Source organism: Lissotriton helveticus, chromosome 2_1 (genome assembly GCF_964261635.1).
Source record: "Lissotriton helveticus chromosome 2_1, aLisHel1.1, whole genome shotgun sequence".
Taxonomy (NCBI): Eukaryota; Metazoa; Chordata; class Amphibia; order Caudata; family Salamandridae; genus Lissotriton; species Lissotriton helveticus.
In genome coordinates, this window is record NC_136059.1 from 1,319,177,186 (window position 1) to 1,319,249,274 (window position 72,089).

The window sequence follows — 72,089 nt, forward strand, 5'->3', positions numbered from 1 at the left end:
ATAATTCACAAAATAACTGCTAATGGCCAGGTGGAGAGATTTAGGGCCTGGTTTTGAGTTTGGCAGAATTGGTAGTGCGAAGGAGTACCCTCTCCACCAAACGCTATATCCACCTTCCTGATATACAGGCCGCGGACCTTACATATATCAGCAACAGAGCCTACTCTGGCTCAGTCACTAACACACTCCTCCGATGGCCAGACAGAATACAGGCCATCGGAGGTTTACATTTAGCACTGGGTGCCTGATTTAAAGTGGATGGTGTTATGTTTGTTTTTTTGTTGTTCGCCACTGCGAGGTAAAACCTGGTGATGAAGAATTCTCCCTAAAAATATATGATCCCCTCAACATTGGAAGCAACTCCAATGGTGCGTGGTCCATTAGTTTTACATTCTTCAATAACAAACTGCCACTTTGGGAGTTTTTTAAAAAAAATGTAAAAGTTTATGGGTGCCCATCAAGTTTGACAGAGGCGTCTGTCAAACTTGTACAACATTGACAGGTTCCTGCCAATGTTTAGGGTTGCCTTTGACCGCCAGAGAACTAAAAGGTCATTCAACCCATCAACCATGTAGAGATTCTTAGTAAAGTGAATGAAAATATGAACAAAATGCAAGAAAATTTAATTAAAAAAGAGGTAATCCCTCCAAGCTAAACATTCAAGAAGAACAGATAATCCATTTTTTTTTTTTTTTAATTTTATTTTTGTTGCAGCATCAAAGTTACACAGCTTACATATTTCCCAGTCAGTTTGCACACTCCGCCCACCCCTCTATCGTCCCGCCTGCATCACACAGCCATTCAGCCCACATCCCGGAGGCTGGGCGGCAAAAGTTTTCGACCTGGGAGGCGCTGAGTGACAAAACAATTATACGCACATCCATTCAATGACCCTCATGACCGGTCCGTCATATGTCGCTGCTTTTCCAATAACTATTCCCCCCCCCCCAAATATACAAAACCTAAACCCCCCGCTGGTGTGTGCCTACTGCCGGAATAGTAAAGCTTGGTGCAGGAGTTAAGGGAACAACACTCAGGCACCTGTGCGCCATCTCGGAATGCATCTGCCACTTCACTCTTCCTCAGTCTCCTCCTGTGACCTGTAGTCCTCCAACGCTTGCACCAGACATTCCCACGCTCGCGCCACTTCCAGTTCCCTCTCATCCGCCTTGCGCGTTGCCTGTCTGAGCCGGAAGAACAGATAATCCATGCTAACATGTGGCTCAGACAAAATGACTCCAGTAAATTCTATTTTACATGAAGTTATTTTCAACAGGATGGTGACAGTGAAAGGTAGAAAAGCGTGGAATTTTCAGCCCAGATTTACAAAGATTTTGCATCAGGTGTGTTTCACTTTTTTTGGGATGCGGACGTGATGCAAAATCCATTTTATTGTTTACAAAGAAATGCAAATGTTGTTTTCATGTACATCCAATCATTAAATAACCGTTGTTGTGCTCATCACTCAATTAGACAAACAGTGCCACCCTATGTCAGACTATCATAAGTGCCTGTGTTGACAATTTAATGCCGTTGCCGAGCACCGAAACCACTGGCACAAATAAATCAATGGCTTGAATTAGAAGTGTTTGTTGTCTTGGTTGAAAATATTGGTAGACTAATATAAAAAGATCTCTTGTTGGTGAGACACCTGTGTGGTGGAGTACAAGTGCTAAATTTGCCTGCAACATTTTGTGATTTTGTCATGTCGTAATAGTTATTATAAGTGAATCATTTTCTGTGTTTATCTTATATTTAGTTGCATGTTTGTTTATTTGCTTTTTAGGGAGAAAGGTGTGTGGTATTCTGAGGAAGAGTATGCGATTTGCAATACGTTGCATTACTCCTGATTTAGCAAGTCACTCAGGGCCACACAAAGTGGCCTTGCATGGCATGATAAATCACAATTTGGGGTTGCGACACGCATGCACCACATTGCGTGGTGCAAAAGCGACGCAACCCCCTTGATAAATATAGGCACTAGTCTCCCATTAAAATTAAGAATTTCAGCTGCCACGCTGCAACAAAGGTTGAGTGGTATGAGTTGACATCTACTTTCCAATACCTTCTGAATACCAGGGCACAAGTCATTAAAAAAAAGTGGGGGGACGGTGTCACCGGAAGTGACGTCACGGCATGAAGTGACGTCACGAAAGGTGGCTCCGATCCCATCCCAGAGAGGCCAAAGAGTGAAGTCCAACTGTTTGGCAGGGGGGACGGCGTCCACCCAGTAAAATAAGTTGGCGGACGCCGTCCACCCGCGTGGTACCCCAACTCGAGCCCTGCGGAATACGCTTTCCCGCCCACATGACTCTGTATGATATGTTTGATATTACGTTTATGGTCTTTTTTGGAGGGTATTCCAAGTGTTTTTTATTGTTTCATTCACGTGCCAAAACAGCTACAGAGCGATACAAAAGGGGATGATGGACGGAGCGTTTGAACAAATCAAACACTCACCCCCAGTCAACTGATCTGGGTTTAATCCATCACCATTCTTTAGTTCACTCAGCCACCCCAGTTCAGACATGGCTATATGCAAATCAGTCTGACCCTGTGCCTTGTGGGAACAGTCCAGCCCGAACTGCCAATCCATGTCTTCCCTGGACCGGAAACAAGCATCCTGGGACCGGTTTCGGATTCATAATCCTCATCAGCCAGGATATCTTGAATCCAGTGGCCAAGTGAACAAGGGACTCACGTCTGAGCATACCCTGCCACACTTAGGGCGAACAAAGCGATACAAAAGGGGATGATGGCAGTTCGGGCTGGACTGTTCCCACAAGGCACAGGGTCAGACTGATTTGCATATAGCCATGTCTGAACTGGGGTGGCTGAGAGAACTAAAGAATGGTGATGGATTAAACCCAGATCAGTTGACTGGGGGTGAGTGTTTGATTTGTTCAAACGCTCCGTCCATCATCCCCTTTTGTATCGCTTTGTTCGCCCTAAGTGTGTCAGGGTATGCTCAGACGTGAGTCCCTTGTTCACTTGGCCACTAGATTCAAGATAGCCTGGCTGATGAGGATTATGAATCCGAAACCGGTCCCAGGATGCTTGTTTCCGGTCCAGGGAAGACATGGCTTGGCAGTTCGGGCTGGACTGTTCCCACAAGGCACAGGGTCAGACTTATTTGCATATAGCCATGTCTGAACTGGGGTGGCTGAGAGAACTAAAGAATGGTGATGGATTAAACCCAGATCAGTTGACTGGGGGTGAGTGTTTGATTTGTTCAAACGCTCCGTCCATCATCCCCTTTTGTATCGCTTTGTTCGCCCTAAGTGTGTCAGGGTATGCTCAGACGTGAGTCCCTTGTTCACTTGGCCACTGGATTCAAGATAGCCTGGCTGATGAGGATTATGAATCCGAAACCGGTCCCAGGATGCTTGTTTCCGGTCCAGGGAAGACATGGCTTGGCAGTTCGGGCTGGACTGTTCCCACAAGGCACAGGGTCAGACTGATTTGCATATAGCCATGTCTGAACTGGGGTGGCTGAGAGAACTAAAGAATGGTGATGGATTAAACCCAGATCAGTTGACTGGGGGTGAGTGTTTGATTTGTTCAAACGCTCCGTCCATCATCCCCTTTTGTATCGCTGTGTTCGCCCTAAGTGTGTCAGGGTATGCTCAGACGTGAGTCCCTTGTTCACTTGGCCACTGGATTCAAGATAGCCTGGCTGATGAGGATTATGAATCCGAAACCGGTCCCAGGATGCTTGTTTCCGGTCCAGTTCGGGCTGGACTGTTCCCACAAGGCACAGGGTCAGACCGATTTGCATATAGCCATGTCTGAACTGGGGTGGCTGAGAGAACTAAAGAATGGTGATGGATTAAACCCAGATCAGTTGACTGGGGGTGAGTGTTTGATTTGTTCAAACGCTCCGTCCATCATCCCCTTTTGTAAAACAGCTACAGAAGCACTAAAGCCTTCGTTTTGAAGGTTGTTTGCTTTTTCCGGGTACTACCTACATATTGATTTTTGCCATGCTTGTGGGTTTCTATTGAACTCATGGTGTTAGGCTGACTGGTAGGACCGTCACCATTGGATATACTGCTGAGTGCTCAGGGACCATTTGCTGGCTGTCAGCCTGTTGTGGCCAGAGAATGCTCCTGATGCTTGCTCGATGTTATGTGCTGCGGGAAGGTAGGCCTGGATATACAAAAATAAAGTAAACTGTCTATCTAGTATATTTGGTAAATGTTCAAATTTTGTTTCCTTTATTTATTAAAAATAGACGCAGAAAAGTAGCTATATTGGGAGGGCTGAGTGAAACAACAAAGGAAAGCGTGGCACGACCAGTGAGAATTTTATTCCATTTTAGTCATTATTTATATTTACATTTATGGACTAACAATAGCGGTTCAAGCTCCACACCCTATTGTGTAAGGTAGCAAATGTATGTCATGGTCGCTCATTATATGTGCATAGGGGCGCATGTATGTGTTACGTATAAAAATCAGTTTCCCCGAAAATAAGCAACGTTGCATTTCGTTAAGATTCACGTGTTCCAATAATAACACTATGAACATAAAATAAACTGCCCATTGCTCCATGTCAGTGGGAAAATTTGAGTCTGTTGCGAACCCCGATTGCGAGATACAGGAACTCTTCTTATCGCGTTGCTTGATAGCGTGCACCGTGTTCCCTCCACCCCGTTCCACTCCACGCACGTGACGTGAGTTATTGCCATCCTGAATTGCTGTTATCACATGTTCTTCAATTGTTTTCCAGGAGCTCGATTTTATACAATGCGGTTTTACCAGGAGGTCCTGTGTTTGGAGATATTCGCAGATATCCGTTGGTAGATGGGACAATGTTATGTGGTAACTCACGTCACAGCTGAAACGTGAGATAAGGATGATGGAACATGCGCCACAGGTTTTCTAGGCAGATAAGCAGGCACTGCTGTTTCCCCCAGTTTGGGTAGGCCAAGCAGACAACACATGCGCTTTCAGTGACGATGGGCCGGGTGTAAGAAGATGTGTACGAGGTGAACAGCTTCCAGTGCCATTTGAGGAAAGAAAAAAGAAAAGATGATAGGAACCTTGTATTTCAGCTTCATTTTTTTTCTTCTATTCAGTAGTTTCAGCAAATCCTTGGAATCAGTCCACTGGGAACAAATGAGTTAAGATAAACCACAAATGTCTGCACGCTATCATTACAGGTCGTAATCCTGGTAGCAGACAGTAATAGTATTAATGTGCTCTCTTATGATATTTTGTTCTTAGCCATCATACTTATTCCCAGGAACAATGATTTGCAGTAAATTTGAAATCACCGAAGGGAATAGCTAGAACCTTCCAACTGTATTTATTTTTATAGCCAGTGGTAAGGATAATTGTATCATAAAAATAAATTCACATTACCTTAACACTTCGTTACAACATCATTTTTTATTTATTATTTTCGGCTTGATTCCAATTTCTGTTTTTGCTGGCCACACTCATAAACAGGTAGCATGTTCTTATCATTTTTTTCTCTAATTCTGGCTCTGCGTCTTTGTTGGAACATTGAGCCCCTGTTATTATTTTACTGTCCCTGTGCTATCACATGCTGTGCTTCTGCAGCAAGGGTTCTGGGGCCTTGGCTGCCTTATCGTCATTTTGAGCTGTGGAGATTGTATGTTGCATTATCACCCCAAACTATCGACCTACATATATAACATAACTATGATATCAACTAGCTAAATTTCGCAAGGAACGTGCCGATTTACTATTAAGTCGGTTGTGATCTGTTTGAGTCAATAGCATATTCACAATATATGTATATTTATTTTTTTCAGTGTAAAAACGGCATTCTTTATTCTGTATACTTTAATCTCAATGGAACAAAAATTGCAACAATGACAACTTCTAGGAAGAGTGGACTCACCTGTCCAATAAGAGCAAGTTGGGGTCTATCCCAGAGATGCGGGGAACATTCAAGACTTTAGATCCAGCAGAAAAGGGAGGACAACACCGACCTACTGCGGTGTAAACTACCTCAGTATGTGGCAGTCATGGGCTCCATCTGCCCACATGCCACAACCCCGACTACCCTGTGGTGAAATAAAGGAGCAGCTGGCTGGACACCATTCGTCTTGATGCACACAGGCCTTTACTTTAGGCCTTACCCCGCCCATTAACCTCTCCAACCCTTTCGCCAGAAAAACAAACGGGCACAAACACTAGAACAGAGGCATGTAGGAATTGCAAGGAGCCAGTTTGAGAAACAAATTGCCGCAGCATGCCTGGCGTTACACAGCCTGCAGTGCGGCGCTTTAATCAACCTCCTCCATCCGGGATGCATCTTCATCTTCCTCAAGAGGTGGGATCTCATCTGTCGTGGCAGACACAGTTCTTCAATAGCAGGTTCCTCCTCATCAATTCCTAACCCAAGTTTGATCATTCTGTAGATGAGGTTTGAATGTGTCTGAGGGTCTTCCAAAGAGAAGCCAGATGACAGCAGCGCCGTTTCAAACAACAAGACCACAAGGTCCTTGACAGCTTTGTCATTTTTATCTGCCTCAGCCTTCTGTCGGAGGGTCTCTACGATCGGGTGGTCAGGGTTGATTTCTAAGTGCTTCTTGGCCATCATGTAGCCCATGGTGGAATTGTCACGAAGGGCCTGGGCCTTCATGATCCTTTCCATGTTGGCAGTCCAACCATAGGTACTGGTCACAATGCCGCAGGGCGAAGAGACAAGGCGGTTGGAGACAGTCACCTTCTCAACCTTCTTGTCCAAAATCTCCTTCATAAGCTTGAACAGGTTCTCGAACTTGGATTTGCTCTCCTCCATTTTCTTTTTTTCTTCCTCGTCCTCTGGCTGCTCCAGGCCCTCCTTGGTCACAGAGACTAGGGTCTTTCCATCAAACTCCTTCAATTGCTGGACACAGTACTCATCGATGTGTTCAGTCATGTACACCACCTCAAAGCCACGCTTCCTGACGCGCTCCACAACCGCAGAGTTTGCCACCTGCACCTTGCTCTCGCCAGTGATGTAATAGATGGCCTTCTGGTTCTCCTTCATGCGGGACACGTCTTCTGTAAGCGCGGTGTTAGAACTGGCTATTTCTGGTAGGCTAAGGCTGACGCCAAAGCCAGGCAGAAACCACCATTCTAGTCAGGGCGAGGGAGTCACACGCCAAGATAACCCCTGCTCACCCCCTTGGTAGCTTGGCACGAGCAGTGAGGCTAAACTCGGAGGCAATGTGTAAAGCATTTGCGCCAGCGCACAACAGCAACAACATCCTAGGCAAACCACAAAAGGAACTCCACACAAGGTTATATAAAAATAACTTCTGTATTGTCAAAATCACATCAGATAGAAATCACACATGTACATGGTGCCAACTGGCACGGGCAATATTCACAAGGGATTATTTACAAGACAGGGCCACATAGGCCTCTGTCATAATCAGCACTTAGTAGAAATAGAAATACTGTCAGAAATTAGAATAAAAGATATAAAATCACTGTAGCACAAAATACCAGTTATAAATCACATCCAGTAACTACTGGGAACAGGTAAGTACCACCTACGCAACCCTAAACGCCTTAGAAGAATGTCACGCAGGGAACCAGGACCTCACTAGGACTACCTGTATTAGAAAGAACAACCACCTAAGAATAAAATACATTTAGGGGTATAAACAAGAACACATTACCCATGATGCATGAAACACATTCAGAGGAGTAGTAAAGGAAAACACATGATGCCTAAAAACATTCAGAGGTGTACGGACAACCACCTAAGTATCACACAGCGTTTAGGGGTCTAGAAAAGAACACATTACCCATGATGCATAAATATACATTCAGAGGAGTAGTAAAGGGAAACACATGATGCATAAACCTACACATTCAGCGGTGTTCAGAACAAAGCACATGATGCATCAAAAACACATTCAGCGGTGCAGGGAAGAAAACACAACTCAATAGCGCAAAGACACATGATGCCGAAACATTCAGAGGTGCAAGGAAAAACCACACAATTGCGCCAAAACCTACATAAGCCACCACCTGTGGCAGTCCCTAGGCCAACTGGCCTTGTTGGGGCTAGGACGCCCTGTGTCCAAATGTCAGGGCGCGCTGCCATGCAGCGCCAGTCCAAGCACAAGCCTAAACTAAACTTAGCAGGTGCCCACTACTTGCTGGGCACCTGGGAACATCCTAAGACCTAAACGGTGCAGCTGCCCACTGATTGCTGGGCAGCTGGGAATCATCAGAAAACTGCGACAGGACCCTCACTGACCCTTAGGCGCAAACTGCACCCACTGCTGGAGCCACACAGGCTCTGGGCATGTCACGTGCCCCAAACGTTGGAGCCACATAGGCTCTAAAAACACTGGTCAAACGTTGGAGCCACACAGGCTCTGAAAACAACTGTGCCCCCTTGAGCCTCGCTGGGCTCGTGAAACAATAATGTGGGCAGGGAGCCTCGGGGCTCTACACAAAGAAATGCCCCCTCAGGGCCTTCTCAGGGCTCTACAACGTTGGGGCGACACGCTGCCAATCGGGCCGCCCTGACTCTGTGCCTCTCAACCGGCACCCCTAGGCTTCTTCTGCTCCCACGGGTAGCTAAAACAGATATGCCCCCTCTGAGCCTCCGTGGATCTACAACGGTGGGGCGACACTCTGCCAACCGGGGCCGCCCTTGAAGCCCTCGTGGCTTCATACTGACAATAAGCGCGAGCTCGCGCTACTGGGGGGGCGGACACCGACAATGTGTCCCGGCGCCCTCCCTTCTCCTCTGCCCCACTCACCGGGTCTCCTCAGGCGGCGCGGGGATCCTCTGGGCAGCGCGGGGCTCTCCTTCTCACAACGGAGCACCGCCTGCGCCTTCCCCCGCCTCAGCCCTTCTTCTCTCGGGGCTCCCTCTCGGTCACGGGAGCCCCGCAGCGCCCGCCGCCATCTTCCTCTCCTCAGCGGGCCGGACTGGCCAATCAGAGCGCGGCAGCAGGCGGGACTTCCTCCTGGAACCGGAAGTCCCGCCCCACTTCAGGCACTACGGTGCCTGACTTCCTGGTCGCGGCGCGAGGGCCGCGGTGGTGATTAAAAGTGGCAAAACGAGGGGTGGGCACCCTCGGTTGGCAAAATAAGAATAGAAACGGGGTGAGCACCCGTTAGGCAATTACATAAATGGGGTGGCACCCATGAATAAAAATAATTAAATAAAGTTGCAGGGTGGGCACCGGCACTCGTACATAAAGCGCTAAAGGCCAATCCACAGCGCTCCTAGCGCTAGAACAGCAACCAAAGCATTTCCAGGCGCTTTAGGCTATAATAAGCCCTGGCAAAAGCAAGACAAAGTTCTCTGAAAGGAAATGCAGCTTCTCCATGCTGCCAAAGGTCCCCGAGATTCCCAGGGGGCAAAGCAAAGTCCCCCCAAATCAGCCCAGGCAAGGCAGAGGGGTCCCCCAGAAGTCCTCCAGGCATCCAGGAAAGTCCATCAGATATCCAGGGGCTGGGCAGGGCCCACGGATTCCCCTGGGCCCAAGCAGCAGCATGCCCCTGGCAAGATTCAAGTCAGAAACAAGAACATTTTGGAAGGGGACACAGCCCCTTCTTATACAGAGAAAAGTCTTTCAAGTCTTTGTGCAGGCAGTGTGAGAACCAGCTAGAACTGGTTATAGGGAAGTCCTTTCAGTATCAGGGACAGAGGTGACAGTCGCCCAGCGGGAAGGTGGAGCCAGCATTGTGGCAGGCAGGCACAGCCTCATTCACTATCAGGTGCTATCTCCTCCCACTTCCCTGGCAGCAGATGCTGCCTTTCATCCACGGGCTGACTCAGACAACCTCCTGGGGGCTCTGCAGCCCCTGTCACCCTCAAACAAGACAGTCAATCCACAAGCAGGCCCAGGCACTCTGGGCCAGGCTCACCAGCCAATCACACGCCAGGCACAAATTACACAAATATGCCAACTTCTCAAAGTGGCACTTCTAGACTAGACACAACCATGCCGCATACACCATTACGCAGCATTCAATCTCATGAGTTCGCACATATCAAACTCGACCCTGCACTCCCCACACATCAGGAACTACCATGGGCATACATATTCCCCATTCATTCCTATGGGAGGGCAGGTCACTCACCATACATACACAGAGAGCTCACGCACTTTACACTGTACCACAGTGAAAAAGTGCGCCAAGGCCTAAAATCACCAACACCAGGTTCCAGAAACAGGCTAGGAAAAAGCAAAACGTTTTGGGGTGAACCTGCCAAAAGGGCCAGGTCCAACACAACCCCCTTCCAGCCAAAACGCAGGGTAGACCAATCACTCCACTGATGGGCTTCACTGCTTTGTGCGACAAAACACGGACACGGGCCCGCACGGCAGGGACACCCTCCAGTTTTTCGCCACTCTGAACCTACATGTATTTCTGTCAACAAGAGCTCTCTGGCACAACTAGGATACCCCACTGGTACTCTCTAGTCATCCACGGCCAGGACCAGGCCCTAGGCCATCCAAATGTCACAGGTCCTAACCACTCCACAGAGCGGGGGGCAGTAACCCCTGGCACACAATAGCCATTCTCCACTCTCCCTCTCAGGGTAGCTACAACTACCCCTGAACCTTCAACCTAGGGACCACACCCTCAGGCTGACCAGAGGTCACGGGCAAGAATGCCCCACCCTACCTCTACTTTTGGGTTTCCGCACCCTCACAGGGAAGCACTCACCAGAACACAACTCTCCTACCAGATCAGAACCTCACTCCATCACTGGTCTACCACCTGGAAACTATTTCACTCCTGAGGTATAAAGCACACAGCACAGTCCCTCTTCAAGCAGGTGGGGGGACACAGCACACAGCAAAATCCCCTTTCCTCTACCTTAGTGGAAACAACAAACTGCAGGTGAGCCCCAGATCACACAGCAAGGGCAGCCCCCTCAGTCTCTTCAGCTGATCCACTTTGGTAGAGATTCCTCTTGACCTAGAAGTTTCCTAATCTCCCAACCTAGGATCTAAACCCTCAGGTTGCACCGGGGTCAGAAGTACACCGTCCCTCTGCACCCCCTTCCAGAATTCTGCACTCTCCACTTAGGAGCGGTACCCCTCAACACCAGGACCGCCGGAGTTCTGGTTACAGACACTTCCCGTCCTCTAGACACAGGAAGATCCCCCTCAAATGACCTGTAAGTACAGCCTAGGCCCCTGACCTGGCGCTCCCTTAGGGAACCCTCCAGGCCCTGAGACAGGGTTTCGGGCCAACGTGGGACACACCGTCCCACACTCACTCCGCCTCCACTGAGACAGGGCGTGAGCCCCTACACCCCTACCATCCTAATGGGACCTAGCTGGGCTACACATGAACCTCTTCACCTACACAGGATCTTCAGATACACAAGCCACTACTTTTAGAATCACTCCCTAATGCCTCTGCAAGACATCTAGCACACCGCCAGACATCCACCTTCTTGTCCAGTGCCTCTGCAGGCCCTCCTGCACACCACCAGAGGTACACCTCCTGTGCAAGCTCCTTAAAAAAACTCACACCAACTCCTCCAGTTCAACACAGCACTCATCCACACACTCCCCCTCCAGACTGGTGAGACAGTTCCTCACTGCCCCTGACTCTCGACCTGTACCCCTCTTACTGAGCACCAGGCACCATACTCTGGGAACTGGGAATGGGACTTCACGCACTGGACACACTTTAGCTGCCACCACTGGATCCTACCATACTGGGGAATCCAGACACACACATACTACACTCAGGGGATAACCACCCTCCCAAGCAAGCCATTTCTCCTCCACACTCCCTTTCTTCCATCTACCCACACAGGGACAGGAACAGGATTGGCCACTGGACCCAGCAAGGGATTCCTAATCTATGGGAACCTCCCCCTCTACTGGCGTCCCACCCTGTCACTTTCTCTCATCTGCCACTAAACATAAAGCGCATGAACACCATCTGAAAATGACACTCTTGAGGAAAAACAAAATCATAAACAATAATCCCAAACATGTGACTATCTAGACAATGCAGAGTTTTGTAATGTAGCCAGTTGTTGCTGTGGCACTGCGCAAACACAAGTCCAAATCCGCACCGCTGACCAACAATGTTAGAACTGGCTATTTCTGGTAGGCTAAGGCTGACGCCAAAGCCAGGCAGAAACCACCATTCTAGTCAGGGCGAGGGAGTCACACGCCAAGATAACCCCTGCTCACCCCCTTGGTAGCTTGGCACGAGCAGTGAGGCTAAACTCGGAGGCAATGTGTAAAGCATTTGCGCCAGCGCACAACAGCAACAACATCCTAGGCAAACCACAAAAGGAACTCCACACAAGGTTATATAAAAATAACTTCTGTATTGTCAAAATCACATCAGATAGAAATCACACATGTACATGGTGCCAACTGGCACGGGCAATATTCACAAGGGATTATTTACAAGACAGGGCCACATAGGCCTCTGTCATAATCAGCACTTAGTAGAAATAGAAATACTGTCAGAAATTAGAATAAAAGATATAAAATCACTGTAGCACAAAATACCAGTTATAAATCACATCCAGTAACTACTGGGAACAGGTAAGTACCACCTACGCAACCCTAAACGCCTTAGAAGAATGTCACGCAGGGAACCAGGACCTCACTAGGACTACCTGTATTAGAAAGAACAACCACCTAAGAATAAAATACATTTAGGGGTATAAACAAGAACACATTACCCATGATGCATGAAACACATTCAGAGGAGTAGTAAAGGAAAACACATGATGCCTAAAAACATTCAGAGGTGTACGGACAACCACCTAAGTATCACACAGCGTTTAGGGGTCTAGAAAAGAACATATTACCCTTGATGCATAAATATACTTTCAGAGGAGTAGTAAAGGGAAACACATGATGCATAAACCTACACATTCAGCGGTGTTCAGAACAAAGCACATGATGCATCAAAAACACATTCAGCGGTGCAGGGAAGAAAACACAACTCAATAGCGCAAAGACACATGATGCCTAAACATTCAGAGGTGCAAGGAAAAACCACACAATTGCGCCAAAACCTACATAAGCCACCACCTGTGGCAGTCCCTAGGCCAACTGGCCTTGTTGGGGCTAGGACGCCCTGTGTCCAAATATCAGGGCGCGCCAGTCCAAGCACAAGCCTAAACGTAGCAGGTGCCCACTACTTTCTGGACACCTGGGAACATCCTAAGACCTAAACGGTGCAGCTGCCCACTAATTGCTGGGCAGCTGGGAATCATCAGAAAACTGTGACAGGGACCTCACTGACCCTTAGGCGCAAACTGCACCCACTGCTGGAGCCACACAGGCTCTGGGCATGTCACGTGCCCCAAACGTGGAGCCACATAGGCTCTAAAAACACTGGTCAAACGTTGGAGCCACACAGGCTCTGAAAACAACTATGCCCCCTTGAGCCTCGCTGGGCTCGTGAAACAATAATGTGGACAGGGAGCCTCGGGGCTCTACACAAAGAAATGCCCCCTCAGAGCCTTCTCAGGGCTCTACAATGTTGCGGCGACAAGCTGCCAATCGGGGCCGCCCTGACTCTGTGCCTCTCAACCGGCACCCCTAGGCTTCTTCTGCTCCCACGGGGAGCGAAAACAGATATGTCCCCTCTGAGCCTCCGTGGCTCTACAACGGTGGGGCGACACTCTGCCAACCGGGGCCGCCCTTGAAGCCCTCGTGGCATCCAGGAAAGTCCATCAGATATCCAGGGGCTGGGCAGGGCCCACGGATTCCCCTGGGCCCAAGCAGCAGCACGCCCCTGGCAAGATTCAAGTCAGAAACAAGAACATTTTGGAAGGGGACACAGCCCCTTCTTATACAGAGAAAAGTCTTTGAAGTCTTTGTGCAGGCAGCGTGAGAACCAGCTAGAACTGGTTATAGGGAAGTCCTTTCAGTATCAGGGACAGAGGTGACAGTCGCCCAGCGGGGAGGTGGAGCCAGCATTGTGGCAGGCAGGCACAGCCTCATTCACTATCAGGTGCTATCTCCTCCCACTTCCCTGGCAGCAGATGCTGCCTTTCATCCACGGGCTGACTCAGACAACCTCCTGGGGGCTCTGCAGCCCCTGTCACCCTCAAACCAGACAGTCAATCCACAAGCAGGCCCAGGCACTCTGGGCCAGGCTCACCAGCCAATCACACGCCAGGCAAAAATTACACAAATATGCCAACTTCTCAAAGTGGCACTTCTAGACTAGACACAACCATGCCGCATACACCATTACGCAGCATTCAATCTCACGAGTTTGCACATATCAAACTCGACCCTGCACTCCCCACATATCAGGAACTACCATGGGCATACATATTCCCCATTCATTCCTATGGGAGGGCAGGTCACTCACCATACATACACAGAGAGCTCACGCACTTTACACTGTACCACAGTGAAAAAGTGCGCCAAGGCCTAAAATCACCAACACCAGGTTCCAGAAACAGGCTAGGAAAAAGCAAAAAGTTTCGGGGTGAACCTGCCAAAAGGGCCAGGTCCAACACGCGGCCATCTCATCGCCAGTCTGGGAAGTGTGGTAAGGCAGCAGCTCCGACAGCTTCTTCCTGTTGGCAGAGTCCTCGTGGATTCCAAGCTTGAGGTTCTTGGAGAAGGTCTCGTAGAACTTCTTGTAGTTGTCCTTGTCCTCTGCCAGCTCGGAGAAGAGCTCCAGGCACTTCTTGACGATGTTCTTGTGGATGACCTTCAGGATCTTGCTCTGTTGCAGCTTCTCTCGAGAGATGTTGAGGGGCAGGTCTTCGGAGTCCACCACGCCACGCACAAATGCTGTGCATCTTTCGTAATCGGTTGTGTTACTTGAGGGCAGGTGATAATCTGTAAAAAAAAATAAGTGGAGGGACCTCAAAGATTTTCCTAGGAGCCCACTACTGATGCTGCAGAATGCTGGTATTGCGGAACACCAAGGCTGCCTTACCGTGAATCACCTCATGCCTCTTAAATCCACAAGCCTACATCCTCTGTCTCTTTACCTAACTCTTGCAGGTTCTTTTTCAAACTGGCTTTCTTCTGTCACTCTTACTTATTTTTTCAATTCCTCTTTCTCCCCTTTTCCGACTTGCTCTTGCTCTGGGTCAAAGTCTGATGATGAATAATAAATTACTAGTCCCCAAAAATGAGTGTGACTGTGAAATACAGGGTTGTTGGTTCAATGACGGGAGTAACGCCTGATCAAGCAACAGCCAAAGTCCCCGTCAGGGTGAACCACAAAAGTCACTAAATTAACCTGTGGATTACCCTCTGATAGCTTGGCACAAAAGCCTCAAGCTTAATTTAGAGGCAGTGTGTAAAGTATTTATGCAGAACAGTAATACAGTGAAAACTCAACACGTAAAAAAATACCCCAACAATTTAAAAAAAATACATTTTAATCATTATTTTATACCAGAATGGCAAATATGCAATTAAGTGAAAACAGTGCAAAAAGTACAAAGCGCCAGCTGTTGTATATTGGACTGAGCTAAACCAGAACAAAGTCACAAGTTTAGGGTTATCGGGATGGAGTGTGGGTGTGGAACAATGCAGAGCCCTGTGTCAAGGATGCGCTGTGAAGCAGAGGTAATGCAAGGCCTTTCAGTGAAAATGAGTTATGTAGCAGCATTTCTGGGGTGCTGCGATGGTGATGCAAGTTTCTTGCATGGAGATGCATTGCGCAGCCACAGGTACGAGGCACTGAGGTATGTGATGCGAGGTCCTTGCTTGAAGAGGGTTGCAAGCTGTGATACAATGTCCTGCGTGATGCAGCGGCGGTTCCATTTAGCTGCAGGGCTCCAATGCAAAGTTCTAAATTGGGGGTGCATTGTGCAGTGGTTTTAATGCAGAGTCGTCCAAGGTGATTTATTGAGCTGGCTTGGTTCTGCTGAAACCACAGATGGACTGGCAGAGCACCTCCAGGCCCACTTCTAAGGGTTCAAGTTTGTTGTGGTCTAAGTTTGTGGTGGCACCACTTGGAGGTCAAGACTCACAGTTGGCAGTGTCCAGGTGCTTGGATCAAGGTTATTGGAGCCTGTTCTGTCCTGGAGGCTCTAATCAGGAGGCCAGCCAACTAGCCTTTGAAGTACTTCGGTGGTCCTGGGTCCACAATGCCCATCCAGTTGTTCTTTCTCAGGCAGGAGGGCAGCAGAGTGATAGTCTATTTTGGAGCAAGGCAGCACAACAGTTCTTCTTCCAAGTCTTCCAAAGGACCAGATTTGTATTGAAGAGTGGGTCTGAGAGTCCAATTTTCATACATGGTAACTTTTTGGGAGTAGCAGGAGTTTCTAGAAAATTCCCTTTGAAGTGCTTGAAGTTTCCTGACTCCCCTGCCCTAGCTCCAAGCTGACTGCCTGAAAAATGCAGGGGTGACAAGTCCTTTTTGTGAAGGCAGAGCACAGCCTATTCAGTTGCAAGTAGGGCAGTGCCCAACTCCACCCCATCCTGCCAGCTGATTTCCCATCTAGGCAGGGCCGGTGCTAGGCATTGGCAGTGTGCGCAGCTGCCCAGGGCCCCACGCCTGCTCGCAGCCATGGGACCTCATACTTTCACAAACTCCACAGTTTCGAGACCCAGGGGGCCCACTAAAAGTTTATATATTTTTTTGTTTGAACAATCTCCCCTGCAGGCCTGTCTCTGTGGGCCTAATGGCTGCATCTGCATGTTGATGACAGCAATTAGACTGATCATTACAGTGCCCTTGCCTGTGAAGGTTGCCCTGCCCCTGTATCAATGAAAAGCAGAATATCCTGCTGGGCGCAGGACAAAAGATAGAACGGCCATCACAATGGAAACTGCTCATCTAGGACAAGTGGAAAAAGAGCAGAGAAGGGGATTAAAGGGTTAATACACACCGAATAGAGTGCGGGGCTCAGATAGGTGTGTATATAGCAGTGAGACAAGAGATGCACGCACTGGAGCAGAATCAGCATGTAAAAGAGAATGCAGCAGGGTTTAAAGTCTGCTGAGTCACTCAAGTCTAGGACCCGGTAATGAATTAAAATGGCCATTCAAAAGGGGCCCTATATTCATGTCCTTAAGTTCGCCTGCAAAAACATTGATCCAGTGTCTACACAATGAATGAAAGTTCTGAAAAGTAGGTGATGAGACGGGCCAGCTCTCCATTTGTACCCTCAGAGTGAAAAAACAAATCTTAACTCTGCAGCAGTGCCACCCTCCACTACCTTCAATGAAACTTCAAAGAGACTCGTTAGAGTTCTTTCACAGTCTCATCATGTCAGAACTGTGGCATTTTCAATATTATATACAAAGAAGCTGTAGACGCTGCTTATTCATCTTATGCAACTAATAACCACTGATAAAGCCAATAGTCCTGGCTTGTTGTAGGTGTAATGTTACTTGTTGCAATATTTATCTGGAGGCAATGATAGAGGCAGCAAAATACTATTTGGGTGGCACACTATTCTAAGCACAGATTTATATAGCCTACATGTTTTTAAGCCACACCCTTTATGACATCAGCAATGCCCCTTTGAAAAACACCCCCAACTTTTTTTTATCTCACTAAAAACACTTCTGTTAGGTCAGTATGTAGGCTGTTTTTTTGGCTAGTTGTTGACCTGCTTTATGGTCAGTGTTAGACCTGGCACCATTGGCGTGGGTCTCCCTTCAATTTTTTGCTGTTGCCTCATGTGTTCTTGCTGGTGTTAGATGCTTTGGGCGCTGTGCCACTGCAATCCAGTTCCACAGTGTAAGTGCTCCCTATTGTAAATTGATATATTAATCAGTGGTTCCATGTTTGGCTATTTGGTTTACTTGTCAGATCCTAGTCTAGTGCACAGAGTGTGCCCAGGGCGTGTAAATCCAAATGCAGCTGGTGGGCTTGAAGCACTGGTTGTGCCATCCACAGAAGCAGACTTGTAGAATGTGTCTAAGGTCTGCCATTCCAGAGCCTGCATTCAGTCTGGTACTGTCATGCTGACTGGGCAAGTGCACCCACTTGCCAGTCCCTAAACCTTCCCTTTTCTTCATATCAGTCACCCCTATGGTAGGCCCAAGGGCAGGGAGCATTGTAAGTATAAGGTAGGACAAGCCCTGGTGGGTGTGGCATAGTGAATTACAGCCATTTTCGCTTTTCACTTTTGCAAGGCTACCTGTTCTCCATAGGCCAGACTGGGCTGTTAGATTTTTACATGTTTATAATCATAACTGTCTCAGAGGACATGGTAGAAATTCTAGTTTAGTATGCCTGAACTCAGAATGATAAAATACATATTTTAGTGAAGTTGATTTTAACATTCTGTGTTTGCAAATAACACTTTTAGAAAGTAGGTATTTGCTCATCTAACCATTCAAACCTGCCTCTGCTAGGTTGTGTATTTCTTTGTCTGGTTTAGTGAGTGACAGGGCTGGGGGATTCCAAGAGACAGCCTGAGTCACCCAATGATGAATAGAGAGATCTGCATCTAGATGGGAGGGAGGAGTTGCACCTGAACCTTGAATAGGGCTGTGCCTGCCTTCCACAATGCTGGCTCCACCTCCGGGGGAGCAGCTGATTTCTCTGCCCTGCACACTGAAAGAAGAGAAGGAGTCCTGTAAACAAAGTGCTCCAGGACTGTACTTGCTTCCACAATGCTGGCTCCAACTCCTGTGGGGCGTCTGATGTGAAAGGAAAGGAGAAGTCTGGTAAACAGAGTGCTTCAGAACTGATTTGGACTGGACAAAGGCCCCTCTCCCCTCAAAGAACAAAGGATGTTGGGGTATAAATATTGGGACCCTGATCCCATTAAATTAGATCACTTTTGGACTACAAGAAGAAACCTTTCCTGAGCAGAGGAACCTGAAGAAACTGAGGGGACTATTCCCAAGCTGAAGTGCTGCTTGTGGGATTGGCCCGCAGTGGTTGCCTTACTGCCAAAGGAAGGAGAAAGAAGCTTTGTGTACTTTGCTTTCAACTTGTGAAGGATCTCCAAGGCTTGGAAAAGAGCTTGCCTCCTGCTGAAGTCTCAGGGACAACATACTTCACCCCCCAGCTCCCCAGAGTTCTTTGGAAGTGCCTGCTGCTGTTTTTGGGCCTTCTGAGGAACTGCGTGTCGCAAGGAGCTGGAAGCGCAACTCAACTAGAGGAACGTGACGCCTTCGCTGTGCCTGCTGTCGCAACTCCGAAGGTGGGAGTCGTCGCTGGAACTGTCGCACTGCACCACATTGGAGAGAAGCATGCCGCAACAAAGAGGAAGCGTGTCGCTGTCGCTGCTTCTGCCGTCGCAACTCCAAAGAAGGGTGTTGCCGCTGTAGCTGTCGCTTTGCACCGCTTCAAGAGAAGAATCTCACAACGAGGTCGGAGCGTGTCGCCGTCACTGAGCCTGCCGTCGCAACTCCGAAGGAGGGTGTCGCCACTGGAACTGTCGCACTGCACCTCATCGAAGAAGAGCACCTCGCATCCCTGAGAAGTGCGCCGCCGTCGGAGCTGCTGCTGTCGCATCGTGGATGTCGCTGCTGTAGTTGTCGCATCGAGCGGAAGCTTCACCCATCGTGGGAGAAGAGTGTCGCCGCTGGAGCTGCTGCCATCGCATTGTAAGGGTGTTGCCGCTGCAGTCCACGCATCGAACCAGGAACTTCTCGCATCCCCGAGAAGCGTGACGCATCTGGAAGATCTTCATGTCTTTATTTCTTTGTATCTGAACTTTGCCGCATTCCCACCGCTGCGACATTGCTTGTCGTGGAAGCGCAACGCAACCTAAGGTACATTGAAGCATAGTGTCGCATCTAAGAACTGAACCGAACTAAGCTTAATCTATCATCTTAAAGTATCAAGTATTGTGTATTTTATGTTGTTTATGGTCTTGTGGTAACTCTATATAAAGTATACTTATTTTTTATTTAAAACCTGGGTGGTGTCCATTTGTAGTGTTGTCACTGGGTTACTGTATGTGGTCACAAATAACACAACGCCTCTGAGATAAAGCATGTCTGCTCATGCCAAGCTACCAAGGGGGTGAGCAGGGGTTATTTTAGGAGTGTAATCCCCTTATCCTGACTAGAGGCGAGGGTCCCTTTTTGTCACAAGTACCTACCTGTGCCAACCAGAGACCCCCAAATCTAACAGTCGGGTGAGCTGTTTTTTTTACCATTGATTTTTATGATGTTAAAGCAAACGTTGCCTGCCTCAAACTCAAATCAGAGCAGTCTTCCATACCTTACAAAAAATCACACAGCATATCTTTACAAGTTTAAAACTGCCCTGGTTTGCAAACATGGGACACTTTTCTAGATAACTAACTCATTGGGCCTATTTTTTTTCCCAGTCTAATGCTGCATGTTTTGCAGGGCCACTGGAAATATGCAATTGTGCGGCAGCTGCGACTTCTGCAGAATTATACATTTGACGCATAATCCACCATCTGCTGCATAATCTACAGATTTTGACAACAAGATTGCTTTCTATCTTAAATGGTTCAAAAGTTACTAAAAAAGCAGCGACACATCTTGCTGCATGTGGGAAGGCCCTTTGAAAAGCTGGAATAGTCAACTTTCTGTTTCCCACTGCTAAATTTGGCTGTTAAATTGGTACTAAAGGGGTGCAACCAGTGCCCAAGCAGTGTTACCAAGTTTAAAAATCGGAAAAAAATGAACTAATACTAGTTCAAAATTTGCCGGTTTATGCCGCATATTTGCTTTTTATTGCCACATAATTTACTCATCCTGCCACATAATTTAGCCCTCTCCTGCCGCATAATTCCAATGGTCCTGATGTCAGGGTAATACAATGCAGTGATTTTGTTCCTGTTTATATTTCACATGCTTTACTTAATCTTGCATTCCCCAAGTGTGCTAGCTTTTTACAGAATGTGTGTTTCTTAAGTTAATTTCACAGCATATTACTCTTGGATGATATACTCTTTGTACTGAGACGCCTCCAGGTGTTTATAACAGGCTACAGTTGAGCACTTTGGAGTTGAGGATGCAGGCAGTACAACTTTCACACTGTGCCTGCCTGTGGGTCAAAAAGGTGTTCAGATTGCTTGATCATTCAAAATATGGCTGCTCTGCAGAGCACAAAGAGCAACAGTCCTGCATTCCAGTTGTGTTCCTATGCAAAAACAACAAGGTGAAAGGAAAATAATTTATTTTTGTTACACATTTAGCTTAAACAGCTAACAACCATTGACAAAACCCAGTCGCGGCCAGCATGAGTCGCGGGTGTGGGGGTCGCGGGGGTTGGTTTAATTTTAATTATAAAAAAAAAACTTTCCTTAGCAGGCCCAATCCGATTCCATGTTGTCTCTGCTTAGGGGCCTCACATGTTCCTTTTCTGCCCGGGGCCCAACATATCCTAGGACCGGCCCTGCATCTAGGCACAGCGAGTCCCTCTGTTGTGTGGCTATCTGTGTCACGGTTTTCCCCACTTAGGTGTGTGGTTGCACTCCTATATTAGGTGGTTGATCCCTGAAGCCCATGCCAGTTCTTAGCGCTCCAGCCTTTGAGTAGCACCCAGAATTTCTACTTCAGACCAATTGGAAATTGAGTTTCGCTTTCCAGTTTGACACAGACGTGTCGCTCACTGGACCCGAGGTACATTTGTATGCACAGAATCTGGAACTGCTGAAGGCACATAGTTTGGGGCTGCGATGTTGCACTGAATCAAGGCCCGAGAATTCCCTGACGGCAAAATCCCAGTAAGGCGTGCAAAGTCCATAGCACACAAATAACGATTGCGATTTTCTTTGCTCACCTTGTGCCAAAAAGAACTCCTGTCTCAAATCAACAGTTGATCATCAGCACCATTGTAGTTACAGCAAGACCAGAAGGAGCGTCTCTTGGAAGCATAACTCTGTATGAGGTTTGCTAGTACATAAGACTGTATGATATAGGAATTTAGCCTCTGTCTGAGAAACTACCCAAAAACCTGGATACCAAGGGGGACATTGTACATGTTCTAGAAGACAGTAGGCTCTGCCTGGGTTACTACCAAAAACCCTGGGTGCTAAGAGTGAAATTGTACATGTGCTATAGATTTTAGTCTCTGACAGAGTAACTACCAACAAACCTGCATGACATGTGCTACTAAACTTTCCCTTTCCGGGTCTCCTTCCCTGCAGTACCGTCCCCAAAAACAGTATTCCCACCTGGCCACTCTGAAACTCTGTGAATCCTTGATTTAGTGTCAGTGCTGCCTGAAGGTCGGATTCGTAAGGGTACTGCTCCAGAGCTCAGCATCCATCATAGTCTGGGAGGAATAAACAAAGTCAAACTGCATACTATACTCAGTCATGTGACCCAGGATAGGCTGCAGACACCACATAGTTTAGGGCAGAAAAATGCCAACTTTCTAAAAATTGCATTGTCAAAATTGTAACTCAAAGTCTGACTTTACCGTTAAGGAGGCTTTTTAATTACAGTTTCTCAGACACTAACATGAACTGCTCACCTGTTGCCAATCAAAAGTTACCACTTATTAACCCCTTCGCTGCTGGCAGAATTCCCCTGCTGTACTGGGGGCAGGGGGGCGCGCACAGTGCCCCCATGCTCATGACGAGCTGAGCTCGTTATGAGCCACGACGCTCCGGTGCTCATGACGAACTGAGCTCGTCACAACCACGCCCGTTTAATGGAACCCTCAGCACAGCAGAGGAATCAGCCCAGTGTGCGAGCGTTCCACGGGCCATGACAAGCTCAGCTCGTCATGAGCACCAGAGCGCCGTCGCTCATGACGAGCTGAGCTCGTCATGAGCACAAGAGTGGTTAAGTGTAATAAGAGAACCCAATGTTATCCCATTGGAAATGTAGTCCTGCCAGTAGTGAAAAACAAATGTTGGAGTTTTTCACTACCTGTACATGTAAAACTTAAAAGTACAAGTCTAACCTTTTAATTATAATGCAACCTGCCATATGGGCTACGTGGGGCCTACCATAGGAGTGACATATGTATTAAAAGAGGAGTTTAAGTCTTGGAAAGTGTGTTATATTTCAATGTTGAATTGGCAGTTTAAAACTGCATTCAGGCAGCAATGGCAAGCCTGGCACATGTTTTAAGGGGCTACTTAAGTGGGTGGCACATTAAGTGATGCAGGCCCACTTGCAGTATTTCTATTATAGGTCCTGGGTATACGGTATACTACTCTACAAGGGACTTATATGTAAATTAAATGTGGCAATCGGGTGTAAGCCAATTGTACCATATTTAGGAAAGAAAGCACAAGTACTTTAGCACTGGTTAGCAGTGGCACAGTGCACAGAGTCCTAAGGCCAATAAAAACAATTTTCAGCAAAAAGTGGAGGATAAAGGCAAAAAGTTTGGGGGAGCCCACCCTTAGGCTGACAAGTCTAACACCCACCACGAGCAAATATTGGCCCAAATTAGCTAAAGCTTTTGGGCCCTGTTATTCTACTTAAAATTATCTATATACTTCTGGTGTGATCCAGGTCTTGGATTTAATTAGTGGTCATTTGGTGATATGTTTGTCATGAGTCGAAACAAAGACTAACCCCTTCACTGCGCTGTTAATTTTGCCGCGGTGCGAGGGGGGCTGGGTTGGGCGTGGGGGTCCGGTACTGATGTCGGCTCCCGGCCGTCATAAATCACGGTGGGCATGTGCTCATGACGGCCGGGAGCCGTCAGAACTCTGCCCACTGGTTAATTCTTCCACACAGGCGGGGAATTAACCGTGTGTGGGTGGAGCGGCAATGTTTTGATCGCTCCTGGCCTTCATGAGCACACGTCTACTGTGATTCATGACAGCCGGGAGCCGTCATGAGCATCAAAGCAGTTAATATACAATGTCCTTCTAAACTCTTTCATCCTAAAATATACCAGTACATCCTTCCTCATCACAATCTTGTCCTTTGCTTCACAGTTCTAGATCAGTGTTTCAGCAAGTTTAGAAATTGCATTCCCCTTTGGCCTCCAGTAATAACATCTGATCCCTTCCAAAAGCAGAGTCAACACTTGCCAGACTTTTGGGGAATTAAGATCAGCATAATAAGGTTTTCTTGTACCAGAATATCCTTTGACAAAACTGTTGTGTCCTAAAAACTGATAACAGAAATGTCACCAGTTGGAGTTAACAATAGAACATTTCCACCCAATGGGGGAATAGTTTTGTAAATGATGCTTAGGGCTCAATAATTGTGTTGGACAATATTTTTGTCATTGATATTCTGACATAAAACTGGTTAAAAAGGAGGCAAAGCTTGTGCCTGTTAAGCAGGATTTCCTCTAAGGTGTGTTGTCCCTTTAGACATCACATCTTGTCTGAGCTTAGTAGAATTAAGTAGGCACCTTCTCCTCCATCCTGGGTCCAAATTGCCTTTAATCCTATCATTTTCTGGTGCGTACATGTGACCTCATCCTTGGGTGGATCTTACTGTGGACTGTTCTCTTGTTAATGTGCATATTTAACCAGTAAATTCAATGTTCATTAAACAGGCACTAAGGCTTAAATAGAATGAAACCAAGGGGCGATTACGATGTTGGTCGGAAAGCATTCCCACTGACTCCTTGTTGGAATCGATCATGACTGAGGAGTCCGACCGACCAATTACGATGATTCTGAACACCATTCGGTCGGACTCTCATTGACTTCAATGGGAGCCTGGGTTCCAAACGACAACACAGGATCCCATTGAAAAAAGGATGGTTGCAGAAAACCTTGCACCCAGTGGCGGGCACCCCATGGTGCCTGCCACACTGTGGTATATAAATAAATAATACCGGATCTAGGTTTGACTGGACATAGTAATAACAGATAGCTCAATAAATAAGAGTCAAGATTCGAGGTAGTAGGAGTTTGCAGGTTTAATACAGCATAAGGACAGGAACAGGACAACCTGCACGGGAACAGGATGGCAGCGCTGCCTGGGACAGGATTGGACTGGCGTAAGGGAATGGGGGTAACATTTAATAACAGTACACAAGCATATATACTAAAACAGTTGCATTACAGTGAATACAGTAGGCGGAGCAGTGGGTGTGGTCAATAGCAGTCGCGAAAGATAAGGGTGAAAATGGGTGTAACAGGAGGCGTATACATAGACATGTGATGTAAACGTAACAGAATATGTCATAAATGGGGCGGAAACATGGAGGGGGCTACCTAAGGAGCCGGGACCTCTGACCTAATGGTGCGCGCAAACTGACAATGACGTGTTACTAGGAGAAGCTGGGGGCTATGAACTCTGCGCTAGGAGTAAAGACTGAAGTCTGGAGAGTCAGGGCGACATGTACCTAAACCCTATCTAGTATCTAATGTTTAGAGGACATGTTGATATAAACTAAGAGTCAGGAGGGGAGAGGCTAACAGACTCTAAGACTGGAGCATGCATTATTCTACATGTAGTGCGTGTTGAAGAATATTAAATGACCATTAATACAGTATTTCTCTTACATGGAGACGTAAAGGCTAGACGATGACGGAAACTATTGATGCGATTCAGTAGCTTAGGAATGCAGAGAAGGAGGGCTGGACTGATAACTAGAATCATAACATACTCTTGGCAGACTCGTAGGCAGAGCCAGGCCGTGCCGGGCACTGCGAGGCAGGAAGTAAGTGAAGGGTCGAGGATACAGGTGGGGGCTGTATCGCTCCTCAGCGAGGGTTCAGGAGACAGGAGCTGAATCTGGTGTCCGGGCCCTTTTGAGGCCTAGAAACGGGGACTTTTCAATGAAATAACGTGCACACTGAGAAACGTGGCAACGTAACTTTACATAGGCCTGATACTCGTAGTGTTCACGAGAACTGGGAACTAGCATACTAGAGATGGACACAACTGTAATCGTGTCTTTAATCAAACATGGGGAATACATATGCATATTAATCATGCACACATAGCATAAGATGGGGGACACGTAGGGACACAGAACATGGCAAAATTTACTTTTCCACATTCCCTCCTTGTCACTACGTTTCCATCAGGAAACATCAATATTCATGATACTATCTATCATTTCATACAGTATCATTTGCTCGTCTCGAATTTTCTTGGAACGGGATTTAGAACGGGACTTGGGACTAGGAATACAAGAGGTAGCACAAATGCCACAAATCGCAGGGCCACATTGTAAACAGAGGCAGCAACTGAATATGATCGCTACTGCAATACCCAGAAATGACAATACTTTCCATCCCCAGGCGGAAATTATATTCCAGAACCAACCGGACCATGTCCAGGTGCCTGGATTTTGGTGTAACATATGGGCAATTTCATGGAGTCTGGTTATAGCTGAATAAACAGACGGCGCGTTATTAGGAATGAAAATGCAGCAACTAGATCCGATGACTCTACATGCCCCGCCCCTATCGGCCAGTATGACGTCAAGGACGAGACGATTCTGGAGCACGACAATTCTCATAAAGGATTGCTCTTCGGTTAGGTTACCTAGAGCAGAAGTAGTCTCAATCACTACTGCTTCGAGGGTTCTCGTTAATCTACGTATCAGTTTACTATTCACGACAGTGCCTAAATAGGGGAAAACACCTTTATTGATATCTATATATTGTTCTAGAGCAGTTTCAGTATAATCGACAATCGGGAGGTCTCTCTTGTGTCTAGTATGTACTAGGTGGGAATTCCTATGGTAGTCAGGTGGGGCTAGAAAAACTGGTGGCAGTAGGAAGGCAATGTAACAGGTACCCTCCCAATCGAGGGGCAGACGAACATATGCGGTCTGACCACAAACAAAATAAGAATGACGTGAAGCTTCGAAAATAGATTTCCTACTGTCACTATACTTGACAATAGTAGTACAATCACTATGGCCTACATGTACGGAACCATTATTTCGGACACATAATTCACCTTTGACTGGTAATACTGACATAGCAGGTAAGTCTGGAGTAGTATCAGACTGAACATTCAGGACCATGAAATTCGAAGAATAATTACCTAAATTATAAACTTCATTTTCTAGATCTAACCCTGTTCTGTGGGGCAGACCTTGCTTGCCTGGGAAACATGTACTGTTAAGAAAAGACATATCTGTTGAGGATGACGTTAACGTGGACCATGCTCCACATGAACCGTTATGTGAAAATGGATAAGGAAAAAGTGGCAGAACTCCCTTCGGTGTCTGAAAAGGGGGGAGTCGACCACACACCCAACAATTAGTGGCATTGCTGGTCTGGTGTGAATAATGTAACATGCGGATAAAAGAATTATTACGCATAGCAAGACGATATGAGAGTTCATGAGGAGGTAGATCACTAAACGTGTGCTCTACTGTAGCATTAGCAGACTTATTTACATGAGAAACTGGAAAACCCAAATAAAATGCATAACTTATGCAGGTAATCATAAGGCTGAGATATAGCAGAAAACATAAAATAATAGTGCAACTTTTAGAGTTCTCACTAACTCTCTCTCTATGGGGGTCTATTATATACATGTCAGAAACCGGTCTAACCGTTTCACCTAGGGGAGGACTTAGACAATCAAACTGGCTGACTTATTTTACTAGACCTTAATTTTAGCTTGTACTCCTGCTGCGGAGTTTTCTCTAACAGGGAGGAATCTGTATCATTGTCTTTTGCGGGACAGTCCTTGAGAATAGTACTTTGGCAATTTTTGAAATCCTCGGAAATGTTCTTTGAAACAGTCTTTAGTCCATAAATTTTTTTCACATGAGACAGGTGGACCCAGCCCTTCCTGCCTTCCAGCTTGACGGCAGTACGGGTGGCCAGGAGGACCTGCTTGGGCTCCTTCCAGCGGGGCTCCAGCGGACTTGAACGATCAAAGTTCCTTACAAGAACCATACATCCGGGAACGATTTCATGCGGTGCCACCTCGGTATTGTCTGGAAATGCGGCGGCAACCTGTGAACGACAAGAGTGTAGGGCAGACATCAAGGAAGCTAGGTAATCTGTCAGCATATTACTTGAAACATCGGTAATACTTCGAGGTCTAGGTGTACCCCACATATTAGGGGGGCGGCCGAATACGACCTCATACGGGGACAGACCTGATCTGGAATGTGCGACCATGCGCATATAAAATAAAGCGACTGGCAGAGCTACTAGCCAGTCCACACCTTTCTCTTTACATACTTTGGCGATGCGGATTTTCAGGGTCTGATTATGTCTCTCTACTAGACCGGCTGCTTCAGGATGGCGTACACAATGGAACTTCCACTGGTACCCTGACAAAAGGGAAACATGTTTCATGAGCTCAGATGAGAATGGCTGGCCGTTGTCAGAATATACGACCCTAGGGAGTCCATAACGGGGGAAGAATTCACGAACCAACTGCTTGGCAGTGGTCGCGGCTGTGTAATCTGGAACTGGATATGCTTCTGTCCATCTGGACAAAGCGCATACAACTACAAGGACATACTTGAAACCTCGACATCGCTCCATCTGAATATAATCCATCTGGAGGACTTCAAAAGGGTGGTCAGGGGGCTGGAATCCACCTTGTTCCACCGGGACACTTTTACCTGGATTAAACTGGCAACATATCATACAGGTACGGACTTTCTGTTTGGCTGCAGCTCGTAAATGCTTGTTGAACCAAATGTTCTGGATACTATCTAACATAGCTTTTTCTCCTAAATGTGCTGGACTATGTGCGGTATTGATAATGACTTGAACCATAGAGTCGGGGAGAAACCATGTGGCTTTTCCCTTCGTTACCCATCCCTGATCTGTCTGGACCCCTCCTTGTTCGGACCATTTCTTGATTTCATCGGGAGTAGCATGTAACTGGATATCTATGACATCTTGAGTGGGGTCCTTAACTGTCATACATGTAGTCAGATCTGGAGTATGTGTCTGTGTCGGATTAACTGAAATATCTGGAGTCTGTGCTGTAAGCTTGGCTGTGCGATCTGCTAGATCATTACCTTGAGAAATAATATCTGTAACTTTCGTATGTGCTTTGCATTTCATGATAGCAATAGATGTCGGTAAGTGTATGGCATCTAACAGAGCTTGAATAAGGAGACCATGCTGAATCTTGGTTCCATGAGAAGTCATGAAACCTCTCTCCTGCCAGAGCACTCCAAAGTCGTGTACAACTCCGAATGCGTAGCGTGAATCTGTGTAAACATTAACTTTCAGGTTCTTGGCGTGTATGCAGGCTTGTGTCAGAGCAACTAGCTCTGCTGCTTGAGCAGACAGGGTGTCAATACGGTGTGTTTCTATAACTTCAGTGTCTGTAGTCACTGCATACGCGGCTACTAGTTCTCCTGTACTTGTTCTCATACATGAACCATCCACATAAAGTGTCAGGTCGGGATCTGGTAATGGAATATCTGTCAGATCTTGTCTTGGCTTAGTCATAATATTAACTACTTCCACACAGTCGTGTGTGGCAGGATTCGAAATAACTGACGGTAACAGTGTAGCAGGATTTAGAACGTTGCAGCGTCTGATTTCTATGTGTGGCTGGAACAGTGTCAGTTCATAACCTGTTAAACGTGCAATTGTCAAGTGCTGAGTCTGTGTTCGGTTTAAAAGAATTTCCACGGAGTGTGGAACTTGTACTGTCAAAGAATGTCCTAATACTATGGAATCACTTTGTCTGATAGCTAGTGCTGTGGCTGCAACTGACTTGAGGCACGCAGGCAGAGCCTGGGCTACAGGATCTAATGTGCTCGAAAAATAAGCACAGGGCTTGTATTGTCCTGCTTGATCTTGTGTGAGAACAGATAATGCTGTACCTTCGCGTTCTGTGACGAAAAGTGTAAAAGGCTTACTGTAGTTCGGTGTAGCTAGAACAGGAGCTTGACATAAAGCTTTCTTTAACTCATTGAAACTAAGTGTATGTTCAGATGTCCAAGGGAGGACAGTCGATACGGCTGCCTCCTGTGTCGTTAACTGTATCAGTGGCTTAGCTAGAAATGCATACTGAGGAATCCATTGTCTGCAATAAGAAGTAAGGCCGATAAAAGCACGTACCTCCTTCTGGGTCTTGGGCTGAGGAAGACTCGCTATTAACTGGATACGGTCTGGTGTCAACTGCCTACCCCTCTTGGACAGCAAGTGGCCTAAGTAGATCACTTGCTGTACACAGAATTGAAGCTTCGAAGGGGACACCTTGTGCCCCATCTCGGCAAGGAAATACAAGACTGTAAGTGATGCTCGCTCGCAAGCACGTTCAGAACGGGCTGTGATCAGTAGATCATCGACATACTGGAGCAGGGCAGTGTCTGTTGGCATGTGAATGTTGTCTAGTTGTCTCTTAAGTGCTTGACTGTAGATACTAGGACTTTCTGTGAAACCTTGAGGAGCTCGTGTGAACATATAGCTCCTTCCATTTAAACAAAATCCGAAAAGAAACTGGCTGTCTGGATGAATGGGGACACTAAAAAATGCGTTCTTGAGGTCTATGACTGTAAAAAATGAGGCTTCGGAATCAATGGCTGTCAATAGGGAAGAGATATCTGGGACAACTGGGTACTGGGGAATAATACATTTATTGAGTTCTCGAAGGTCAATCACTAATCAATATACTGGGGGTGCATTTGGATCAGTACGTTTCATGACTGGAATGATCGGAGAATTACATACATTGGAGTCAGTTTCTACAACTACTCCTTGAGCGATGAGCTCGTCAATAATTTTGGATAAGGCTGCTACAGCCTCAGGTGGCAATCTGTACTGTCTGATTCGTGGTAACACTACACCTGGTTTGAGAGTCACACGATGGGGTGTGATTTGCATATAACCTACATCAGTTGGACCTTGCGCCCATAGATGCTGCGGAACATTAGACAATCTTGGATCAAAATCTCGTAATACATAGTGACCCTTGAAGTCACGTAAAAACAGTCGTATTCCTTCTGGGGAGCAGCAAATAACTGCACCTAATTCTTTCAGTGTTTTAATACCTAACAGATTTTCTGGACATGACTTTGTAAGTAATAGATCAGTAGTGCGGGACAATGGACCTACTTCTAGAGTAACTGGCTTAGATATCTCGTTTACAATAGGCTTTCCTGAAAAACCAAGGGAAACATTTCTAGAGCCTGAGAGCGGAGCCCCTGGAACTTCGGCGTGACTGATGGTCGTCCTACTTGCCCCTGTATCAATCAGAAACTTTCTGTCTTTCCCTAGTACTTGACTATGAACATAGGGACCTTCTTGATCTACAGGTATCTCGATGAGAGGCAAGCCTACCTCCCTCTCTAGGCTGTTTCATGAGTACTGTTGATACTCTGGATACTCTGTCTGTGCATACTGGTACATCTGCTGTGTAACATGCTGTGTTGCAGCAATAGGCTGCGGTGCTGGAACTGTCTGTTGTGCATTCTGTGGCTGAGAAGTCTGTGAAACTTGTTCTTGTCTAGGCGGACGTGGTCTTTCTTTAGTCTTACCGGTAGCTATATTGTGTTTCAGAACTGCACACTCGTTTATAAAATGACCTGGCTGTTTACAATAATTGCAGGTCCCTTTAACGGGAACTGCAGGATGACTTGCTTGATTCGTACCCCTCTTCTGACTGTCTTGAGGAACAGATTGTGCAACTAGTACTTTCATTTTCGTGTCTTTCATACGTTTTCTTTCATGATCTTGCTCTTCTCTGATTCTATTCTGGTGATACTGGAGCATCTGTAACATCTGGGACGGGGTACTAGCTTGCCATGTACTTTCGACTTTCAAAACTCGGTTCTTAACTTGCGGACTTGAATTCTCGACTAATTTAGTAACAAAAAGATGAGGGTATGACTCGCTACTTGTCTTGAGGCCACTGTTAATACTAAAGCATTTCTCAAACCTAGAATAAAAATCACTAGTGTCTTCGTCTTGTTTCTGTTTACAGGCTGAGATTGCATCCCAGTCTTCCTTTTTAGTGGCTAATAATCTGGGCAAAACTTGTATTAACAGTTCTGGTAATTCTTTACATTTCTCTCCAAGACCGGTACCTGGTACTCGTATCTTATCTTCAGCTTCTAGAACTGCCCAATCGATCTTTTTCTCTCCCACCTCCCATTCTTTTTCCTTGAGTTTTTCATATACCCCTGCGGGCAACAGGACTTTTAACATTTTAATTATATCTGGATACGTGTATTCTCCCATACGGAGCATGTCTTTTAATTCTCGGTGGAACCCTGCTGGATCTTTGTCATGACAGGGAATTAATTTCTTCATCTCTAAGAGTTCCATCTTTGTAATCGGAGTGTAAACAAATACTCGTTGCATTTCACCATCTGCTGTCCTGACTGGGTGTACTTCTCGTAACGGATTCTGTCTGTCTATGTAAAACGGTTTACTTTCTGGAGGTGAGACATGAACAAAATGCGGGTTCAGGAACGTTCTATATTTGTGGCGCTGTTCTAGAATGACACTAATTAAATCGGTACCTAGACCTTTCCATCTATACTGGAGTAACTCGTTCAGGACATCATGTAACGGACCTGGATCAGAGTGCTGACCCTCATACAGAGTAATGAGGTGCTGGATCATATACATACCCACCAGTCGTTGCTCGGCTGGGGGCAGTTTCAGAAACATTTGAGCCACTATTCCATCTGGAAAAGTGGTAGAATCAGTAATCCATCGGACTGCTGATCGGGCTAGTTCTTGTTCATGCATAGTACTTAACTCACTATAACCGATTCGTGATTTCAAAATGTGATCGGTAGCTTGAAATACTTGTTCTAGAGAGCCTTGCTCTGGTGCTGGAGGAGGAACAGTTTTCTTGTAGTCTAGACGTGAATGTCGGTCGGAAAGTCTAGTTCTACCTACGTACGCTATTCTGGCGGGATTCTCGTCCTCTACCTCTTCAGTAGAAGAGTCATTTTCTTTCTCGTTTACTTGTGCTGCTTTACGTTGTTCGTGTAACTTTATTATTTCCTTACGAATTCTCTTGTACATACTCTCTATACTACTGATGGTTCTGTGCTTACCCTCGGCTATATTATCACTCCACCTTGTCAGGATTCTCATTTCGGCCGGATCTTTGGTCGGGTAATCTTGTTCTCTTATTAAACAATTAATCAGAAACTTTAATAACATGAGCTGGATCTCAGCTTTCCTTTGAGACATGGCTTCGCCAATACTTTCTGGATCATCCCCTGTACGGATGAAACGATATATTCTGTCTAGATCTTCTTTCATATTCGGTAGGGTGTCCAAATACCCGGTCACCCGTCTTACACGGATGGAATATATAACTGTACTATCATCACCTGCAACTGGATCATAGCGGCATTCAGTAAGAGCTCGTCGGATTTCTGCAACGGACTTGTATTTGGGCGTACGCTGTAACGCACATTCATGTAACTCGACTAACGTTACTCGTTGGTGTGGCGGCGGGGTACCAGGAGGACCTCCTCCTGCGGCCCCTAAACTGGAATCGTCGACTGATACTCTTCGTACTGGCGCGGCGGGAAATTGTAATGTAGGCTGAACCGGGGGTACCGTGGCAGGTACTCCGGTGTCTGGAGGAGCAGGATTTACATTATTTACAGGAGCTGGCGGAACAGGATTTGCATATTCTGGGACTGTGTCGTCCAAGTAGGACGAGATGAAAATATCAGCTGCGGTCGGTTTGTGCCGTAGCTTGGTCGGAACTAATGGTGGCGGAAAATTACTGGATGCCTCCGGGGTCGCTTTTGGCAAGCCCTCGGCAAGAAGAGGATACATACCCTTAATGAGGGCATGCCTCTGTCTGTCTGACTGTTCGGTTTTAACTCGTTCACCTATCTCGATTAGTTCCCTTTCTTGGGCTCGTTCTAAGGATTCTCTACTTAGTTCTGACTTTCTGATTTCTTTTTCGGTTCTTTTATGAGATTCTTTGTGCCATAACTCGATGGCATCTTTCTGTGACTGTCTGGCTTTCTTTTTCCATAATGCTTCTTCTACTCGCATGATGCACTCGGCATCCCATGTGCCTGATACAGGCCATCTATACTTTTCTTCTAACTCTTTGGTGTACTCTACCCATAAATCTAGATATAATATGGCACTTATGCCATGCTTCTGATACATAAAATGACCTGGACTGTCCCTAGGCGGGACAGGAACTGCTGCTTCTAACAGACCTTTTCTGGTTTTTAACTGACGTAGTTTGGAAAATAGGGGCATGACTGAACTGTAATCTAGACACAATACAATACACAATGAACACGATAATTACACCACTTTCATACCACGACATTAAAAATACATGAAGAACATTTAAAATAACAGTTCGAACAGAATACCACCTGGAATACTGAAAACAGAATACATGAATTTCCTCGAGAACAGAACTGACTAGAACAGAAACTAGATGCACTGCTAAAACAGTACGAAACTTACCGGTCTCATAAAGAGACACGTCAGGACCCGCATCCACCGAAGTGGACACTTCGTTTTGGGTCTGTGTACCACCAAAGCCCACGGACCAGAGACAATTAGATTGACCCTGTCTAGATACTACCCCAGCAACGGTACTCACCGGGCAGCAAGAACGGAAGGCCTCGGACTGGACTGGACTGCTTCGACGCCGGACGGACGAACTTCGGACTTCAGTTACGGGTGGGCCTCCGGATACCTCGGACCTTGGACTCTCGGCTTGGGCTCTGGTCGGGACTCGCCGCGTTCCTCCACCGCCTCGTCTGGATGCTGGACCGCCACCTCCGTCTCCTCCGTGGGCCTGAGGGATACTTGAAGCAGAAATATCTGCACGTGCACGGCATGGTTCCGTCACGGCTGCAGAGGGTCAGGGGGCCGGCGTGGCTTCACCGGCGCGTGGGGAAAGGGCAAGTCCCTGTTCGGGCGCCATTATGTGGTATATAAATAAATAATACCGGATCTAGGTTTGACTGGACATAGTAATAACAGATAGCTCAATAAATAAGAGTCAAGATTCGAGGTAGTAGGAGTTTGCAGGTTTAATACAGCATAAGGACAGGAACAGGACAACCTGCACGGGAACAGGATGGCAGCGCTGCCTGGGACAGGATTGGACTGGCGTAAGGGAATGGGGGTAACATTTAATAACAGTACACAAGCATATATACTAAAACAGTTGCATTACAGTGAATACAGTAGGCGGAGCAGTGGGTGTGGTCAATAGCAGTCGCGAAAGATAAGGGTGAAAATGGGTGTAACAGGAGGCGTATACATAGACATGTGATGTAAACGTAACAGAATATGTCATAAATGGGGCGGAAACATGGAGGGGGCTACCTAAGGAGCCGGGACCTCTGACCTAATGGTGCGCGCAAACTGACAATGACGTGTTACTAGGAGAAGCTGGGGGCTATGAACTCTGCGCTAGGAGTAAAGACTGAAGTCTGGAGAGTCAGGGCGACATGTACCTAAACCCTATCTAGTATCTAATGTTTAGAGGACATGTTGATATAAACTAAGAGTCAGGAGGGGAGAGGCTAACAGACTCTAAGACTGGAGCATGCATTATTCTACATGTAGTGCGTGTTGAAGAATATTAAATGACCATTAATACAGTATTTCTCTTACATGGAGACGTAAAGGCTAGACGATGACGGAAACTATTGATGCGATTCAGTAGCTTAGGAATGCAGAGAAGGAGGGCTGGACTGATAACTAGAATCATAACATACTCTTGGCAGACTCGTAGGCAGAGCCAGGCCGTGCCGGGCACTGCGAGGCAGGAAGTAAGTGAAGGGTCGAGGATACAGGTGGGGGCTGTATCGCTCCTCAGCGAGGGTTCAGGAGACAGGAGCTGAATCTGGTGTCCGGGCCCTTTTGAGGCCTAGAAACGGGGACTTTTCAATGAAATAACGTGCACACTGAGAAACGTGGCAACGTAACTTTACATAGGCCTGATACTCGTAGTGTTCACGAGAACTGGGAACTAGCATACTAGAGATGGACACAACTGTAATCGTGTCTTTAATCAAACATGGGGAATACATATGCATATTAATCATGCACACATAGCATAAGATGGGGGACACGTAGGGACACAGAACATGGCAAAATTTACTTTTCCACAACACTGTGCATGGTTGTACAGAGGTGTCACATGGGCACTCCCACTGGCCCCAACCGAGACTTTTGGGTGAATGGGGGCCTGCTCCAACAGCTGTTTCGTGTCGGACAGACTGATTTGGAAAGGCTGTCAGAATCAGACATGGTAATACTGAAAGTTTGCGGGAGTTTGTGTACGATTTGTAAAAGACAAGCCTGCTCTTACACTGCCTATTTCTGCAGATATCTCTGTCACTCATGTCCAGGGGAGAGGTGTTCAGTTACTCTAGCACGTTAGAACTTAGAGAATTGTTTACCTGGCCTCGCTTATGACAGACAGAGCACCATACTCACCAACTATGAGGGATCAGCTTTGATGTTGTGTGTGGTAATACCACATTTCATTGTATTTTCCTCTGTTGTAATGTAAGGTAATATTCATAGGTGTCATGCTATACCAGGTAGGACAATTTTTATAGTCTAACATTTTATCTTTAATGACAGGTCGCAGCATTCTATAATTTTTGTTTTTGTTTTTTATTATTGGAAGGTGTGTGATATAATCATATTTTTTTATATAATCTCTGCTTTGCATGGAGCAGGAAGCTGGACTCATCCTGTTGCTGACACACAATGGAAGTAGTCCTTTTATATTTGATGGTTGTATTGACCAATGGTACTTTAGGCCGACTGTAGGAGCCTGTCTCTAATCAGCCCTGTGGAGCTGTGAAAAGACAGGGTGCTGAGCCCCTCGATGGTAGTATTTTAAGTAGAACTGTGAGTTTGGTGCACTGTGCCTCTTCTGGGGAGCTCTGTGGGCACTGCATGTGACATGGGCTGGGGTGATGACAGGGCACACACGACCTATTATCCTTCATGTTAAATATCAAGAAAACTGTCCAAATGGGTAATAACACACCCTGACATGTTCCCCTGGGACAGATGCAGTCCAGAAACTGCAGATGCGTTAAACATGTAGCACCTACCTTTCAGTAACACAGACACCACAATCCATAAAGTCACTAAGCGCCCAGTGGTCAGATCACAGTGAGCACAACTCAAAAAATCTAACTTCCACAGCTTACTCATTCCCTCATTTATTAACTCTTTCAGTCACAGTGAATCGTTTATCCATTCTCTTAAATGTTCAGCATCAGCCACTCAATTCACTGGATCTCATTCCGCTATACACCACTTACTCAGCCATTCAACCTTTTTGATATTGCACGCACACAAACGCACACACACACAGTCACCCATAGACTAACACATACCTTCACTCACCCACATTCACTTACTGATACTCAGTCACATATTTTCTCAGCCAATTATACCATGCCATGCTTCTTTATTCAATGGTACCGTATCGTTCATATTAAAATACATGTTCGTGATGTGACTTGATTTTACAGTTTATAGCTTGTTTATATGTTTTAATTGTATCTTACTGTAAGGTGCCTATAAGCTATGCTCCTGGCTTTAACTCTGTGTTATGTGTTTTACAGCCACTGGCTCTGAAGCTACCCTTAAACAGACTGAAACAAACTAATGTACATGCACACACAGACATGTAGCATACATGATATAGATGCATTCATACATACATAAAGACATAAATGTATACACATATATTTATTTAGCCTCTAACACACATCATACATAGATACATCCAGAAACCTATCATACACACTTATATATACACTCTCACATACATCCTATATGCATGCCTCATATATGCACACTCACACATTGGCACACACAAGAAAAACATACAAAAACATACACTAGCTGGTATAGGCCCCCAGAGACACACACACACAAAAGGTCTTCTGCTAGGCATAAATAAACATATACTTTATGTTATAATATCAGATTTACTATTTGATTTGGAAACAAGACGCCTGCTTTTTTGCAGATTTGCTGCCTCACAAATTTGGAAATCGCAATTTTTGCAATTAGCTATTTTGCGATACGGACCACTGTCATACATTGGGACATGATATTTTGCGTTCGCAAGCGCACTATATTTGCGTTTCGCAGCCTTTGCGAACGCAAAATAACTTGATACATATGGCCCATAGTCCTGTGGTGTGGCGCGCATGTATCAATCGCATACTATGCAGAGGACTAAAGATGCCTACTATGCCTTCCTAAGTAATAAAGAGTCAGGCTGACAGTAGAGAATATAAACAGGCGTTTATTAGCAATACTCTGCAAGGGAGTCCAATCTGACCTGCACCCTAAGATGTGCGCCGAGGGACTGCAACACCTAACCATTCCTCCAAGAACCCCCTAACCACGCCCACAGTGAAAAGTTACCGGCTCTGGCCTGGCACGAACAATTGAGGCACAGTAGGATGGGCTACCACCTGCTAGATGTGTAGACACTATCACAGTTTCAAGGTTGCTGGGCCAGGTCTCAGCGTCTTATAATGTGGGAGCAGAGCTACACATATGGATAGGTATGCAAGGGTGGTATGGCCTATTCATTAGTAAGTCAGAAGGTAACCTTGAACGAAAGAGAAAATAATAACTAAATACAGTCTTCAGCTGAGGCAAGCAAAATGAATAACGGGTCCTAGTTCAGACACAGCCTAATGAGGATTGCGAAATACAAAATGGAGTCACACTTGCTAACTGAAGCTTGCACATTACAAGGATAACTCAGTGGGTTGCATAGCGTAAATACACATGAGATGTCATATAGCAGCACACTGCTAACCTACTATGGCACGAAATATGTATATAATAAGAATGGGGTTCTTCAAACCTAAAAGACCTTCCTTTTAGCGGGGGAGGCTAAATGCTTTATTGGCGCTGTTCGGTAGGGTCTTTACAATTCTAAGCAGGGAAGAAAATAAGTCATCTGGATATCGAAACATCTTTAATATTCAGAAATGCCCTCATCAATCAACATCATATCCTGTATATCATGCATCATCATAATGGAGAAATTATTATCTTGTTCTGGCAATTTAGGGGTAGAGGTGAGCTTTCTCACACAATAAGTACAACATGCTGGAAGGCAATTGACACATAGACAGCACGTAAATATTATAACTGCTATAGCTACTAGGAAAAGAAGGATCTTCCAACCCAAGGATGATATCAGGCCCCAAAACCACCCTGTCAGGGACCCTGAACCATTATCTTGATGGATATCAGATGCTATTCTATGTAGCTTCTGTATGGCTGAGTACACAGTAGGTGCGTGATCCGGGATGTACACGCAACAGCTACTGCCGATGACGTGGGAAGCTCCTCTCCTATCTGCAAGGATGATGTCTAAAACCATTCAGATTTGAAGGGCAACAAGTCTCGTAGCCTGAACCTCTACCGTAATGTTGGTCAATATTCCTGCAATTTATATTGATAACCCCTTCTACCATAAACTGTTGCAGGGTCGTGCCAGTCTGATCTATGTCGTCTGTGTTGATCATTCTCTTAGATCGGGGGGCCAGGACACCTCTACGCTGTAGGCGATAAGTTTTGTGGTAGTTGGGAGGGGCTATATATACTGGGGGAAGTAGGTAGGAAAGGTAGCACCGCCTGGACATTCCATCAGGGAGTCACACATAGCCACGAGCACCACAGACAAAATAAACAATGGGCGGTGGGATCAAGGGTGGACGTTTGGGTTCTCCTCAATATAGAAGTGGTGTTGCATCTACTCTCCCTCACCTCTATGTCTCCTGCCCCTTGAACACAAAAAGGAGCTGTTACATCTACCACTGTCAGCGGTATGGGCTTATCTTCGGTGACGTTGCAGGCTTGGAAGGATTGGTACATTGAACTGCAAGAACCTTTCTCTGTTTATATTTGTCCTATTCCCCTTCCTTCCTCGATCTGCTGCCCTGAGACCGGAACTCAAGAATACCCGGTCAAACCGCTCACTTCCAGGGGAAACATAAGGTGGGACCCTATGTTGAGAATGCACATTCATTGTCAGGGAATTGGAACCGGTAACTCTTTGTTTCAAGGAGTCAGCTTGAGGGAACGAGCGGATCATACTAAACAAGGTGAACCACCCCTTACAACTATTAACGTAGGATAAGGACAAAGGCAGTAAGTTCTCACTTCAATGTGGTACAAAAGGTAGCAAATCACACACCCAACATTTTGTCGTATTATAGGCAGCATGGGCTTGGTGCAATGTCTGGATAAAAACATTGGGGCATATTAGCAAGAACCTTGTTAATATTATCGCCGTTTTAGCGGCAGGGAACTGCCGTTAAAACGGCAATAATGGGCTTGCTAATATGCGTTATAGAAGTCCAATAGAAGCCCAGGTTAGATGTCCTGCACATCTAACCTGGGCTTCTATTGGAATTCTATAACGCATATTAGCAAGCCCATTATCGCTATTTTAGCGGCAGTTTCCTGCCTCTAAAACAGCGAGAATTTTGCTAATATGCCCACTTGTCCTTATAGGTCTTCGGGAGTTCTTCCTTATGAGGCACTAAGGTACCAAAAATATGTTCAGTAGGGGCTGGCGTAGTACTCATCCAGGCGTGCACTGGGTATTTCTCTTCTAGGCAAAACATCATCCCAAGTACCAATATCAGGGAAAGCAAAATTATTGCAAGAAACACTATTTTACTCTTTGTATACCAAGAGGACCAAACGGCCCATCTGAAGTGGAACGTGGAGCCGCAAAGGGCTGCTCCTCATCATGGATAGGGCGACCAAAGGGATATATTCACGAACTGGAGCCACTAATACTACAACAGAACCACATGGGCACAAGTTACCCTGTGTCCTTCAGAGCCTCACTGGTAGACTCCTAATGCTCATCAATGATGGTGCTATATGAAGCATTCCCTCGAGGGAGCTGCGTGATCACAGCCCTTGCTGGAAAAAAAATCCTCTTCTTTCAGGATAGGGCACCCTCCCTCCTGGGAAGACACCCTCAACTAATCCTGTCCAGTGCTCAGGCCAGTGCATCAGTCTCTTTTCCTACGCTATCGCTGGTACCTTACACATGGTACTTACAACCTAGTCTCAAGTCCTTCCCTAGCTCCTAGACTGTCCCTTTGATGCACTGTCCTTCCGCCGGGGGTGAAGATTATACCTGATGGCCCTAGGCACTCTCTCATCAAAAAATATGGGTAGAAACTCAGGGTTAGGTGGGCACTGAGACTCAGATTTGTGTGAATCAGAAACAGGAGTATCTTGGGAGGCCCTTATCTCTGGGGGGCCCGCCTCAAGCTAGGCAGCTTCACTTTCTTCGTCCATCTGCACCCACCTCAATCGTGCGTCGGAGAAGGAGTGAAACAGGGCACACGCTCCCCCTCCTGGTCAGCAAGGCCGTCGAGGGCCCACTGGTCATAAGGAAGTATGGGAGACGGACCTTCTTGACGAGCATCCCATGCAACCAGTGTTTCTGGCCTTCAAGCTTGACTGCGGTGCAAGTGGCAAGGAGGACCAGAAGTGGCCCTTTCCAGCGAGGCTCCAGGCAGGTCCTTCTCTGGAAATTGTTTACCAAAACATAGTCTCCAGGTTGTAGCTGATACCCGGGCCCCTCTGGTACTGGTCACAGCGTGTCTTGAATCTGTTGGTGGATAGGATGAAGATCTTTAGTTAACTGGTACAGATAATCTACAAGCAGGGTGTACTCTATCTTGGAGAAGCACTTGGGTCTTGGAATTCCCCAGACATTAGCGGGACGTCCGAAGACCACCTCGTACGGGGACAACCCTGTTCTAGAATGCGCTGTCACCCTGGTAGATAACAAAGCATAAGGTAGAGCATCTGGCCAACGCAACCCTGTACTTTCTTGTATCTTTGCTAACTTCCGTTTGAGGGTCCCATTGTATTTCTCCACGAGACCTGCTGACTGGGGTGGTTGGCTGCATGAAACTTCTGTTTGATATGCAGACCCTCACACACTAATTTGATGGCCTTTGAATTGAAATTACTTCCATTGTCACTCCAAATCAAACGTGGCAATCCTAAGCGTGGTAAGAACTCTTTTAGGACTGCCTTCGCTGTCGCCACAGCCGTGTTTCCTTTAGTTGGGTAAGCTTCAATCCACTTACTGAATGCACAAATCATGACCAGCACTAACTTCCAATTGTTCACTCGTTCCATTTTAATGAAATCCATCTGGAGAAGCTCGAAAGGGAAGGAAGGTGGTGCAAAGTTACCTGAGGGTGTAGGAGTTCCTATCCCAGGATTATGTCTCATACAAACCATGCAGTGTTTCACTAGATGTGTGGCTACCTTAGAGATATGATTTATCTGCCATACTGGGTCCATAATTTTACATATGTCTTTGGCACTAATGTGTGCTGGGCCATGGGCCATGGGCCATGGTTACAACAGGGAGCCTGTACGCATTAGGCAACAACCATCTCTGTTTTCCGGACAGGTTAGTCCAGCACCCATCCTCATCCAAATGCCCTGTTGGTACCGGTAGACATACGGAGGCAAGTGCATACACAGGATCATATAGTGGAATTGGGTGGAACATGGGATCAGCTTAAAACGTGGGACAAGGAACGCAAGCCCGGTGAGAAGCCGAAGGCAGAGCTAGTCGCCTTGCCGAGCCGCATTATCACTTATATGCATTCCCTTATCCCGCCGAGATGAGTGGATTGGGACAAGTTGACTGCACATGAACATAGTTTGCTATATGAGACACATACGTGGGGTTACTCCAGATTCCACTAGTCTCTATCCAGATAAAGGACGCTGCCAAATTGCCATGTATTCCCCAGTACAAGATATCAAAGGCAACCTGCATGCCTGAAAGACATACAGACACATTATTTTGGCCAGACTGAGCTGCCCCTGGGACCAGTAAATGAGAAACAGAGCTATTATTAGCACCTGTGTCAATTAAAAATGTCTTATCCGTGCCTTGCAGATCCGCAGTGACATAGGGTCCACGTTAATCTACAGGCACCAAAACTGGTCTCTCACCCTGTCCATGGCTGTCCTAGCTGTAGGATGTCCCTGTCACTTCGTCCATGTCACCATGATAATACTGCCATCATCGGGGGTCATCAAAATAGTTCCCGCTCTGTTGAGTATACGATGTATTCTCTGACTGCATCTCCCCTCGGCCTCCTCCTCCTCCTCCACGTCCTCTAAATCCCCGACCTCCCGTGGTCTCACCTTTCTGCAAAAACTCCAGACACTCATTCCAACAATGTACCTCCTGCTTACAATACGCACATTGGTTGAGCCCAATGGGTGCATTCAAAGCACCACCCCTGTTTGACTGGGGTAGCCCCTGGACCGAACCCGAACCTCTGCCTCGTCCACTTCCCCTCGCTACTTGCTGCATCAACACCCTTGTCTTCAATTCCTTTGACTTTCTCTCCGCTTTCTCTTTCTCCTAATTCTCCCTATGCTCATAGTACTGTGCGAAACTCAATATTACTGATAGGGAGGAGGTGCTCCAAGTATTTTCAGAAGCCTGCAACCTAGTTGCAATCTCAGTAAGTAGGTTATTAACAAACCTGCTAACAAACAAACAGAAACCACCCTCCAACATCAGATCTTGACCACTAAAGTCTAGAAACACCCCTTCAAACCTAGTAAAGAAATCAGACACAATCTTGTCATTCTTCTGACGACATGCAGTCAACTTGTCCCAATCCACTCATCTCGGCGGGATAAGGGAATGCATATAAGTGATAATGCTGCTCGGCAAGGGGAATAGCTCTGCCTTCGGCTTCTCACCGGGCTTGCGTTCCTTGTCCCACGTTTTAAGCTGATCCCATGTTCCACCCAATTCCACTACATGATCCTGTGTATGCACTTGCCTCCGTATGTCTACCGGTACCAAAAAACAATATCAGCTAACATCATCACTGTGGAGGAGGCCGCCTCTGTCAACTCCTTGTAGTATGCAGTCGGATTTTTTCGAGGGTCCGGCAACTGAGCTTTAAGGGATATCACCTCACTCCTCTTCCAAGGAGTATAGATCCACTGTTCATGAAACCGAGCATCAACTCGTGGCCTAATTACAGTATTTTTTGCATTGTGCAGTTCTGGTATTTCAGGATGGTAAATGGGATGGATCTCCCTCATGGGGAGCTGTGTCTCCAGCATTGAACGTTTTGGAGCAATCTGCCTCGATATCCCACCAATATCGTTACATTACTGAAAACCTCATTGGGGCCATAGCCGTAGCATATACCCGGTCCTGTATGTCATAGATAATCTGCAGTGCAATACCATAAAAACACTGTTCCCACAGTCCTATCAGCGTAGCCAACATATGCTTAAGAGCATGCGCCTGTATAAATGGCTCATAATCTCTCATCACACTCCACACATCTTCCACACTATAGATCGGGTTCCGAGCCCATTGTGCAGCCTGGTCAACCACAATTCTATTTTCCTCATCACCCACATCAGGCGCACCAACACTCTCTCCATGCGGTCTCGCACTGCCACCCGGTTCGCTTCATGCACTCCACGCACAGGCGTTTAGCTATTTCGCAGTGTTTGAGGCGTCATACTTAAGAGAGAAATGGCAGATGAAGAGACAGGTACCATCATAAACGGAGACTGTGTAGTAGGAGTAAAAGGGGGCGTAGCAACAAATACAGAGCCAGTAGACAGAATAGGAAAGCTAACAGCTCCTGCCCCTGTGACTTGCATATGTAAAGAAGACGATGGGGCCAGAGCCGAAGCAGTAGGGCTAGAAACAGAAACACTAGGGAGGGCGGCATTAGGGGCCGGAGACTGAGATGTCAGAAATGTTGGATATATCCGCTCAGGGGCATAAGGAGGTCGAGGTCGAGATTCAAATAACTCTTCATTGAAAACATCATCTTCCTCTCTAGTAATATACCATTTGTCATTCTTCAATCGACATTTCCTATCTGCACATTCTGTGCCTTTCTCTATCTTTTCTCTATCATAGGCCACTGCTTTCTGTGTTATTGTTTGTGTCTGTCTCGTCCGGGCCGCTTTCTCTACTCTCAAACGTTGTTGCTTTGCTTCCTTCTGCCATACTCTTAAAGAATCAAACATCGACTGCCTGCTCTTTTTGGTGAACAATTTGTCCTGCAAGAAATTCAATTTTTGTTCACCAAAAGAACCATTAAGCGGCCACTGTAAATCAGCATTGTCCCTCGTATATTTATTCCACCATGTGCTAAACATAATAGGGCCAATGCCGTGCTTGACATATACATCAAAATTTGGGGTACCCTCCGGAGGCGCAGGCCTCAGTATAACAACACTGACATCCAAAATACCCTAATTTACTTAGACAAGGCATCTTAACATAAGGCACATGCACTGTCCCCAACGGACAAATCTAACCCCAACCAACAAAAGAGTTTGTGAACTGAACCAAACCAAAAACGGTCCGAGGATCACACCCTATAGTCCAGAGACTGCACCAAGTTCTAGAAGAGAGGTTTCAGCCCAGACCTTTTCAAAAGTAAGACGAATTTCCAGTTGGCCTGGAAGATTGTTTGCAAACACTCTGTGTCTTTTGAGGGTCTGCAAACCCACCAAGTTCAAACCAAGACAGTTCGAAGACCGTACCAAGATACAGCCTGTCGGCTGGTGCCATTTAAGCAAGGCAGCCCGACAACTGCATCAAGACAGTCCAGAGAATGTACCAGGACACAGCCCTTAGGCTCATGCCATTCAAGAATGGTACAATTTTTCCAAGAATCAAATCACTCACCTGGTGCTCTCAGGTTGAGTCAAGTTATTCTCCACTGCTGACTCTTTGGACCAAACGGTCAACTCCAAGGTTTCGCCTTTTCTAGGACCACTAGATAAGGAGTCGCCCGATCAGATGGGCGGGGCAGCCAAGAGAACTGGGCTCTTATCATGTGGGAATCCCTGATATGCCCGACCGACCAGATGCCACCCCGACCCTGCAACCCGTTTACGGATGAGTCGGATCACTTTACGGGATCCCTGTTTGGCCGCCAACTGAAGGAAGTGGCCCTTAGGGGCCACCCGGGTTACTGAAAACCACCTAATATGCCTTCCCAAGTAATGAAGAGTCTGTCTGATAGTAGAGAATACAAACAGCTGTTTATTAGGACTACACTGCAGAGGAGTCCAATCTGACCTGCACCATAAGATGTCTGCCAAGGGACTGACCCCCCAACAGTCTGCAACACCTAACCATTCCTCCAAGAACCCCCCTAACCACGCCCACAGCGGAAAGTTACGGGCTCAGGCTGGGCACAAACAAAGGAGGCACAGAAGGATGGACACACTCCATCACAGTTTCAAGGTTGCCGGGCCAGGTCTCAGCATCTCCTAACATGTGAGCACAGCAAAACACATGGATAGGTATGCAAGGGCGGCATGGTCTATTCATTAGTAAGTCAGAAGGCAACCTTGAACAAAAGAGCAAATAATAACTAAATATAGTCTTCGGCTAAGGCAAGCAAAATGAATAATGTGGCCTAGTTCAGACACAGCCTAAATGTGATTGCAAAATACAAAATGGAGTCACACTCGCTAACTGAAGCTTGCGCATTACAAGGATAACTCAGTGGGTTGCATAACGTAAATACACAAGAGATGTAATTTAGCGACACACTGCTAACCTATTATGGCACAAAATATGTATATAATAAGAATGGGGTTCTTCAAACCTAACACTACAACCTATACTTGAGCATTCAACCCGCAGGACCCAAGCCATTCCAACACATGTGCAGGTCATCTGTTCACTGCACCTACTAGCATCAGGGAGCTTCCAGGAGGTCATAGCTACAGCAGGAAGGGTGCTCCAAAGTTGCCTGCTGCGCTTCTTTCATGCATTTGTGGATGCAATGGTACAGAGGAGACACCATTACTTCCGATTCCCCACCACACAACAGGCATTGCAGCAGACCAAATTGGATTTTTGCCAGATAGCACAGTTTCCCCATGTCATCGGATGAATTGATGGAACACATGTAGCCCTCTGTCCCACCTCAGATAATGAGTACATATTCAAGAACAGGAAATCATTCCATTCACTCAACATACATGTTAGATTTAGGGGTCTCTAGTTGGCAGAGGTAGGTACCTTAAACCAAATAGGGACCCTTGCGTCTAGTCAAGGTAAGGGGCTACACTCATAAAATAACCCATGCTCACCCCCTTGGTAGCTTGGCACGAGCAGGCAGGGTTATCTCAGAGGCAGTGTGTAAAGCATTTGTGAACACCTACAGTAATACAGTGACAACACTGCAGTTGAACACCTCCCAGGTTGCATTATAAAAATAAGTATTTTTATATAGACTTAACACAAGACCAAACGACAAAAATCCACAATACTGTACTCAAAAATAGGCTTTAAAATGGTAAAAAAATAGCTCAGTTCTCTCAAGTTGTAAATGCAACACTTTACTCTCAATGTACCTTGAATGCGTAACCTAAAGAAAACAAAAAGATTGCAGGGAAGTTGATGCCTCGGTTCCTTACATGCAGGGGAGTGGATGCATTGGTTCCTCACTGCTGCACAGGGAAGTTGCTGTTTGCTTCCTTACTGTGTGGGGAGGTGATGCGTCAGTTTCTTACTGCTCTCCGGTGCGATGCAACAAGAAGGCACCTTGATGCGATACTCTTCTCCGGTGTGATGCGACAAAATGGTGTCTTGCTCACGATGCGACAACGTTGATGCGATGCGTGCATGCCCGACGGCCGTGCAGCGACTCGATGATCTTTGGAGCCGTGACAGGCCCTGCGACACGCTTCTCTGGTGGTGTGACGGCGACCTCTGTGGCAGCGGCATGCTTCTCCTGTGATGCGCCGTGCTTCGGCGATGCGATGATGACAGTGGCGGCTCGCTTCTTCGGCAATGCAACAACAGCTGCTGCGGCGGCGACACACTTCTCGTCGTTGTGTCACGCTTCCAGCTGCCAGTGACACGCAGTCTCTCAGATGTCCTAGCACAACAGCAGACACTTCAATTCCCAGCAAGGGAATTCAGGGGTGAGCTGGTTGGTGAAGTCTTGTATACCTGGGACTTCAAGCAGGAGGCAAGCTCTGGTTCAAGCCTTTGGAGATTCTTCTTCAAGTCGATGAAAAGCACACTCAGACCTCTTCTCCTTTCTTTGGCAATGAAACAACCACTGCAGGCCAACCCCCAAACACACATCACAGGGGTAGTCTCCTCCTTCAGCTTCCTGGTTCTTCTCCTCAGCAAAGGTTTGTCTTGATTCCCAGAAGTAATCTAAAGTTCTAGGGTCTGGGTCCCCTCTTTTATACACCAAAATCCTTTGTCTCAGAAGGCAGAGAGTGTCTGTGCCTAGTCCAAACCAGTTCGGTTCAGTCCTGGAGCACTTTGTTTACAGGACTCCTTCTCACCCTTTGACAGTGTAGGCCAGGGACATCAGACGCACCACAGGAGGTGGAGCCAGCATTGTGCAAGGCAGGCACAGCCCTATTCAGGTCCCCGGTGCTCCCCTCCCACCACTCTACATGCAGATGAGTCTATTCAGCCCTGTGCTGACTCACCCTGTCTCCTGGAATCCCCCAGCCCCTGTCACTCAAAAGCCAGGCAAGGAATACACAACCTAGCAGAGGCAGGCTTGGATAGTTAGGCAAGAAAATACCTACTTTCTGAAAGTGGTATTTTCAAACACAGAATGTTAAAACTAACTTCACTAAAAGATGTATTTTATCATTCTTAATTGCGATTAGCAAATTGCTAATCGCAATTAAGGAATAATTTCCCATTCATTTCTATGGGCCAGTAGGCCCATAGGAATGAATGTGAAATGATTCTCAATTTGCGATTCGCAATTTGCTAATCGCAAATTGAGAATAATTTCAAGGGTGTAGGGGTGTCCAAAGGACACCCTGTTGCACCCCTGAAATAAGCATGGGTGCACATGTGGTGCACATACATGCCCTAAGGGCATGTATGTGCATCACATGGCACTTTTAAAAATGCAAAAATGGGCATTTTTCAAGAAATTTGCAAATTTCCACCAACTTGAAGTTGGTGGTAATTTGCGATTCCTTAGGGACAATTAGCAATTTTTTTTGCTTCATACATTGCATTTAAGAAATCGCAAAATTTGCGATTCCTTAAATGCAATCGCAAAATAAGGAATCACAAATTTAAGATTCCTTCATTTTGAACTGAAATTTGCTACATACATACCATTTTGCTAAAATGAGTTCGCAAACGCCGAAATTCTGCGAATTTCGAGGTTTGCGATCCCATTTGAGCTTCATACATCTGGCCCTAAGTGCCTTCTGTGAATACAAAAATGAGTAAGTGCCTTCTGTGAATACCAACATGAGTAAGTGCCTTCTGTGAATACCAAAATGGTAGTAAGTTTAGGATTTTGTCTTAAGTTAATTCCGTAAATCGGGCCCAATAAACTGTATGGACATTTTTCAATGAGCAGTTATTTAACAGTCGTTATTCTAGTGTAAAATAGGTGTGCTGAAACAACCATTAGACAGTAACAGATTTAAATGATTAGAAGCACTAAGAAAGTAAAAGGATGGTAGATTTCTACCATTTTGCTATAACCATCAATACAGGCAAGTATTTAAAATACATGACAATAAAATGCATACTCCTACGATGCTACCCTAACTAGATGTACCTAAATGTACCTAGTATGTATGTAGGTGTTAAGCCAAGATTCCCTCTAGGATAAAGTCAACCCATTACCTGAAATGAGAGACTGTGGGACCCGGTCTTGGTCTCGAGTTGAACACCCCACAAGGGATGCTAGACCACTGCGAGCTGGTGTATCTGCATGTCGGAACCTCAGCGTCTCTCAACAGTGTGTCAGTATGGAAATCCTGATCTCCTCTCTTTGTCTCAGCAAGATGTGATGTTTATATACCCAAAGGTCTCCTCAGGGGTTCTGCCTTGCTGTGCCACTTGTCGGACTTAGGACGACGTCGGGAATGAACTTTATACATAGTTATTATATAGGAGATGGTAGTCCTGCTGAGTTTCCAAAAATCCTCATGCATAATGTATGAAGCCTTTACCAGGGAAAATCCTGCATTCTGTGTACAGTGTTGTATCTAGTTAAAAGGTCAGTCCCTAAGAACCGTTATGTATGTAATGTAGGGAAGAATAGAGGTGAAGGTTAGACTATTACCTGAGCCTATATTGGGTTACCTCTATGAAATTTAACGCCCACTCCTCAACCGACTGGACAACATAACTAAATTCAAATATACTACTAGGCTCTCTAGGCATTGGTACACAAACAACCATAGTAAAACAATAGTTCTGCTAAAAATAAATTCTAAAATATGTAAAAATGAAACAATTGTCACTCAAGCATTAGATCTAATGTGTCTGTATATATAGTTTAAACATCCACAAGCATTGGAAAGCCATGCAGGTCATAAAAAGTGTTAATTGTTTTGGAGTTCCAATTTTAGTTTTTTTTTTTAAAAAGGCTGACTTTTCCCAGCACACAATGAGCCAAATGTTTATGTGTTCTGGCTGGTAGATGCAACATCGCTGTTGCCTGCCATTGCAGACGACGACCCTTGTAACACCCCGCAGATCACGTAAATTGAGCACAGATGATATTCCGTACTGCCTGCAGCCAATGATGGGGCAGCCTGTGCGCCATCCAAGGCCTGGGTGACAGTTGAGGAGCTGGTATCCATTCCAACAGGAGCAGAAACTTCCTCTGGAGGCTCTAAGAATGCCGCCATCAACTTAGGAATACGCTGTGGACACTGCAGAACATGAGCTGTTATTGGGTTCAGTAAAGCATCAACGTCCAGTTGCGCAACTGATGTAAGTATCAGACAGAGATCCAACACACATTCTTCTCCGCAGAACAAGCATTGGAGAACAGGTAGGATGTAGTCCATCCAGACTGGTCTAAATGACAGGAGCAAGAGTCGCTCAGTTCCCGCAAGCGAGGTGTGCCCAGATGTTGTACCATGTGATCACAGTATTTACTTTCCAGGAGTACAGTTTCCATCTCCTTGGTGACCGGGACATCCATTACGTAGCAGAAAAATCACAATCAGAAAACCTGCTATTAGAAACAGGATCAGCGGAAGTCCTCCAAAAATGCTTCCGAATACAGAGTGTATAAAGTTTGGTATAACTTCGAGGATCATCTGAAAGGTGCTTAACGGTCCCAAACCTATAAATAGGTGGACTATACCCTTCGTATCAGACATATTAAAGATACAATTTACCATTTTTGTGAAATGGAAAGGGCAGTTAATACGTATGTGTGCCTGTATCTTAGCAGAGGACCTTGCGATCTGGAGATCAAAAGTCTCCCTGGGCGGAGGTTAAGGGCACGGTTTTCTGTAGAAGCATGGCTTTCATTCTGCTCAGAGTATCAAACCTTTTAAAGGAAACCTTCAATGATAGCCATAGCGGCGCCTCCCTGACTGTGTGTGTCGGTGGAAACAATACTTGCATACAGCAAGTAACCCTGGAGCTCACGGTGACTAGATATGCAATGCCCGTAAAGATCCCACAACAACCTTGATGATTCAGCATCAAGTAATTCCCATTTGAAAGTAGCTTGAATACCGGGGTAATCACAGTTGCTGGGGTACCTCTCAAGTGACAGGACAGGTTCGCTACTAAACCATTGCAGGCCGGGCAGCAATCAAATCAATCAAAATTCGCTTTATTCAATTCAAATATTAAATCATAAAAGCATAATACAAGAAAAAAACACATAAATTCTACAAAATAGTTTTAAAATAATTAAAAAAAAAACATTATTAAAAAGACTTCAGCATCGTACTTCATCGTCCAGTTGCTCGCAATTTGGGGATGAGATATTACATTGCTTTTCTAAATTTTACAACCCCTTTCAAATATTTGGCTATACAATTGTTCAACATTTCATATTCTAAAAGTTGTAATTTAATAAATGTGGGACGGCAATGTCTCAGTCCTAGCTCTTTTAAAATTGGCAAAATCCATCTTTTCCTTAACAATGTATAAAAAGTGCAGAAAAACATGTTAACCGGGCAGCATTTTATCCTGGCATATGAGAGATCTACTAAAAAAGTTCTCACAGTTTGTACCGTTTAGAAATACTTCCAGATCCCTACTCCTGCATCAAAATCTGTATGGTAATTCCCAAGATTCCTTGACGAATTCCCTACCCATCGCTTTATCTGCCTGCTTGTTGTTGTTCTACACAGTACTGAAACTGGAAAGAAGTGACCGATAATGTTATATGGCTATGGATCAACCACTCTGTGGACGGTGATTCTGCCACAGTAAAAGGTAATCTATCCAGTTTTTCAATACGCAACATTGTATATTTTGCTCCCCTCTGTGCTATTTTCATCTGTTTTTCAGTTAGATGGTATGCAGAAAACAGTGATGTACTGTTGATAAAACGCCATGGCACATAACCTGCACACAATGATTGCAGCGTCCAGCTCAATAACATAATAGAATGTAATTGTGATTGCGCGTTCTGTCGTGTGAACAAATCTTGGTTTAGTACATCAATAGCAGAAGATACAATGTTGCCCAGTGAATAAATCCTGGAAGTTAACGTAGTCTTGCCGTTGTCAACTACGGCTAACGCCTTTTCTAAGTTATTTTTAATAGTCTCTCTGCTGCTTCTTGTTGGGAGATTTTCCAAATTTCATTATAGACAGCATAATAGAAACGTTTTTGACGTGGATTTCTGGGACCTAATAAAAAATCTTGTAGGTCCACAGCCTTGCCTTAATTGAACATGGCTTATTTGTCTCACTCACCGCCCTCGGACTAACTACTATTTAGACCATCAAATGTGAAGCCAGAGTTGTTCGGTTATACTCTCATAATTTATGTGTGTTCTTCTCCCAGCACGCTTTGTATTATTTAAATGTGATGTCCTTTGATACCCCCTCTGTCACTGTTCCTTGCATGCACTCTAAAATGACATTGGTTTGAATCCCTTTCTTATTTATGACACTCCAAATTGTGAAGTGCTCTGATACCCATCTGGGTCTTGTTCGCGCTATACAAAACTTTATAAATAAATAAATCCTCCGTAAGTAACTAAGGATAAGTGTTATTTCACCTGTGTTAGTGTTGCGGTTTTTAGCCAATCGAGGCATAACTTCCCAGCATTGTATGATGTCGCCACCCCTGGATGTTCTCTTTGTACATAGCGTGGGTCTGGCCTATGGATACTAAGCCCTTCAGTGGTGCCCCTGTATGTTTCCAGACATCTATTAGTGTCTGTAGGCCAAATCAACCATCCCTTCCAATTGGGGTCTGATCTACTATGTTGTAAAATGTCATCTAATGTAGCCCCTTTCAGTGATGTAAAATTACTCTCGGTTTATGAAGTTGCTGGAATCCGATGTGTGTTCAAATCCTTGTTCTTGACTATTCCAACACAGGTAGTCTGTTGCACAGTATAATTCAGAAATATCATCTGCTGGGGAATGAGGTGTGCTCTAAATAGCGCTTCTGTTCCCTGGGCTTACCAGTCTCTAGAACCCGAGACTAATTTTAAGTCTATAGTGCCTTTCCATTAGTCGAAACCCTATCCAGACAGTTGGGTAATGAAGGAAGCAGAGTAAATCTGTTTGTTTTTAGTCAGCATAATTGTCTGTGCGGATGTCGGTGCAACCTTATAGTGGTATGAGTCGGGTCTGAAATGTTAAACCCTGAAAATTTGGAAAAAGTTTGCGCAAACATTTTCAAACTACTTTTTGGTGGTGTAGGGTTGTTCCCATTGGAGATATGTGAAAACATTCCTAGGGGTACTAGAGCGTCTGTAAAAAATAATGACCATAATGTTGATAACAATACATTTTGGATATAAAACTCTTTTAAACGATTACGTATGACTATACATGTGTGCTGAGCCAGCTTAGGTCTAACAATACATTGTGTTAAAGTCTGATGTGTCCTCTAACATTCATTGTTAGAAAATGCGGCAGATTGTTCTAAATCAGATAACATATTGTTCACAGTTACAAAATCCCAATCATCGGAAAATGTACTGGAGGTAATGATATAATTTAAGGACATTTTATAAATGCGGTATTTTTAAAAGATCGGTCGGACCAAATATATCATAATCAACCTTGTCCCATACTATACCATCAGGTAAAGGAACTGCTGTAATGTTCACTGATGACAAGTCTCTTTGTTCAGGGTGTGATGAAACATGAGTTTTCAGGATCAAGTTCACTTTTGATGCTGCAGAGCTTTGGCGAAGGTAAGTTCCATTTATAAGTAAGCAAAAGACAGTTCCTAAGTCTATTCAGAAAAGAAAGAAAAGTATCCCGGTGATTATCCAAAGTTCTAGTCATGGTTACACCAGGTAAGTCTTTTTAAGAAAAATGAAGAAGTCTTTGATTTAGTGTTGACAAGATATCGGGGCGGGCATTGTTTCAGGTTCACTCGGATCCAAGGAAAATGTGAAGTCGATGAAATAGCCAGATGCAGTTCAATCTATTTTTGGTAGTTCTGCAGGATTTGTTGAACTCGTAGACTGCTCTTGTTGAGGCATGTTTATGTAGATATCAGTGTAAATTGAAATTTGTCTTTCTTTTTGGTTTTGAATTCCTTGTTCAAGGGGAACGAGTTCCATGGCATTGTTGCATAGTCCATCATTCCGTATAGATGACTCTTCAAACATGATGAGCCTTTCCATCGGAACTTCTTGTATAGTAGCGAGAGGAGGGGGTTGGTTACTCAGGAGCCCACGAGGCCTACTATTCAGTATCGGCTAAGTAGTGAGGCAGAAGTACAGTTCTTGTTCCTTCAACGGCCAGGACAGGTACAGGCTTTCTGTAGGATGGCCCAAATACTTTTTTTGTCTACTATGTTTTCTCTGACCAGGTCCCCTACTTTAGGGACCAAGGCAAGTCTTGCCGTGACTGATTTGACCTCCCCAGTGGCAGTCTGCCTCACTTGCACATTGCTATGTGTTGCCCTGGATTCATTCAGATCCTGTAAAACAGCCAAACTTTTATTGATGTCAAAAGGTTTTTCACCTGCCACTGTGCCTTCACAATCGATATCAGGAACCCACATTCTTATCCCAAAAAGGACCTCATAAGGAGTGACACCCCCTAGAGAACTTCTTGGCATGTTGTTCAAGGCCCGCTCTACCCAATATAAATGATTGACCCAACTGCCGCCTGTGCCTAATACTGTAGCTGTTAAAGATTGCTTTAAGTCTAGGTTTTTCCTCTCCATGACCGAATTTCCCTCAGGATGGTACGGAGAGGAGTACCACAGTGCAACACCCAAACTTCTCATGGCTTCCTTATAAGCCCTAGAGTTAAATGCAGGGCCATGGTCAGAATGTAATTTGCCAACTGCATATGCCCCAATAAAGACTCGCAAATCTTTGATAACAGTTTGAGCTTCAGCCGAACGCTGAGGCCATACCCATAGGAATCTCGAGCAGGAATCGATTGCAACCAAGATGTACTTGTAAGCCCCATCAGATTGTAAGGGGCTGCAGTGGTCCAAATATACACACGCGAGTGGTCTGTCTGATATTAGTAATGGTATCTTCGCAGGATGTTTTATGGTGGAGCCCTTTATCCGTTGACAGATGTCGCATTTTACTACATAATTCTTTGTCTGCTTTGTTAGCCCTGGCCACCAGTAGCAATGTCTCAGTAAAGAAACAGTTGCCGTAACTCCTGCATGTGCAGAACCCAAACCCTCGTGTGCAGCTAATATTAAACCCAATCTGCGATCCATGTTTGATATTACTCTATTCCCCACTCAAGGAAATCTGAGCAAATGGAACGTTGTTTGCATCTAACTTGTAGGAGTACTTGAAAGGAAATGTTTTCACTACAGCCGAGTTATAGGATGAAGCAATGACAGCAAACATAATGTCTTTGTCTATTCTCGTTTTTGAAAAAGTGATTGCAGCTATGGAAGCCATACATACAGCCCCTTTCGCGGCTTCATCAGACAATGAATTCCCTTCAACGTGAACGCCGTCACATTGATGACTCAGTGTGTGTATCACGTGAGCTCTTGGTAGTTTGTTTTTCAATGCAGCTTCCTATTCCCATAGCATTTTGTGCTTAATTGTGCCACCTTTTGAGTCCTTAAACCCATTCTGACACAAGTAGTGAAGATATTCATTGCATGACTGTACACAGTGAAAAGAATTGCACACATATTGGGGGTCATTAGGATGGCGGATTTCCCGCATACTCCGGGCCGGCGGAAGCCACCGCCGGCCCGGAGTATGCGGGAAATCCGCCGAGGAGGCCTGAAAGACCCACCGCCAAATCAGGATGGCTGGTGGGTCTCCCAATCCGTCCGCCGCTTTTCCGCCGCGGTCAGAAGGCGACCACGGCGGAAAAGCAATAACATGGCTGGCGGTGTCTATCAGACACCGCCAGCCATATTAGGATGCAGGGTGAGTCATGCTTTTCCGCGGCGGCTTTTCCGCCGTGGAAAAGCATACGGACAGTCACTTTGGGGGCCCGTTGCGGGCCCCCTGGGTGAAGGTTGCGTGGGGGGTGCACATGGGGGGTACCTATGGTACCCCCCTGCCCTTGCGTGCACGAAGCGGCAGGCACCGCGCGGTGCCTGCCGCTTTGTGCATGCAAATGCACACCTTTCGTTTTTTGCATTGCGGCGGATGCTGCTTCAAGCAGCATCCGCCGCAATGTAAAACATACAGGATGTGACCGCCAGGGTGGCGGTCACATCCTAATTGCTATGGAGGGACCGCCGCTGCCCATGCGGACGGTCCCTCCAACTCAGGGGTGGCGGACGGACGCAAGTCCGTCCGCCATCCTAATCGGCCCCTTAGTGTGGGGAATTCTCAATCCGCATTTATCAGTGTCAGTAACAGAGCTTTCAATTCTGCCAGCTGAGCCGTGCAGTCTCCTAGAGACTGTGTTTTTGTACAGCTTGGATGGAATTTTCCATCTTGCATATGACCTTTTACAATCGCACATGCAGCGCTGTATTGCTGCTTGCTTCCAATGGCCGGCTGAGCAGATCCGTCAGTGTAAATAATATATTCATACTGATCTAGAGGCATTATTTCACTCGGTAGAGGATATTCCTATTTATATTGCAAAAATGCTTGTATTTTTAGATTTAGTTCATATCTATATTCTACGTCTGATGCAGTGAGAGAATTTGTCCATTGTACCCATCTCTGATGTAACGATTTTGTATTTGGAAGGCTAACCTTTGTAACAGCCTCTAAGGGTGGTACTAGAGTCACAACAATTATTTGTTTCCCTTGAGCCAGTGTTCCTTCTCTCACTACAGCAGTTTTACTGCTATCAGAATTTTTTCTGTGGATGCAAAACGCATCTCAGTGTTGTGTACAAGTGTGATCTGTAAGATATGGGTACAGTTTCACCTTCATTGCAGGTTAGGTAAGTGTACCCATATTGACCCGCTACAAAGCGGATCACCAGATTGCATATGTTTACGCGTGTCCACAGAAAACGCGGAGTAGGCAAATCTTTGAACACTCAGCAGGCGGAGCAGAGTTCTCCGCCCACGCCTAGTTTAGATGCTATCTTTCTTTTTTTTTTTTATTAAACGGCAAGCCGTAAGCAGCTAGAAGCTCAAACCAGGGGAATGACTGCGCTACTCTTGTGTCCTGCCCTGCAGCAGAATGCCGCCCACCAAGTCCAGGGCAAACCTCGGGGAGACAGACGACTGCGCGTGCACAACCACAGCTTCCAGGCACCGCCGCTGGAGTTCTTTAACCCGCCCCTGGGGATGCTATCATGTCAGCTTGTGGGGAACGATGGATATCTGTAGGTTCCTGTGTCCATTGCCTAACTGAAAAATCAGGTCTTATGAAGTCATAGAAAGGTTTAACCCTTTCCGCATAATCAAAAATATATATTCTACCAAAATTCAGGAATCCCAGTATGGATTGTACATTTTTAAATTTCTTTTGGAGGTTGGAGTAGCGCACATTTTTCTAAAAAGTTAGCTGCCAAGCTTTTTCCTTCACTTGATAGCTCATTTCCCAAAAATAGGACATTAAGATGGGCTATTTTTGATTTTTTTTAAGTTGGATTTGTAGCCCTCAGAAGGGAATCCTAAAATTATGGTGTTCATCCTGGTCAGGTGTTCCTCCAGGTCATCATCCATAAGATAAACATTGTCTACATAGGACAATGCATCTTCATCCAGGTTCTGAAGTAACTCAGTTACCCTTGCGGAAAACAACCCCGGGCTGTTCCTATACCCCTGGGGGAGTTGACAAAATTGACTGGGGACCCCAGCGATGAGAATGCTGTCAAATATCTGCTCTCAGGTGCTATATTTTGTCAGAAATATCCATTTGAGATATCTAGTGTTGTTTTGTATTTTTTCTGCACAATGTTATTCAGCAGTGCAGCACTGTGTGCATTTTGTACTGCAAAAGTTTATGCGCATGAGTATAGATGTCTATAGTCTAAAACTAAACGATATGAGGGGTCAGGTTTACTTACAGGAAACAAAGGATTATTCATTGAAGAGGTGCAAGTTTCATTCACACCCTGGTATTCAAGTTGATCTAAGATCTCCCTGATCTGTTTTTTCGGCTTCCTGTTTTATTGGATACTATCTTTGTGGAGTTGGAGTAGATTTTAATGGTATCATGTGGTGAGTTGAATCTTCATCCCACCCAACATGGTTGCGATATAGTGCAGGTGCAAGGGCTACCACCCACTCCTGCGCATATGTGTGTTTTAAGTATTGGGGAACGCGGTCAGAAAAAGCTGGCATTATTAACGTTTCTCCCTTTGGGCAATTCATAGCAATAGTAGGCGGACAATCTCTTTCAGCTAAAAGAATGTCATAGCCAAAAGTCAGGTTCTCCCAAAAGAGACCTTTAATTTTTCTGGGCTTGTCCTCCTCCATTTGGAGTGTTATTTTATGTAACCTATGTAGGACACTTACCCTAGTACCAGACATTTCCACCAGCATATGTTCACTCAACTCCGCTGTCACCAGAAATTCCATCAGGTTCTGGCAAGCTATTGTTACTTCTGTTGTGCTGTCTAGCATCGTCAGAGCCCATTCCCCATTCAGTAGATTCAGTAGTTGAGTCCTCAGAATTCTGGGCCTGTCTAACATTGAGACCTGCTACTTTCTTCTTTCTTTAAAAAAAAAATGCTTTTATTAAACAGAACAAATGAGGCAATGATACGTACAGATGAAATAATAAGCATTACGTGGATCAAGAGAGCAAAGCAACCCTGTTCATCATTTAAGTTACATATAAGGAATATACATATTGACAAATCAACATTATTAATCTTTACATGTCCAATCTGTGTCATTCTGAGGCACTGCCATCGTCTTCAAGGCTCAGAGGCTCACAAATATTACCACAAAACTTATTCCAAGCCCCCTAAATTTTCTCCCACTTCTTGGGGCACCCACAATGTATAAACACCGACTTCTCCGCCACCATCATTTCATCCATATCCTTGCACCACTTACGGAGGGTAGGTAGCGTTTCTGAGCCCCACAATAAGGCAATGTTACGTTTTGCCACCATCATGCCCAACATTACCCAATCTTGCTGGCGGTGATTTAAGTTGTTTGGCTCCCATATGTTCAATAAACAACAGCGGGGTTCTGGCATCAGGGAAATAGCTATAGTTTAGGAAATTGTACGCATGGCTGCTGTCCAATATGTCGCTATGTGTTTACAGTCCCATATGGTATGATAGAATGTTCCCTCGTCTCCACAGTGTCGTAAGCAGTATTTATGGGAGGTTGACCCTATGCTGAATAACGTCGTTCTAGTGTAGTATGTACGATGTAATATTTTAAGTTGAACCAGTTTGAACCTGGATGGTATTGCTGTTTCCCGGGGGGACCAAAGGGCCTCTTGCCATTCAGACTCTTCAAAGTCGCCCACGTCCTTGGACCAATTCTGTCTTAGTGTGGACGTCAAGTCTGGAAGATTGTCGATCAATTTGCGGTAGGTCAAAGAAGTGGCTCTATCTGGCATATGTTCAGTCAGAAGTCTATCTTCTAGAGGAGTGGACTCCTGTAGGTCAGTATCTGCAGGTATGGCCGATTGAAGTGCATGCCTAATTTGGAGGTATCTGAACTTCTCCTTCTGTGTCATTTCATGATGTGTTTGGAGGTGGGAGAAATCTACTACCTTTCCTCCCTTCCAGAGGTCACCTACCACTGAGATACCTATATTGTCCCATTCCCGGAATCCTGTACTGTTACCACGGAAGCCTAACCCGTAGGAATCCCACAGCTGTGTCATTTGTGTGATCGTCCCGGAGCATTTAAGACGCCTATTCGCTTTATACCAAAGTTGTACAGAGTGTCGCGTGGGCCCAAGTAAATCTGTGGGCATTCGGCGGCTATAATGATTTCTCAACAGCCCTCTACTCTCCAGGCACTGTCTGTCAGCTAGGTATGCCAGTTCGGTCTGTGGGGCATGCAACCAGTAATTTATCTGTTTAAGATGGGCCGCCTAGTAGTATAACTCTATATTTGGAAGTGCTATCCCCCCATCATACCAACTCTTTGTTAACATAGCCTGCACGATACGTGGTGGCCTCCCATCCCACGTAAGACTGAAAACAGTTGTAGCGATAGTTCTGAAGTAAGAGTCAGGACCCAGAAATGGCCTATTCTCAAGGACATATAAAAATCACGGGAGCGCCATCATTTTGTATAATGCTGCCTTACCCACAAGTGTAAGAGGGAGAGTTCGCCATACCTTAACGTCCTGTTTAAAGCGCTCAAGATGTGGAATAAGATTTAAAGCGTAAAATTCGTTTGGATCTGATGTAATATAGATACCGAGGTATTTGAATGCTGTCACAGTAGTTCGTAGGGGGCAGCTCACGGGTAGAATAGGAGGAGGGCCGGTCAAGACATGGAGAATGGATTTGGACCAAATTATTCTGTAGCCAGACACTCTACCGAACTTCTCACAGAGGTTCAGCAATTCTAGAATGGATTTCTTGGGGGAGGTGAAGTATAGCAAGATGCCATCCGCATATAGGGATATGCGGTCCTCCCACGTATTGGTCCAGGAGAGCCCTTTGATAGAGGGTTCCCATCTGATCCAGATTTCAAGTGGTTCCAGAATTAGCACAAAAAGCAGTGGGGACAATGGACACCCCTGTCGCGTGCCCCGACCAAGTGGGAAGTCTCGGGAGATATGTCCATTGGCCGCAACATGTGCCAAGGGCTTGTTGTAAAGGAGGCGAATCCAGGCGCAGAATTTAGGACCGAAGCCCATGTGGCGGAGTACTGCAAACAAGTAAGGCCATTCCACGGTATCAAATGCCATAGTGGCGTCTAAAGAGAGAATGACTGTGGGCTCCTGAATATATGGTGTACGTGCTAAGACCGCATAAAGTCTGCGCAAATTAAGTGCCAAGAGATGCAATTGTAAGCGGGTTCAGTGACCACAATCCGGTGTTGTTGGTTTTGGACGCCTACTCTGGCTTATGCAAAGGGGAATTGAGGCCCTCCTCTGCAAGGGATGTAAGGAGCAGAGATCAGGGAAGGCGCCTCAAATGGTGTAAAGTCTGCCCAGAGGACTTTCATGGTCTAATTGAGCAACATATGGCAGCCGAAATTGAGAAATGTAGGGATGGAGAGAGGAGGGGGGGGGATGTTGTTAGTGCCTTCGAAGCGATTTGTGCCAGAGTAGAAAAAGAGCTCACAGCCAAGCCAAGGAGGGGTCCTGCACCTGTGTTTAGGTGGTTTGATCGCACTTGCTCGAAGTCACACTCGGCTCTTTTGAAAGCCCTTAGACAATCCCCTAGAGATAGGTCTTTGGTGGCACAGTTGAGAAAAGATTATGCAATGGCGATTAAATCACGAAAAAAGGCCATTAAAGATGAAGCTTGGGATTCTTTAATGGATCCTACAACTCTTAAACAAAGTTCCAAATTTTGGGCCATAATTAATAATCCTCTATTTGCTCAAATAAATAATATGGATCTTGAAATAAACATCCCTGAAGCAGACTGGATTAATCATTTTTCTAATATATATGGCTCAAACGATATAGTCGAGTCGTTTGCAATACCCCACTCCCCAACCTCCCCTACTAAGTAAAATTTCAGTAAAGCAGAAGTAGAGCTGGCAATTTTAGGCTCTGCTATTGTAAAACAGAAGAGGGACCCTGAATCTAAGAAAAAACTACAAAAGGGGAACAACCCGCCAGGGCGAGAACAAGAGGAAAAAACATGAAAGGGGTGTTCCCTAAATAACAAGGATCAAAGTTTAATTAATATCAACAGTATACCCCACACACCACAAAAAGAATAAATTTATTCAAAAGAGATTTTTAATTTTCATTTTGACAATCAACATGATTTTTTGTATAATAAATAGAGTAATTACATTTGAGCAATACAAAACATTTTTGGAAAAATATACATAATCAGAAACATGCAGAAACAGTCTAAAACCTAGGACACGCAAAGACACTTCAAACAGGGCAGCAAATAGATCCACTCATACATCCAAACATCCCTTTTAAACAATCAAATTCATACTCAGACATTCACATCCATATCACTACACACAAAGACAAGAAAAGCGTTTTTCCAAAAATGTTTTGTATTGCTCAAATGTAATTACTCTATTTATTATACAAAAAAACATGTTGATTGTCAAAATGAAAATTAAAAATCTCTTTTGAATAAATTTATCCTTTTTGTGGTGTGTGGGGTATACTGTTGATATTAATTAAACTTTGATCCTTGTTATTTAGGGAACACCCCTTTCATGTTTTTTCCTCTTAATTTTAGGCTCTGCTACTAATAAAGCCCCGGGCCCAGATGGGGTACCTCTGGATTTTTATAAACTTGGATTTTTATAAACTTAACCCTGAGTTTTGGGCTGAGATTTTAGCCAATGTTTTTAACTGTGTGCATGAGGGGGGTTTGCCAAAAACCTGGGCATGTTCAATCATAGTACCCATTTTCAAAAAGGGCCAAAGAAGTGACCCTAAGTGCTTTCGACCAATTTCTTTATTGGATTCCTCCATGAAGATTTTGGGCAAAGTTCTGCTAGCCAGAATTAACAGTTGGTCCCTAGACAACAATATTCTAGCAGATGCCCAGTACGGGTTTCGCGCAGGCAGAGGAACAGAGGATCAATGCTTAAATCTTCATTTGATAATTTCGAAATACACTACTGCTAAAAAGGGGTCAATTTTTGTTGCTTTTATGGACCTGTCCACGGCCTTTGATTTGGTTAATAGAGTCCGGCTGTGGACCATGTTGTTAAAATTGGGACTTGATCCTCCCCTTGTATATTTCTTGGCTGAACTACACAAGGATTTAAAAGCTTCTATTAGAATGGACCAAGAAGGTAACCGCACAGCGTGGTTCAAATCAAGTAGGGGCGTCCGGCAGGGCTGCATTCTTGCGCCCATGCTGTTCACTCTTTATATACATTCTTTAGAAAAGACTCTTTTAACTGCTACCTTGGATATTCCGCGTGCAGGGGATACTCGAATCCCTGTCCTCCTGTACGCGGATGACGCAGCTCTGATAGCTCGGACCCATTTAGGTTTGCAAAGACTTTTAAATGCTTTTAATGAGTTTATGTCTTCACTTGACCTAGTGATAAACAACTCCAAATCTCACGTCATGGCTTTTGGGGCTGTCAAAAATAATTCTAAACAGTTCTACTGCAATGGTGACGTGATCACTAATATCAAAATTTTTACTTACCTGGGTGTAATTTTTGACACCAAGGGCAGCTGGGCTCCCCAAATTATAGCTAAAACCAAAGCAGTTAGGAGCTCGGCTAATGCTATTTTAAGTTTTTCTAGGAGACTAGGTGGGAAGCCAACTGGTGCTTTACTAAACTTGTATAGGGCAAAATCTGCGGCAATAGCCAGGTATGGTTCAGGTTTGTGGGGCTATGTGACTGCCGAATCCATTCAAAGGGAAGAAAATAAGTTTCTTCGATATATTTTAGGGCTTCCCCAATCTGCAGCCACGTTTTCAGTTCACCAGGAACTGGGTCTAGGGTATATTTCCGATACCCTTTTAATGGCTCCTATTTTGTTATGGATAAGGACCTGGACCAATAACAATCTAGGTTTGAATCACAAAATACTGGTGGACTGTTTAAATTTGGATAATTCTAAAAAAATTGCTTGGCTCTCATACATTCATAAGTGTTCCTTGGACCTTGGTCGTCCCGATATTTTTTCGGTCCCTCATGGTCTAAGGAAATCTGATCTAGATTGGGTCAAGCTCAACTTTGTCAAATTGAAAAATGTGGAGAGGGAGGAACGCCAATTGACTAAACCCATGGTCAGAGCCCATTTTCTGACCCTTACCTGCCTTACTATACAACCGTATCTTACTATTGTGAACATCCCTTTTCATAGGTGGCTTCTGGTGAAACTTCGGTTTAATCAGATTTATACGGTCCTTTGTGATAATCAAGGAAGGTATAAGGAGGAGGACGCCCCTGTTTGTAATTGCGATAATTTTTCAACGCAAGATAATATGCACTTTATGTTGTTCTGTCATTTTTTTACTGAGCCCAGACAGAAATACCTGGTTCCTTTACTGAAAGATAAAGCCTTTCATCAGGCAAAACCTGCCCTCCTGTATCTCCAATTATTGGATTCTGCTTTGGCTATGTTTAGCGTGGCCAATTATCTTGTTGCTGCGGTTCGGATCAGGAGGAGAAGACTTAAAATGTAACATAAGGGTTTTGCATGAAAGGATGAAATGGATAATGTTTTTTGTATTTTTAAATTTTTAGCCAAATATTTATTCCTTTTATTATTGAAAATTGTGAAGATACAAATTACCTTTGATGCTCTTTTTAATTGTTTTTAAATTGTGATTATATTAATTGTTCTATTGATCTTTGTAATTTTCATGAATTTGTAATGCACCTTTTTTCTATTGTGATTGTAGAATGCTTTTATGATTTTTAACTAAATCGAATAAAGTGGTTTTTGACTTTGAAGTGCCGAGAGATGGGGGGTCAGCCGCAGCGCCAGTAGTTTGGCCAGGATCTTGGGTTCTGCGTTTATCAGGGAGATTGGGCGATAGGATGTGCAGTCCGTTTCTGGTCTGCCAGGTTTATGGATCGCGACTATAGTAGCAAGGCGCTGGTCTCGCGGCAACTCTCCTGTTTCGAGACTATCGAGAAACATCTCAAGCAAAAAGGAAGCAGATGTCTGCGCCGTCCTTTTATACAGTTCCACTGGGAGTCCATTAGGTCCCAGCGCTTTACCTGAGGCAAGGAAGTAGGTTGCAGTCTATATTTCTTCTATAGTGATGTCTGCCTCCAACAGGAGTGCTGCCTCAGGAAAGAGTTGAGGGATAGTCAAATCTTTAATATAGTCGTACGCCTCTTCAGACGTGTAAGACGCCCGAGGAGCATATAGTTGCTCGTAATGATCGGCCAAGATGTCCACTATATCATCCCGTTTAGACAGCAAGGAGCCTGTGGGGGAGAGCAGTTGTGCTATGACCCTGTGCGCTCTTTCTTTCTTATCTAGCCAGGCTAACATCTTCCCCGCTTTGTCTCCAAGTTCGTATATTCTATGTCTAGTTGCTTGGAGGTTAGCTATCGTATTTTCCCTTTGATATGCCACATATGCTGTTTGCTTAATCTGGACCTCAAGGGCGGTTTCAAGTGACGGGCTCGTCGCCTGTTCCGTTATTGCAGTGGTTAGTTCCTCCTCAAGATTATGAAGTTCTGCTCGCTGTGCCCGTTTGTGACCTGTAATTGAGGCTATTGCTTGCCCACGCAGGATCACCTTATAGGCCTCCCAGAGCGTGCTAGGGGAGTCCACCGAGCCAACATTTTCTTGAAAGAATCGTTTGGTAGTGACTGTGAGGTGCTTCATAATGGGCCCTACATGCAGAAAACCAGCATGAATCGGGAACATACGCTTTCTAGAAGTCTGGTGATGCGTGTACTTTAGCAGCAACGGAGAATGGTCCGATAAGCTCCTAGGGCGAATAACTACCTCTTCTATTCCCGGCAGGCCATCTGCTGAAATTAGGAAATAATCAATGCGCGTGAGACAGTTATGGACCCCGGAGTAGAAAGTGTATTGTTTCTCGTGAGGATGTTTGTACCTCCAACTATCTGTGAGTTCCATAGCATCTGTGAGACCAAGAAGACCTCGTCCACCCTGTACCCCTGATCTGGTAGGAAATCTGTCCAGTGTGCCGTCCATTATATCATTAAAGTCGCCCCCTATGAGTAGTGTTGCAGCAGGAAGTGTTAGTAAGAATGCTGTGAGAGCAGAGTGGGCTTGTGCGTGAAGGGCCGGTGGGATATAAACAGTGACCAAATTAAATAATCGCCCTTCCCATTGACAAGTCAGTGCTGCAAAGCGGCCTTGGTCGTCAACTCGCTTCTGTTGTATCACCAATGGGAAATTTTTCCTTATAAGTATCCCCGTACCTCTAGAGCCTGAGGAAAACTCTGCATGTGCAACCATTTGGTATCCCCATCTATCCATAGCCCTGACAGTCAAGCCCATTAGGTGCGTCTCTTGCAGTAGAGCCACCACGGGGCCACAACGCTTTAAATGCTGTAGTACCAAGCCCCTCTTCACTTTATCTCCCAGCCCTCGGACATTCCAAGATATCAACGTTAAAGTTGTTTGGGGAGTCCGAGACTCCTGTGAAAAATGTTCAGCCATCATGCATATTAGCAATTGCCAAATATTCAAAGCCACATTTGACACACATAGATCCACCAAGAAAGGAGAGCGCTGCCCCAATAACATTGCCTAGAACCAACTCAAAAGAATGAAACAAAACATGCACTCCCTTACCCCAGTACCCACCCACCTCCCTGCCTCCCTGCCTAGCAAGCCTGTAACTGCCCGCCACCCCAACTCAGCAGAGTGCTTCGACCCACCCAAAAGTGCAATACTTGCGTATCGGGGGTAATGAGTTCCGTAAGGCTCCAGTCCTTCTCAAACTCCAAGGCTAGCCTCAGTCCAAAGTCTCAGAAACAGATCAGTCCCAGGAGACCATATAGCCGCTCAGTGTGGCGGGGAACGCCGGTACTTCTACTCAATCTATTCCCCCTCCAGCGATGCCACCTGGCTTGATCCGCGGCTTTTGGAGCCTTGCTTCCCCGGATCGTCTTCCTCTTCCCTGCGTCGGCGATAGCTATTTCCTCGCTCAGCGTGGCCCACCGGGCGCCACCCCTCCAACCAGTCGTGAGCCGACTCCGGCGTATCAAAGAACCAGGTTCGGCTTCCAGCCACCACTCTAAGTTTAGCAGGGAAGAGCATAGAGTACGGTAGTTCCTTTACTCGAAGCAGTTTTTTTTACGTCAAAGAAACTTCGCCTGTGCCTCGAGACAGCTGCAGTGTAATTGGGGAAGAAGCTAACAGTAGAGTTCAAAATGCGTATTGGAGGTGAAATGCGTGCCGCTTGTAAAATTGCATCTCTGTCTCTGAAATTAAAGAGTCTAGCCAGTACCGGTCGGGGGGTGCCCCCGGCTTCGGTCTTCCTCCTGGCACCCTGTGGGCACTCTCCACTGAAAAGAAATGAGAGAGTCCCTTAGGTTGTAGTTTAGATTTTATCAGCTCTTCAACATATAAGTCCATCGCCTGGGCGCCTTCAGTTTCTGGAATACCAATAATTCTGACGTTGTTCCGTCTTGCACGCCCTTCTTGGTCATCAAGCTTGTCAGCGAGTGCTTTGTTCTCTTTTTTTAGGTGTGCAACCGCCACCTGCAGCTCTGAAGTATCCACAACCAAAGATTTTGCAACCACCTCCACCTCTCGCACCCTATCTGCCATTTTATGGAGGTCCGAACGCAGCAGGGAGACATCAGTGGATATTGTTCCTACAGTGGTCTTACTTTCTTCTTTTTGAATTGAGATTTTGCTTTAGGTTTTTATTCTTTTTTGGAAGCGTAGTCTGAAGTGCGTTGTGCATCTCTGGACTTTGTTTGCTCTTCTCGTCTTTGTCCTTCCCTCTCAGAGGTTTTCGATGAACCCTGAAAGAAACAAGAAGAACGTGTATCAGTGTCCTGATACCTGTAAGGTTTTCTAATGTTGTCTCTATTCCTAAGGTTATACCTCCTTTCCGAGGTCACTTGTTGAGGAGACCTACCTCTGGATTGAGATCTATTCTCTTTATTCATTTGTTATTTGTTAGTATCCCATTTCTTCTTTGAAGAAGCAGGTGCTTGCTTAAAGGTTTCCTTTTCGGGACTACCCATCAGCTAGGGCTTTATTGCTCTTACTCCCAAACTGTCTCTACCTTATCTGCATAAGCAGTTTAAATTATTTTAGGTAAGTCATGTTCCTGTTGTAAAGGAGTGAACTCCCTCAGGCGTTGGTATATTGCCACAAATGCTGACTCTCCTTTAATATTTGCCAATATTATAGCTGATACCTTGGCAAAATTACCTAGTAATTTCATCCCTAAGTTCAGAGCAGGTTCTCCTTCATACTCATTCTGTATTTGTCTTAATACAGCTGTTATAACTGCTAATGACGGAATACCATGATTTCTGGTATATATGGCAGCGAAAACTGTACCCCAAGAGGTACAATCCTCTATCTGGAGTGTTATCCCCATGGGCAAGCAAATTGTTAACATTCTGTGTTTTTCATGTGGGCTGGTGTTTGGAAATACTGCCTCTAGCTGTGTAATTGTTTGAGCTACCCAGAATGGCAATTGTTCATGTTTAGAGGACATTTTACCCATTACTGCGTGTAATGTTTGTGGCGTAATTTTAGTTGTTGATGTTTGATTCTGCCCTGTTGGTGTTTAAGCATGAGCGCAAAATCCGCTCCGATCGCGGATTTTGCGGATTTTCGGCAAATCCGCGATCCGCGAACTCTCGCGGATTTGCCGAAAATCCGCAATCCGCGAGCGGAGCGGATTTTGCGGTCAAAAGTTCAAGCGCGCGCGCCTAATTAACGATGGCGCCGGCAAGCTGCCAGCGCCCATCCTGCAATAGTTACTTAATTAGCTTCAACAGGAAGCTCTAACAGATAAGATACAGCAGGGGCTCGAGCGCCTGCTTTATTTTAGCAGTTGGAGCTTCCTGTTGAAGCTAATTAAGTAACTTTTGCAGGATGGCGCTGGCAGCTTGCCGGCGCCATCGTAAATTACTTCAACAGTGGTGTCTTGAATAAATATGAAGGGCAGGGTTCATTCGGGCACGACGGTCCTGGCACAATTAAATAATTAATCTGCTGCTCTGATCGGTCTCTGACCTTTTATACACACAAGAGGCATGCTCGCATGGACGCCCCGTCCGTTTGGCCCCGCCCACACACTCGAGGTGTGCACCGTCTTCCCGCCATTTACCCACTATGATGGACATTTCACTCAAGGGACCCCTGCGCACTTCGGCGCGATTGCATAGTGACACACACTTGGTCGCTGGAACTAGTTGAAGCGCAAATGCAGTGACTCATTCAGCAGCCCAAAAAAAAACGTGAGCGTTGGGAGGCTGGGCATCTTTGACTTTTACGAGCACAACCCCCGTGCTGTTCCTGTGACCAGGGGCTTCTGTCTCTTAATCTGCTGCTCTGATCGGTCTCTGACCTTTTAGACACACAAGAGGCATGTGCGCTCGCGTGGAAGCCCCGTCCGTTTGGCCCCGCCCACACGCTCGAGGAAGCCCCGCCCCCAAATCCGCAAATCCGCTGAATCCGCGGATTTTGCGGATCCACGATCCGTGAATCCGCTGAATCCGCGAATCGTGGATCCGCAAAATCCGCCCATGCTTATTGGTGTTGCCGTTGCTGGCTGAACTGTGAGTGTCCTCACCACGAACTGTGTCATGTTTCTGTTAAGTTGTATTAGTACGTTTTGAAGTGTAAGTAAGTCTCCTGCTGGCATTGTTTCAATGTCAGGATGTGGTGTGTAGCTGCTAGTACTGGCCATGTTGCTCCGTCTCTTCCGAGCGGACCGAGTCTTACTTTATTTCTTGTATGGGGTAGGGCACCTTTAAACCAGTTCATGCTAGAGGCATTTGTATATCATGCCTTCTGCCATGCCTGTTAATCTGAATGGATTTCTGACTTGCTTCTGAGGTTTTCATAGGGCTTGTTTTGCCTAGGGATAATGTACTGTCAGTACTGTGTTCTGGTCTCTTTGTTAGTTATAAGACTATCATTCATTGAGATGTAGACGCATGATTCTGGTATGCGAGACAGAATGACTTTACCAAGAGCATCAGCATATTTTGCATTAGTAGACATGCACATTGCCTCATAGATAGACACATGCAAGTACATTTTCTTGCTAGCTAGTACTGCTTTTTACTGTAATACCATCTCTAATGTGTTAGATGTATCTTAGGAGTTCTTTCTAACGTATCTGTTGTAGCTTACATTGGGGCACATGATGGTGGGAGCTGCTGTTATGGGGATGGTAATAAACAACTATATGCCATATCAATGGAGTGTTCGATATGCTCTGGTTAATCTGTCTAATCTGTGTTTTTATTCGGTTATTTGTAGCCTACATTAGTGCTGTTAGGTGTCACATTAGTACTGTGAGAGCTCCACATAAATGTACTTACTCATTATACAAGGATCCGTGAGGTCCAGAAAGCAGCTTCACTAACCCATTACATTTTACAACATATTAGCTCACACCCTAGCACAGAGAATATAAATACTGAATATCTCCCCCTAACTGTTTGACCCAATTCAGATGCCATTCTGATTGGATGTTGCACACAGTCTAGCTAAGTTACCTTTCTTTTTTTCCTTTTTGGCATGCCTTGATGTCCTGTGGAAAAGTCTCTCACTAGTAACTCAAGAAGGCAAATTAGTTTCTTAGTACATATTTTCCTTCTTGGATCTTGACAAGCAGGCTGCTGTCATGAAGGCATGGCTCTCCTTTGGTGTGCTGACTGGTATTGATCGAGTACTGTGGTTCCTCTGGCAGTGCTGAGTAATGTGGTGGTTATTTTCTAGACCACAATTCTCATTATTTGTCTGGGTCAGCAATGGTGTTGCTAAGCTGGACCATAACCCCTATTTATAGTGATTCTTCCCTCATATTAAGGGCTACAGCCTATGGGTCACTGCGGGCCAAATACTTTTTACAGTATGAAAGTCCAGCTGTTTAGGTTTCTTACATAAAAAGCAGTTTCTAATATGGCCTCTTGGCAGTCTTGCTTGGAGTTTCCCTCTAGTTTTGCAGGTGTCTTATACATGTTTACGCATCATCTACTTCAAACAAGCTTCTAATCCTGCTCTTTCTTTGGCACTTCTACACAGCTTACTTGGAATGTACCTGATTGCTTGTGATAGTTACTAACCAAAGAAGACGGCCACAAAAAATGACTATCTGACACTAGAGTGTCTGGCACCTCAGAGGTTTGTTAAGAAAACACTCACACACCAACCTGGTTGGTGTCATGCTTCATCATTGGGTCCCAGCTGGGTAGCCAAAAGATACCCAGCTGTGCTGCAACACCTGTTTACAGTGGAGCGGGTTGAGGTGAAAGTGAATGTGATGAAGTGAGTGTAAATATAAAAATACCTCCAGAATTCTACCTTTTAATTTATTCCTGGTGATCTGGGGTATGTTTAAAAACATGGAGGAAGGACTAACCATATGTGGGTCTTCGCATTTTGATAAATACACTAATCGTATTTGCAGGCTTTCGCATCTGGTCCTGGGGAGGAGCGAGCCTCTTTTAAGTCACATATTGGTGTCAAGGTCTCGTCCGTGGGTTCACCTATTATGGTATCCTCAGGATCAGGTCAGCCGGTTAGTCCTCCCTGCATATACAGTACTCCTTAGCGCGTGTACTAAAAATAATTTAACACGTGGTAGCTATTTTTACCACACCTTTTTTCACGTCACTCACTTTATTTGAGAGGTCCTGAAGAAAGCCCCAATATATTTTGAAGTGGGCTGAAACATGTCGACCATCATAGGGTAATAACAAGCAACACATAGTATCTGTAGCTCATTATCCACTCTCTTGAGAATTCCAATAGAAGCCCAGGTTCACACCAGAACCAGGGCTTCAATGGGAATTCACAGGGGCATATTATCAAGCCTATTATCGCCACTTTAGCAGCAGTGTCCTGTCGCTAAATTGGCGATAAATTTAATGCTATTTCTTGATAATATGCCCCCAAGAACCCACAATGAGTTCTTTCTAGAAAAGAGAAAGACAATAACGGATTAGTTCAGAATAATAAGAGGAAGAACAAAGTCCCCATAAAGGGTTGTTCTGGAGATTCAGCCGAGTTCTCCGGACAATTGCAGTAACAACCATGTAAAAGGGTGAGACGGAAATGATCACAGCAATACCTATAATCAACCTAAACAGAAAAAATTCTCCTCACAAAGCATAAGGAAAACAAAGAGAATCACCATAAGATGTAGCTTATGGCAAGTCGGGCTAGCTCAGGAAAGTGCTAAGGAACATGGGCTGAGGAAAATGGGATGAGGAA

At 45.5% G+C, this 72,089-nt stretch overlaps 1 pseudogene; it reads right to left on the minus strand.

Annotated features, from left to right (window-relative positions):
* Positions 1–5,768: 5,768 nt before the first annotated feature.
* Positions 5,769–50,708, minus strand: LOC144820243 (heat shock protein HSP 90-beta-like; annotated as a pseudogene).
* Between the last annotated feature and the right edge of the window lie 21,381 nt (positions 50,709–72,089).